Here is a 60,948-nt window from a genome sequence, read left to right as displayed (position 1 = left end):
AGGACCCCCCCTTGGATGCTCTGAGCCACCCTCCTCAACCCGGATCTAAAACCCCGGACACTGCTATCAGGCCAGCCTCTCTACCCACCCCACCCCCTCTTTCTGGCGTCCATCCCCTCCCCAACACCACCTCTGCTGCTGCCTCTGGCTGTGGACCTGCACCTCTTCCCCATCCCCGCCAGGCCTGGGAAGCGGGGTGAGCCTGGATGAGAGCCCCCCAACATGGGGCTCTCCCAGGCCATGGCCAGAGTGCTCCCAGAGAGGAGCCCTGGCCCCTGAGCATCTGCTAGAGGCTTGGCAGAGGCCCCGCGGGGACCGTGTCTTCTGAGGACAAAAGGCGGCGGCCAGCAGGCAGACTGGGGGGTGGCTGGGGGAGGGGGACCGGCAGCCAGGCGGGCAGACGGGTAGCAGGGACCAGCCCTGGCCCCCCTCCCAGCTTGGCGGAGGCATCCAAGATGGGGGTGGGAGTGTGTAGTGGGGGAAGCACCTGCCTGGACCCTCACTTGCCAGCTAGCTGGGCACCCCAAGGCTGTGTGCTGCCCACTTGGTGTTCCCCAGCGTCCCCAGCCCTGCCCGGTGCACCCCTTCGGTGCCTGCTCCCCCTGATGTCTGCGTTTTAGACCAGCCCGGCTGCTGTATCCACGGCAACAGAAGCAGGAGTGTCACTGGCCGCCAGATCACTGAGGGTCCCACAATGTGGCCTGGGCTGTGATTTATCCTGGCTGAGACTGCTTGAGCCCCCTACCTGGATTCCAAGACAGCCCTGCTGAGAGAGTCCAGGTAAGTAATCAGCATCCCTCCACAAGGATTGGGGGGGGGCTTAGATTTCTCTTCTGTCTCCCCACACATATTTCAGAGTCTCCATCACTGCCATGCTCTCTGTCTCTCTCTCACTCGGTTAGTGTGTCCCCCACTCCCGGTCCCCGCTCCATCACAAGGACTATTTGGAGACCCAAGCCTGGAGAGTCCTCTAGCCACCTCCATCTTCCCCAATCCCAAATGTCCCATGAGAAAGGGAACTACCACCTGTTTCCCCACTCCCCACACAGGGTCTGTCTTTATCATTGTGGTTGCGTTGGGGCATGAGGCTGTGTTAATATTCCTGTGTGTGCTAGCTATGGAAGGCATGCATGGGAGTCTCCTCAATGCCTGCACCCTGGGTAGGCTCAGCCTCCTGCAGCTGCCTCCTCTCCCTCTCCCTCCTCCTCCACTCTCCTCCAGGTTCCTTGGTCTGCATGCAGGGTATGTGTGTTTCTGTCTGTGTGTGTGAGCAGGCAGGTGGGTAGACATGACGGGAGAAGCAGATCCCAAAAGACCACCCCCCAGTCTTTCTTTCCTTCTTCCCTCCCTCCCTGCTTCCCTTCCTTTTTACTTTTCCCTGTCTCTCCGCACAGGTAGCACAGACTTTGCTCGATCCCCACTGAAGATACTGCTGTGCTTCCCAGCTAGGGGGAGGAAGCCACCATAGGGAAAGTGGGGTGGGGATGGGAAGCACTTCCAGGCCCTGGGCTGCTTGATGGCCCTGTGGGGGCCAGGACCATACCACACAACCTGCAGGAGCCACAGTGGGGGCCCCAGCTTCCATCCAAGGCTCTCTATGTCTGTTTCACATGTCCATGTTGTGTTTGGGACCCCCAGATCTTATGGCCTTGTGCACAGTGGCCAGTGATCCCTGTGTCTGGAAGGGCAAGAAAGCCCAATACGCGGAGAACGTGGATTCTCCTGGGACACTTCGCCCAGCTCCTAGCTCTGCAACTTTAGTGAGAATGTGCCATTTATTGAACCTCAGTTTTCCCATCTGTCAAAGAGACAGGTAACCCTTCCAGTCATGGGCACGTGTGGTGATTAAATGAGTTGGTGCATGCAAATAAAGGATGTGCTTAGTAGTAGCCCTGAAACGATATCAGCAAAGCTCATGGTCGATATTGTTGATTATTCATGATTAATATTGTTATTGATTATTTGGAGGAGGAACTGGTCCCTCTTCTCCAAGGTCTTGGCAGAGATCTAGAGAGGACAGCAGGTAGGCAAATGGGGGCTGGGGAGTGGAAGGGAGGCAGGAGCAGCTCGATATTGTCACTCTTTCTTTGTAGGTAGTGATAAGTGGTGGCTATGGGCAGAGCCTCCCACCCCCATTCCACTCCAGTCTCCTTTCCCTGTACTTGCCCCTGTGTGTGTGAACACACACACACACGCACATGCATGCATGTGAGCATGCGCGTGCATGTACACACACACACACACACACACACACACACAGGCTTAAGCTCCCATGAGCTAGCAGAGGCCTGGCTTGCAGCCTGCAGCATTCCTGGCCTTGGTGATGTAGGCGTCTCCCTGTCGAGGGGAGACTTGGCAAGAGTTGGGCCTGTGGTCAGTGGTTGGCAGTGCCAAGGCTGAAGCTTCTGAGATCGCAGAGCTTTGGGTAGAGCTGGGGTGTGGCCCATGCAGCAACCAGACCCATGGGAGTACGGGTCCCAGGGATTTGCTAACCTACAGCCTGGATTGGCGGAGGGCAGTGGGGTCTGCTGTCTGGTTTCTGGGTGTGGAGATGTGGTGGAACATTGAATGAGGGGTGGGTGGCTGGAGGAAGGTCCTCAGGGCTGAGGGAGGAGGAGGGGGAGGGGAAAGTCTGAGATCCAAAAGACCTTGTGGTGAGGTTTGGAAGGGGTGGGCTTTGGGGTATAGTGTAGACTTTTCTGAAGAAGTATTTGTTGTGTAAGGGAGAGGACCTAGCCTGTGGTTTGGAGGCATCTGGGCCTGAGAGTGGGTATATATGTGTAACTGAACGTGTGCAGTCTGTGACTATGTGTCTGTCCATGGGAATTGTGGATGTATATGAGTCATCTGTGGACCAGACCACACGGTGGCGTGTGCAAGTGTGTGAGTGTCTGGGTAGGCTTGTGTGTGCAGGGGAGTGGGTATGACTTTGCATGTCTGTCTGGGTGAGCAAATGGGCATGTTTGATTCTGAGGCTGAGTAAGATTGTGCTTCTGTGAGCCAACAGGCCTGTTGAATGTTTAGTTGTATACGTGCGTGTATCAATTTGTCTTTGGGTGTCCATTCTGGTTATATGCATATGAGTATGAGGGTTTCAGAATATCTGGGTATGCATGCCCAATTAGGTGAACATCTAGCTGTATCTGTGTACATTTGTTTGTATCTATGTGTGCACACGAGTGTAGGTATATCTAAATGGTGTGTTTGTGAGTGTAAGGGTGTGTGTGTGTCTGTGTGTCCATGCATGTATGTGTGTGTCAGTATGCTTCTGTGTGGGCGTGTCAGTAATGTAAGTGTATGAGTAGGTCCATTTGTGGATGTCCATGTGGATTCTCCAGCATTTTCAATTGTGTATATGTCTGTTTGTGTGTGTGTGTGTGCGCACGCGTGTGTGTTTGAGTACATAGGTCTGTAGGCAGACCTATGGGTTCACATCTGATTAGGGAAATGTTAGTGTAGATGATCACCCTCATATAATGAGAACTAATTGTGTGGGTGGGGAGCAATGTGTGCATACATATTTTGTGCAAGAAAACATCTTTTGTGGGTATGCCCATGTGTACACATTTGATTCTGTATAGTTATGGCTGTGAGGGTGGGTCTGTGCCTGTGTATATATTCACAAAAGGCTATGTGCATAGGTGAAAGAATGCATTTGGGTACATGTCCAGTTGTGTTTGTGGGTACACTGTTATGTGTGAGTGCAAGTCTGGTTGTGGTATGCATGAGTAGCTAGATTTCATGATACCTGGTGCACATATCTCAATGTGTTTTGTCTGAATTTCTGAATACAAGTGTAAATGTGTCTGTGTAGACATGCCTGTCAGTGATCATTAGTGTACATGTGTATATATATGCTAGTATGTGTGAACATCTGTCTGTGTGTGCATTAGTGTGAACATGTCTTTATACTTGCCCATGTGTTCATACATCTAAGTGTGTGTGTGTGTGTGTGTGTGTGTGAATATGCCTGTGTGTGCCACTCTGACTGTACAGGTGGGTGAATGGACCAGTTTATGCAGTTCTAATTATTTGTATATATGTGTTTGTATTTATTCTGGAGCGTATGTCATAGAGCTGTGTAAGTGAATGTATATACATGCCATACATACATTTGTGGATGTGTGTGTATGTCTTTGCCATGTGTATGTGCTAAGTGTTACCAATTCTTGTGCAGATGTACAAGTTCTTCCATGTGTACATGTGTGTGAACAGAGCTTTGTGTCCAAGTCTATCTGAGAATTTAAGTATAAATGAATCTTCATTTGTTTGCATAGCTTCTCATAGGGGTGTATGAACATGTGTTGAATACACGTGGCATGCATTCTTATTATGATTGTGTGAGTGTGTTTTCTAAGTACATTTGCATCTCCAAGTCTGGTTGTGTGCATATAGGAATGAATGATGTACATGTCTGTGTGCGTGTGAGTATGCTCATAGGAATACATGCCCTGGTGTATGTGTATGTCTATGTGTATCACAATGTTCGTATACGAATACATAGTCTCATTAACGTGCGGGTACACATCTGGGTGTTGATGTACAGGAGTACCCTGTGCATATGTGAGTGTGTGAAAATGCTTATGTGGTCACATCTAGGGGTGTGTGTGTGTATACATTTGGGAGCTCACCTCTGGGTGTCATGTTTGTTCATTGTCTCATTGAGTGTGATGTCCAGTCTGGCTGTCCATGGACATGTGGAAGTATGCCTGTATGTATACCTGTGTTTGTGAGTGAATGTGTGTCATTCGTGGGCGTTATGTCATGTGAATGTATGCGATGCCTGTATGTCTATGTTTGAGAGTAAATGGGTGTGCAGATGTGGGACCAAGTGCTGTGTGAGTGTGCATTGCTGTGGGTGTGCCTATGTGTGGAAATAAGTGTAGGTATTTGTACATGTGCTGGTCTGATGGTCCATATGTAAGAGAGAGACATTTGGCATTGGACCTATGCAGATAGGTCTAATACCTGAGGGAGTGATAGAGGAGGGTGCTTACAAGTCTGTGTGATACTGTGTGTACACCCCATCATTTATTTGTGCAAGCCTAAGACTCAGTGACACCCTGCTAGACCATATCAGCTCTGTGTAGATGTTCTACAGGATGGCAAGCTATAACACCTGAGTAATCCATGACCCTCTTCTGGGGGTTCCCTGCCCTCAACCATGTGCTGGGCTTTTGTGGGACAGTTGGGGAGTGGGTGTCTCAGGATAACTCTTGTCATCATTCACACCCAAGAAGTAGGAACCAATCATGGCTTCCCCTCCTAGGGAAGGGGGCCTGTGACCTTTTAGAAACGGATTTCTTGAAACCCAAAGACCTCCCTTCCCATCCCCCCACTCTTGGAGGCCCAGAACAAAATGGCACTGTTGTGTCTAAGTTTGGCAAATGGTTTTCACAGAGAGCACCCAAATTATGCCATCCAGGCAGAAATCTAGATGTCAATGTGTATGTATAACTGAAGGTATATCTGGGTAGACTATGGTGTGTGTGTGTGTGTGTGTGTGTGTGTAGAAGGTGGTATATTTGGTAAGAGAATGAGAGAATGAGGGGAAAAGAGAGGGACAGGGAGGGAGGGAAGGGATCTAGGTTCTGTGTATGTTAGAGTCTGGGTAAGATATGTATGTGAGACATTTGGCTATATTTTGGAGGGGTGAGTGTAGGTGCATGTAAATGGTGCATTTGTGAGATGCTATAAGAACATTAGTCTATTTGGGTGGAAGATAGCATGAGAGTTACAGTATGGCTGGGTGGGAATATGTGTGAGGCTGTGTGTTTTTAAGGAGTATGTGGGTATGGGTGTATCTGAGTGGTGCAAGAGAGAGTGGGGGGTGTTGGATGATGTATGTGTTTTATAATGTAGATGTATCTGTGTTGTGTTAAGAGAGATTGTGGGTGTTTCTGGGTAGAGTGTGTACACGAAGGAGTAGAGGTGTAATTGCGTGGGAGCATTTAAGTATGGGTCTATCTTGGGGCGCCTGTGTGGCTCAGTGGGTTAAGCCTCTGCCTTCGGCTCAGGTCATGATCTCAGGTTCCCGGGATCGAGCCCCGCACCGGGCTCTCTGCTCAGCAGGGAGCCTGTTTCCCCCTCTCTCTCTCTCTGCCTGCCTCTCTGCCTACTTGTGATCTCTCTCTCTCTCTCTCTCTCTCTCTGTCAAATAAATAAATAAAATCTTTTAAAAAAAAGTATGGGTCTATCTGGAAGTTTTCTAGGTGGGTGAGCATATAGGTCTATTAGGCAGTGGAAATGTGTGACAGAATATATCTAGAAGGTGTGTGTGCATAAGAGAGAGAATTTGGGCACATCTGGGTGATGATGGGGTATGTGTGTGAGCGTATATATGATTGGAGTATCTATGGATGGTGTGTGGGTGTGTATGTGGATGAGATGTGTGTATCACAGGTGTGAGAGAGTATGGGTGTATCTGCATTGTGTGTGTGGAGTGTGGGTATTGTGGTGTTTAAACACTATCAGGTGTTTAAGAGAGAGGGATCTGGATTGTGTGTATGTGTAAAAGAGTGTAGGTGATTCTGAGCGTGTTGGGCGTGTGACAGCATAGATGTATCTGGTGGGAGGAATGTGTAGGTGTAGCTGGATGGTTGTAAGTGTTTGGGTGTAACTGGGTTGGGGGTTATGAGTGAGTGTATCTGGACATCATTTGTGTGAGATGTGGATATATTTGGATGGTGTGTGAGAGACTGTAGTGGTACATGTGGGCTGTGTGTGAGACAGTGTGGGGGTATCATTTGGGTGGAGTGTGTTTTAATATGAGTGTATCTAAATGGTGGGTGGGTGAAAGAACAGGTGTTTTTGGGTGGTGGAATGTGTAGTAAGGCATATCTGGGTGGTGTGTTGTAAGAGCTTTGGTCATGTATCCGGGTGTGGATATGTGTGTGAGGGTGTTTATAATTGGATGGGATATGTGAGAGTTTGGGGGACACATCTGGATGGAAAGCGTGTTTTGGAGTCTGAGTACATCTGAATGGTGTGGAGGGGATGAGAGCAGGGATGTAGCTGGGCAGTGGAGTGTTTGGGGTGGGATAAATGGATGGCCTGTGTAAGAGTTGGATATATCTGAGTGGGATGTGTGTATGTGAATGCAGATGTATTATGTATTTAGATGGTAGTAGAGCATATCTGGTTGATGTGTGTGTGTGTATCTCAATGGTCTGTTTGGGATGAATCTGGATGGTGTATATATGTTTTAGAGGGTGGATGTATCTGGGTTGGGCTGTGTGAGACAGAAAGAGAGTACAAGAGAAAATATGCGTGTATATGGATAGGATTTGTGTGTGAACAGGTATCTCTGGATAATGTGCAGGTATCCGTATGTGCAAACATACTTGGTTGGGAATTTGTGAGTGTGAGTATCCGGGTTGGCTGTGGGTAAGTGTTGTGCCTTTGAATGGTGTGCATGTCATTGTGGGTGTGTGTCTTGATACCATGTGTGAAAGAGACTGTAGGTATGGCTGGGTCAAATATGAGGGCTCTAGGTTAGGGATGTCTGTGGGTTTGAGCATCTCTAAATATTGCGTATTAGAGTGTGGGTGTACTGAGTTGGGAGTTTGCATAAGTGTGGCTGCAGCTGGGTGGGATGGCTGTGAATGTAAGTGTATTGAGGTGTGTGTATATGAGGATGGGATGTGTGTGAGAGTGTGGCTGTATCAGTATTGGGTATGTGTGTGGAAGTGGGTGTGTTGGAATGGTGTGTGTAAGAAAGAGAATGTGCACCTATCTGGGTCGGGGTGTGAGTGTGGGTGTAACTAACCAAGAAGTGTGGGTTTCTCTCTGGCCACCCATGGCTGGGTGGCATGTGAAAGAGAGTATATAGGTCAATCTGTGTGGGGTGTGTGAGTGTATCTGGGTGAGGGTGTGTGCATGTGAGTATATCTTCATAGTGTGTATGAGAGTGTTTGGGTGTATTTGGGTGGGGAATGTATCTGAGAATGTGGGTGTCTCTGCATGTGAGTGTGGGTTTATCCAGATGGTTCGTGGCTGGTGTATCTGGGTGTTTTGTGTGTTTGATAGTGTGGGTGTGTCTGGGTGGGGTGTGTGATTGTAGGTGTGTGTAGGAACATGTACATCTTTCCTAGGGCATATATGCCTCTGCTAGAGTGTCTGTAAATGTGAGCACATTCCTTTTTGTGTATGTGCTTACATAGGTGTGTCTATTGGTAGCCATGTATGTTGGTATGCAGCTTGTGTGTGCATGGGTTTGTGCTAGAGTGGTGTGAATCTGTTCGTGTGTGTGAGGTGAGTGTGTTTCTCCATGTAAGTTCAGTGGACAAGGTCTCTGGAGCCAGGCTCTGGGATTTGCATCCTGGTTCTGCCATTTATTAGCTGTGGGGCTTTGGGCAAGGCACCTAATCTCAATTAAGCCCCAGTTTCTTATTTGTAAAGTAAGGGTAATAATACTATCTATCATCATAGATCAGATGAGTTAATATTTGAAAAGGGCTTAGGACAGTGCCTGGCACACAGTAAGTCCTCTGCGCCATATGAGGTGTTACCTAGTACTACAATTATTGCACATACCTGGTGTGTAAGTAACAGTCTGTGTCCATCTGCAAGTGCAACAGAGTCATTTCTATGTGCGTATTTGCCCCATTCTCTGTATCCATGTGTATGCATAAGTAAGTGAGCAGATTCTGTGTATGTGAGTGTTTTTGTACATAAAATTGGCTTTATACTTATACATGTCCCAGTGTGTATATAAAACCATGAGTGCGTAAGAAAGGAAGTATGTATCTAGGAGGTCAGTGGAGGGGATTTGGCCACACATCTGTATTTCCCAGTGTACATCTGGGTGTATGAATGCACACATTTGTATCTGTGGTGATGTGTGTCCCTGTGAGTGCAGATGTTATCTGGGTTGCTGGTATGCTGCATATGTGTGCACACACACCAGTATTTTTTTTAATTTATTCATTTGACAGAGATACAGAGACAGAGACAGAGAGCACAAGCACAGGGAGAGGCAGAGGGGGAGGAAGAAAACTCCCTGCTGGGCAGGGAGCCCGATGTGGGGCTCAATCCCAGGACCCTGGGATCATGACCTGAGCCGAAGGCAGATGTTTAACCATCTGAGCCACCCAGGCGCCCCACCAGTATGTTTTTATCTGAATATGTAAGCAGGTTTGTAGTAGTCAGAATGTAAATGTGTACGTGTGAATCTTTGTTGAGTCTATACATGTAGGAGGGTTAATATCCAGGTTTATATATGATGATGGTAATGATGATGATGATGTATGTGTATAAATGATTCTGTCCATATGACCGTGTACTAGGATGTATGTCCGTGTTGTATAAGTGAATGCATAGTGTGTGCATCTGAGGATTTGTGTCTGTCTGTGTTTATAAGCATTGGTGATTATGTGGCTGTGTATGTGTGGGTCTGCATTGCTCTGTCTATGCCTGCCTGCCTCTGTGTGTGTGGCAGTGAACCTGAGCCATATGCCAGTATGTGTGAGCATACTGTGTGTATAATGTATGTGTACCAGGGCAACGTTTGTATAAAACAGTGGATTTTAAAAAATTTTTTGTTTAAATTCAATTAATTAGTGTATTACTATGTATTATTGGTTTACCAATAATACCAATAATGTATTATTGGTTTCATAGTTGGAGGTCAGTGGTTCATCAGTCTTATATAATACCTGGTGCTCATTACACCCTGTGCCCTCCTTAATGTCCATCACCAGTTACACTATCCCCCCACTCCTCTCCCCTCCAGCAAACCTCAGTTTGTTTCCTATGATTAAGAGTTTCTTGTGGTTCTTCTCCCTCTGATTTCATCTTGTTTTATTTTTTTCTCTCTTCCCCTATGATCTTCTGTTTTGTTTCTTAAATTCCATATATGAGTGAGATCACATGATAATTGTCTTTCTCTGATTTACTTACTTCTCTTAGCATGATACCTTCTAGTTCCATCCATGTCATTGCAAATGGCAAGATTTCATGTTTTTTTGATGGTTGAGTAGTATTCCATAAAATCATGGATTATAATCTCTTAATGTAAGAGCCTGGGGTGGGGGAGAGCCTGGATCTATAGCATACGAATTGGACTACCCTGTGTGTGAATGTCAGTTTTTACGTCTATGCATGCATGATTGTGTCTGAAAGAGTGTAGATCCATATGATTTGTTGTTTGTTTGTTTTTTTAAGAGAGAGAATACGGGAGTGGGGAAGGAGGGAGGAGCAGAGGGAGAGAGAGAATCTTAAGTAGGCTCCAGCGCAGGGCCCCAGTTGGGGTCAATCTCATGACCCTGAGAACATGACTTGAGCTGAAATCAAGAGTCTGTTGCCTAACTGATGGAGCCATCCAGGTGCCCCATGCCCCACACATCAATAATCGTATGCCCCTGGTTCATACGATTTGGTTTGTGTGTGTATGTGTCTGCATGTGCCCATGCACGTGGTGAGTTTTCCTCTGCCTACGCCTGTATTTCTATTGAAGGGTGGTTATCTGTGTGTGTGTATGTTTGTGTGTGTTTTGTATATCTTTGCATGATTTGCCGGTAGGTGGGTACCTACACACATACCTAACTTTCTGTATAGAAGAGGAGTGTGTGTGTGTGAGTGTGTGTGCGTGTGTGGGTGTACCAGTACACATTCACCTGATTGTGCTTATCAGCTGGTGTAAGTCTGGATGTGAATGCAAACTTGAATCTCGATGTACACGTGTTCCTGTGTGCACTTCTCTGTCCATGTGTACTGGTGTGTCTATGCAGTGTAACTGGATGTGAATGTTTTAGGGCACTCCCAATCTGGCACACGGAGAAGGTGAAATATCTATATGGCACATTGGAGTAAACTGAAGAAGATTAAGGGGTACTGGGGCTTGGTGAAAAGAAATTCCTTAACATTTTCTTTACACTATACAAATTGTGATGAAGAAAACAAACAATGCAAAGTTTTAGGGGAGTTATTAAATATTGAATTTGTATACAAGTTTCAAGTGAAATATTTTCAGGATTTTTTCATATTACACTGAGCTCACTTCTGGAAACTTAACCTTTATTCACTAATGCAAGTTTGTAATGGTCAGCTTTCATGCCCACTTCTGAGCCTTTGATCGTGACTGCCTTTATTTTATGGTAATTTGACTCCTTTAAGGACATTTTTGTCATGATTTGGTAAAGTAGTTTGTGCTGAGCATCAATCTTCTACATCAACTTATTGTGTTTCTTGGTAACCCCGCCCCCCTCAAAAGCCAAATGAAACAACCATTAGTACTTCTGACACAGATATAAACATCTATTGTGACCTGCTACTTCTTGACCTTGGAAAGCCTGTTGATGAAGGTTAAGACCTAGTCCATGGAGGTTGTGAGACACCATTTGCCTTAATGTCTTCAGTAATTAGCTTGAATGTATAAAACATAGCTACATGATTCTGCAAGTCAGCAAAACTCACCTTAAAAGCATCAGCTTTGGGGTCATCAGGTACCATTTTGGTTTCTCTGAAGCTTTCACACCATACTAACCTTTCTTAAGAAATGCAACAACTAACTGCTTATTCATCCCTCTGTTTTACCTCCTTTTGGTAACTCACTTGTTTTTGCCCTGGCCAAGCAAAGACCCAGGTTTTATGCTCAAAAGAGCTAATGATCTCTTTTGTGTCTTGGTGATCACCACCAACAGGAAACTGCTTGCGTGAGTAGGTGGCAGCAAATGGCCAAAGAGGTTTTTTTTTTTTTAAAACTCCTTTCTTATCAATAATCGGAACTTGGATAATTCCTAGTCTTTGTTTTTTTAAAGTATTTTACTTGTTTATTTGACAGAGAGAGGGAGAGAGATCACAATAGGCAGAGGGGCAGGCAAAGAGAGAGAAGGAAGCAGGCTCCCTGCTGAGCAGAGAGCCCAATGCGGTACTCGATCCCAGGACCCTGAGATCATGACTTGAGCAGAGGCAGAGGCCCAATCCACTGAGCTACCCAGGTGCCCAATTCATAGTCTTTGAATTTTGTGCTTCAAAGAGAGGATCCTTCTTTAAATCTAACACTTCCTTTTTTTCTTTCAATCAAACATGATGTTGAAATTTCTTGTAACAAATGCACATAAATTTTGAATCCAACCAAAAATTTTCATTTTGAGTATTTCAAAAGAATTTATGAACCTTTTGCCCTAAGTAGACACAGATATTGCTCTACTCATCTTACTAAGTCTTTTTTAGTTGTCAACTTAATAACACCAACTAATTTTCACTCAGGGAACCATACATGACCTCATTTCTAAGTTGAAGTTTGGGTTTGAATCCATAAAACTTGACAGTATACATTCATATATTTTTGAGTGTCTTAAAATTTTCTGATGTAATTTTAGTCACGTGCTCAGAGTCTTATGTTGAAATGAGTGAACATCAAATCTGCAAATGAGAATCATTCACAAAAATGCTGATAATTTTCTTTTTTAACATCTTAATTTAATTTTATTTTTTTCAGTGTTCCAAGATTCATTGTTTATGCACCACACCCAATGCTCCATGCAATACGTGCCCTCCTTAATACCCACCACCAGGCTCACACATCCCCACAACCCCTCCCCTCCAAAACCCTCAGTTTGTTTCTTTTAGCTCATAAATTTTTGATAGAATTCTTACACATTTAAGTTTAAAACAATAGAGAAAAGTGTACTGATCCCAAGGCTTCACAGAAATCCAACACACAGGTGGGTAGTAACTTGGATTTAATCAAATTCACTTAACATCATTTACTGTGGAAATTATACCTATAGGTAAACTTTTATAGGTGAGTGCTCCTTGGTGCATGAATCTTGGCATTTTCAGAACAAATTCCAGATGTAAACTTCATGCCATATCAACAGCAGCGTCAGTCCACAGACTAATGCAGAGTTTCCATAATAATAGAAAATATTCGTGTATCACTTTGAATATTTCAACCTTGAATATTCACTTTGAATATTTCAAATATTCAAGGTTGAATATTTCAACCTTGAATATTTCAACTTATTTTAGTGTTTCTTGCATTTCTCTTCAGGCTCTCTGACCAGTACTATGAATTGAGCACAATTAATCAATATTTAGAGATGCATCAATATAAAATGAAAACCCTTTTGATTCATCAGTCTTCTGAGTTAGTGTCATTTCAGTGTCCTTTGACCCATCATCACTGTGTCTCCTAATAGCAATAATTGAAAGTGACCTCTTTCCTATCTTTTTACTTCATTGGTCACAAACATGATGTGCACAATTTCCCGGCAGACTACTAGAACGTTCCTGGCAGAACGCTGAGATACTACTGGAAGGGGCATTTTAGCTTTGCTTGTTAATCACGCAATCCTGTCACTAGCTGGTTAAGCTCTATCTAAGAATTTTCTAACCCAAATTAAAAAGAGAAAAGAAGGGGGCGCCTGGGTGGCTCAGTGGGTTAAAGCCTCTGCCTTCAGCTTGGGTCATGGTCCCAGGGTCCTGGGATAGAGCCCTGCATCGGGCTCTCTGCTCAGCAGGGAGCCTGCTTCCCTTCCTCTCTCTCTGCCTGGCTCTCTGCCTACTTGTGATCTCTGTCTGTCAAATAAATAAATAAAATCTTTTTTAAAAAAAGAAAAAAGAATGTTCTAACCCATCTCATAAAAGAGTCAGATTTCTTAATTTGCATTTTCAGATGCTTTCTAAAAGTCCAAATATTTCTCTTTGTCAGAGTGCTTCATGGCCAGTTGGCCAACATAGCCTACTAGGAAATAAAGTTTCTTTTTAAAAATCTTTTTAATTTAAATTCAGTTAGCCAACCTACAGTACATCGTTAGTCTCAGATGTAGTGTTCAACAATTTATCAGTTGCACATAACACCGAGTGCGAAGTTTCTTTTGATAACTATTCCACACAAACTGGACACACAGATGGCGGATGAGAGGGCTTATTTGGGAGCTGGGTCCAAATTTCATACAATCCTTATTAAACTGCTGAAATCAGGGACAGCCTGGAGTTTTTGGAGGGGAGACTGTGTTTGTCTTGTGAGTCTCCTGATTTTCCAGCTTTAATTATAAAATCCATTTTGATGGGAAAAGAAATATCTTAAAAATTAAGTCTACTTGAGGGTGCCTGTGTGGCTCAGTGGGTTAAAGCCTCTGCCTTCAGCTCAGGTCATGATCCCGGGGTCCTGGGATCGAACCCCGCATTGGGCTCTCTGCTCAGTGGGGAGCCTGCTTCCTCCTCCCTCTCTGCCTGCCTCTCTGCCTACTTGTGATCTCTGTCTGTCAAATAAATAAATAAAATCTTTAAAAAAAATTAAGTCTACTTGAATATGAAGTATTGAAGGGGTCAGCAGATACTAGTGACTTCTGAAAACTGATTTAAATACAAAAACAATTTGAGGTCTCCTGCATTCTTAAGAGAACAGCATTTTGGAAACAAAGCCTTAAAGTTTGGGTTTCCCTTTACTGGGTCAATTCAATACAACCACAGTCAGGCTTTATTCTTTTATTGACAAATGTTTTTACCTAAAACAAAAGGTAATAATTTATTATGAAATAAATTATGAAATCCCACCAATAATCAGATTTTGCTAATTTTTAATACTAAAAGCCAATCACAAGTTAATCAGTAAATAAACGAAGAAATAATAAAAATTACATTGTAACATTTTTAAAAGAGTCCTTTTCGAAACACCACAATAGAGTTATGGATGAATGGTATAATATGCTTCTGAATACTCTGGAAGTGGGGGAAGTGGGTGAGGTTATAGGCAAAACAAGATCCTAAGGGTTGATCATTAGTGAATCTGGGCAATGGGTGCACTGAAATTCATTACAGGACTCTTTCTACTTTTTTTTCTTTTTAAGATTTTATTTATTTGTCAGAAAGAGAGAGCACAGGCATGGAGAGCAGCAGGCAGTGGGAGAAGCAGGCTTCCTGCTGAGCAAGGAGCCCGACATGGGGCTCCATCCCAGGACCCTGGGATCATGATCTGGGCCGGAGGCAGACGCTTAATCAACTGAGCCTCCCAGGCATCCCTCTTTCTATTTTTTTATATCTGAAATGTTTTAGGAGGAAAAAGTTTTTTTTTTTATAAAAGAAGAACAATCAGGGCAATTAACAAAATTGTTATATTCTCTTTATATATGCAACTCTATAAAATTAATAATAATAACTGTCATGCAACTATTTTTATAGAAAAGAAGTTGTGAAAAAGTTTAAATAAGGTCAAATTAAAAAGAAAAACAGGTGTTGTACATGTATAGGCAAAACCAGAAAACCTCACTGATCAAAGAGTGGCAATCAAAGTAATAATCAGACTATCTGGGATGTTTCAGCAAGAAGCGATCCAAACATTTACAACCTCCCTTTGACCCCCTAGAGCCTCTCTTGGTCTGGTTCCCTGCTGTGAGTCAAGCAGCTCTGCTAATGTTTCCACCTGTGCCTGAAGGAGTTGGCTGGTATGTGCATGTGTGAGGGTTTGTCTCTGTGTATAGACCTGTTGCAGGGTGTTTGTACACAGGGGCGGTTTTTCTATTTGCGGTTGGTTGTGCTTGCACATTGCAAGGGTGTGTGTGTGTGTGTGTGTGTGTGTGTGTATTGGAGCTGGTATACTTCTCTGCACAAGTGAGTATGTATACGAATGGGTATCTATGTACCTGTGCCAGGATGTACTTGTCTTTTGGTGAGTGTGCCTAAATTATGTGAAAGGGTTTGGATTAGTTGGCCTCTGTGTGTTAGAGTATGTATGTGTGTGTATATATGAACAGTTTTTGCTTGTCTGTTTTTTTCTCTATGCAAATATATCTATGGATATCTGAGGGGGATTCTGTCTGTGTGTACATACGTGTGTGTGTGCATGTGCCGAGTTTCAAGTGCATGTGAGTATGGCGACATATGTAAGTGACTTTGAGTATTATTGTGTAACAGTTTTTGTATGTGATGATATAGGTATGCACTGTGTACATGCCTGTGTCACAGAAGTTTTTCTGATTATGCGAGAGAATTTAAATAATTAGGTAGATTGTATATATGAGTCTCTGTGTGAGTAGGTTTGCATATGTGTATCTATCAGGATTTGAGTGTTCATCTGTGTGTGTATGTATGTATGTGTGTTAGGGGAGTTACAATTGTGGGTTTATGAGCCATTGCACATGTGTATGTGTCTGAGTGTGTCTGTGTATATGAGCAGTTCTCAGCCCCCTCATACCTAACACCCTATTTTACATACCATATTTTGTAACACCCATTTACTATATAAACATGAAGTTCTTAGATAATATAATCTCTCTGCACATATAATTTCAAAAGAAAATCCATATAGTATTTCATATGATATGCATATTTTCTGAGCTCTAATACCAAAAAAATTCATTAAAGGAAAGTTTTGATTTATAAGGTAGTAATTTGTATTTTGATATGTGAAGCTTTGAGCATGAAACTCCTCAGGAAATTCAATAAGGTAGTTAGAGGCTTGTAACATCTTATGAGTAAAGGTGGATTTGGAAGGGGAAAAACCAAAAAGTTGCCCCTTTTGCTCAAAGTGCAGGAAAATGACAGGCAGAGGCCTAGGGGTGATATTTTCCGAAATAGTTAACAACTCAAAGAAAGTGCTTTCCCAAACAAAGTGCAGTCTCCTCTGGACTTAGCTGACAGCTATTTTCCTGAATAATTCAGGATATATTAAACTAGGGGGAATTTTGTGAAATAGAGTTCTTAGATTCAGGTTTCAGTTCATTACAAACCCAAAGTCCTAGGGGATTCGGGACATATGCTGAGTGTGTAGAACCGCCCCACACATCACTGGATGGCCAGCATCCTTGCTCTGGACCCCTAAATGTTAGAAGTACATCCTGCACCCCAGCCTTGTGGCAACCAAAAATGCTCCTGCAGATTTCCAAGGTGTCCCATAGGGGGCAGTAATGCCTATGTTGAGGATGATGCCCTGGCATTTAGGCAGGTTATACTCTGTCTGTGGAAGAACATATACGGTGTGTGCCTGTGCATGTGCATGTGCGTGTGAGGTGATGTCCCTGTGTGTGAGCCGGTTGTTGTCCGTAGGTCTCCACAACAGGATCCTATGTGTCTGTGTGAGCGTGTGTGTAGTTGTCTGCATATCTTTCTTAGGGCGTCGGGGCATAGGCAAGTGTGTATGTGTTTGCATCTGCTCACACTTTTAGCCTAGGATGGGCCTAAGCTGTGGCTGCCAGTCTGCTTAGAACCCTCTCCTCACTTGTAGAGTCGCCCCAGCTTTCTAGGCAACACCAGGATTTTGTTCGTTTGCTATTGTTTTGTGTTGTTTTATTTCATTTTAGTGTGTGTTTGCTTTGGTTTGCTTTCCCTGAGACTCTGGGCTACAAATTATCCACCTTCTGGATCTTAGTGTGTTTCTCTGTGTCTCCCTCTCTATCTTTATTTCTGCTTCTCTCTGTCTCTATCTCTGCCTCTTTCCCAACCCGTCTCTTTTTCTCTCTCTTCTCTTTCCTGGCATTATCCCTCGCCTATCTCTCCCTCTTTGTCTCTCTCTTTCTCCTTCCCTTCTTCCCTCTCTCCTTTTGTCTCTCTCACTTTCTTCTCTTTCTTTCTCTCTCCTTCTATGTCTCTCTTTTTCTCTCTCTCTGTCTCTACTTTTCTGTCTCTATTTTTCTTCTTTCATGCTCTATGTGTGTCTCTCTCTTTTTTCCCCTCACTCTTCTTCCTCCTTTGTCTCTATTTCTGTCTTTTCCTGTTTGTGTGGAAGTACTGTTCCCTTTCTCTGTTTATTTTTCCCCTTCTCCCTCCTATGTCTCAGTCTCTTTCTCACAAACATCTCTCTTCTGTCACTCTCTGCGTGCTTCTCTGATTCTCTTTTATATTCAATCTCTCTGTCCCTAATCCTTTCCCCCTGCTTCCCCTCAAGGCTGAGGAGTGAGTGTGTGTGTGTGTGTGTGTGTGTGTGTGTACACATTTACGCGCACCCAGCTGTCAGCTGGTCTACAGTTCTGTGGGAGCTATCAGGCCTTGAGGGGGCTGAAAGGGGACCCACGAAACCCACTTCTCCCAAGCCCCTGCCTTAGCATCTTCTCATGGCTTTTTGGCACTGTGTCTGAGACCAGGGTGCCATGAAAAAGCTTGGCTCCAGGTGGCTGTGGCAGGCCATGTTGGAGCAATCTGGGAAAAAATACCAAGGGGTGACTTCCTGGGAGAGAGAAGGTAGAAAGGTTCCACTCAGCCCCGTGTCCCTCAATCTCAAGCCCAACCCAGCCCGCAAAGGTCTGAGCTTCTCCAGCTTGCTGCCTTCCCTTTGGAACCTACCATGTTACATCATCACACTCCTTGCCCCCCTGCCCCCGGTCCAAACACACCAGAAGCCCTCCTGCCCTCCACCTCCTGCCACCAAGCCTTGCCTGTGCCCTCTCACTCCTGTACTGCCCAGGCTGCTTTTTCAGCAAATCCTACCGGGATGCCTCCAGGCAGCCCTCCCTGAGCCACCAGCTGTTTTAGTCCCTCAACCAACTGATCTGACAGCCTTTGACTGAGGGCCTACTGTGCTATGCACTGCTCTTCTAGAAGAGAGTGTCTGAGTCTCTAATCCCCGACCTGTGGAGCTTTCATTCTAATAGGGAGAGGCAGACAATAAACCGAATTTTAAGTAAATTATATAATGCATTAGAAGAGGTAAGTTCTACGAAGAAAAATAAAGCAGGGCAAGGGTCACAGAGTGTTGTTGATTCTCACCTGAATTACTGTAGGAGTCTCTTATGTAGTCTCCCTACTTCATCCTTTGCCCCACCTGGTTTGTGCTCCTCATACCAACAAGGGGGATCCTTTTCAACCCCAAGTCATATCACACCTCACCTCTGCTCCCTTGGCTCTCATCTCATTCAAAGTAAAAGTCCTCATCATGGCCTCCATGATCTGGCCTCACCACCTTTCTGACCTTACCGCCCACTGCTTTTTGATCACTCACTCTGTTCCAGGAGTAGTGGTCTCCTTGCTCTTCCCCAAATACACCACGTGTGATTCCACCTTGGGGCATTTGTGCTAGCTGTTTCCTCTACCTAGACTTCTCTTTTCTCCAATACCCACATGGCTCACTCTCACCTTCTTTAAGTCTTTGCTTAGATGACACCTCCTCCATGAAGCCTTCCCTGTCCATTTCATCTAAAAGTAGACCTCCTCCACCCCTAGGACTTCCTAACCCCTTTCCCTCCTTTACTTTTCTTTTTAGGAACTTATCATCATCTGGCCTACTATACTCCACCTGTATGTCTTCTTTATCAATTAGAATATCAGCTCCGTAAGGGCAGGGGTCCTTTTTTATCTGGTTCACAGCTGCGGCCCTAGTGGCTGGCACAAGTAGATGCTCAGTAAATCGTTTTTCAATGAATGAATGCACACAAGCACACTCACATCTTTATAGTCACAATACTCCCTCCCCCACTTAAAATAAAAACCCAAGTCCGGGGGGCCTGGGTGGCTCAGTCGTTAAGTGTCTGCCTTCGGCTTAGGTCAGGTCATGATCCCAGGGTCCTGGGATCAAGCCCTGCATCAGGCTCCCTGCTCAGCAGGAAGCCTGCTTCTCCCTCTCCCACTCCCCCTGCTTGTGTTCCCTCTCTCGCTGTGTCTCACTCTGTCAAATAAATAAAATCTTTAAAAAACAGACAAACAAACAAACCAAGTCCGTGTCATGGCCCACAGCCCTGTACAATCTGGATCCAGACCCCTCCCTACTTTATACCACTGTCTCCCCTGCCTGACCTTTTCCAACCACACTGGTCTTCCCACTCTTTCTTGAGCATGCTAAGTGCATTCCTGATCATGAATAAGAAAGCTCATTTAATGGCTGGCTACCAGCATTAACAAAAAATCGTGAAATAGAAGAGAACTAACGGAGTACATTACACAGAGGGTCAGTCGTGTTTTGTGAAACTTTTGGTTCAGTTATGTGTGCACGTATGTGTATGTGTACGAGGTTGTAATGTAAAATGTTTGTCTTACTATGGGTAGCAGTCAAAAAAGTTTGAAGAACATAACCTTAGGGCTTTGCAAAGGGGGAGAAGAGCTGCACCAACACCCCTGCCCCACAGACCCACCAATGGAGGAAACAGGTAAAGGAGAATATCCAGAGAGGTGAAACAGCCTCCTCACCCAGCAAGAAGGGGGTAGGAGCAGGAGCAGGAGTGGGCCAGGGGCAGGACCTGATACCAGCTGGGGAATAAGTGTGGAGACCATGTAGACCCACTAACACTGCCCTTTCTATTTCTTCCTCACCTTTCCATCTGTATCTCTCTGTCTCTTTTCCTTGTGTTTCTTTCTATCTTCCCCCCCATCTCTCTCTCTCTCTCTCTCCTTCCTTTCCCTCTCTCCCTGTCTTTCTGATTCTGTTTCTTCTTATCTCTGCTCATTCTCATCCCCACATTTGCCTCTCAATTTGTATCCATTTATATCTTTGTCACCATTTTCATTTCGTTCTATCCTTTCTTGCCTCTCTCTCTGTGCCTCTGTCTGGGTTTTTCTCTCTGGCTCTCTCCTGCCATCATCTCTCTGTCTCTCTATGTCTGTGTCTCCACCATTATCCCCATTTGCAGGTGCAGCCCAGCAGGACAACTGATGGAGTCCCCCAGGACCCATCGAATACCAGACTGGCTGATCCCATAGGGCTGGGAGCAGCCCCTGCCCCTCAGTATGGCCAACACAACTGGAGAGCCCGAAGAGGTGAGCGGCGCACTGTCCCCGCCATCAGCATCAGCTTATGTGAAGCTGGTGCTGCTGGGACTGATCATGTGTGTAAGCCTGGCGGGCAACGCCATCTTGTCGCTGCTGGTGCTCAAGGAGCGTGCCCTGCACAAGGCTCCTTATTACTTTCTGCTGGACCTGTGCCTGGCCGACGGCATACGCTCTGCCGTCTGCTTCCCCTTTGTGCTGGCTTCTGTGCGCCACGGCTCCTCATGGACCTTCAGTGCACTCAGCTGCAAAATTGTGGCCTTTATGGCCGTGCTCTTTTGCTTCCATGCGGCCTTCATGCTGTTCTGCATCAGCGTCACCCGCTACATGGCCATCGCCCACCACCGCTTCTACGCCAAGCGCATGACACTCTGGACATGCGCAGCTGTCATCTGCATGGCCTGGACCCTATCTGTGGCCATGGCCTTCCCACCCGTCTTTGATGTGGGCACCTACAAATTTATCCGTGAGGAGGACCAGTGCATCTTTGAGCATCGCTACTTCAAGGCCAATGACACGCTGGGCTTCATGCTTATGTTGGCTGTGCTCATGGCAGCTACACATGCTGTCTATGGCAAGCTGCTCCTCTTCGAGTATCGTCACCGCAAGATGAAGCCAGTGCAGATGGTGCCAGCCATCAGCCAGAACTGGACATTCCATGGTCCTGGGGCCACCGGCCAGGCTGCTGCCAACTGGATCGCTGGCTTTGGCCGTGGGCCCATGCCACCAACCCTGCTGGGTATTAGGCAGAATGGGCACGCAGCCAGCCGGCGGCTGCTGGGCATGGACGAGGTCAAGGGTGAAAAGCAGCTGGGCCGTATGTTCTACGCGATCACACTGCTCTTCTTGCTCCTCTGGTCACCCTACATTGTGGCCTGCTATTGGCGAGTGTTTGTGAAAGCCTGTGCCGTGCCCCACCGTTACCTGGCCACTGCTGTTTGGATGAGCTTCGCCCAGGCTGCTGTCAACCCGATCGTCTGCTTCCTGCTCAACAAGGACCTCAAGAAGTGCCTGAGGACTCACGCCCCCTGCTGGGGCACAGGAGGTGCCCCGGCTCCCAGAGAACCCTACTGTGTTATGTGAAGCAAGCTGGTAGACAGACAGGCAGGGAGATGGTCATGGCTACCATAATGGAGCCAGCAGTAAGGGAAGGGTGGGCCCCATATAGGAGCCTTTCTTTCTGAGCTCCAGCCCTAGCCCCTTGAACCACTCAGAATCTAGGCATCTTTGCCAACACCTCCCCAGGGTTGGAGACTGTGGTGGGGGACTAGAAAAGAGGCTTTTCTAATTGTGGGGCCTGTCTCCACTGCCTCCTTCTCCACTTCTACAATCTCTCTCCTTCCCCCCCTTCTCTCTCTTCCTTTCTCAGAAGTGACAATTCAGAAAAAGAAATTAAGACTGAAAATGCAGGTCTTTCTACTAACAGCTGAGGAGACGGGCTTTCTTGCTTTAATGTCTCTCCTTCTGACATTGTCCAGAAGGGGGAAATTTGTTCTGTAAAATAGACTTCCAGAGCTCTTATTGCCCCCTCTGCTCCCATGCACCCTTCCCTTCCGAGTCCTTTAGCAAGGGCAGGATGTTGAGGGAGAAATTTATCTGCTGACAACAGGGACCAAAGAGGGTGCTGGGTCCCCCAGGAGCAGAGACGTTTAATTGCTATGTTGTGTGCGATGTTGTTTTAAGCTAACCCTGGTCCCAAGCCTGATTTCCTCTCCCTCCCCACCATGTCCAGACCTCCCAAGTGTTTCTTGAGCATCTGTTCTAGAAGCCAGGAGGGGAGGGAGAAGGACCTCTGGGATGGGTCCATGCTAGGTGAAGAATGGGATGTGAGCTGCACGCATCGAGTTGAAGAGACCCGAGCTTGGCTGCATTCTTTCGAGCTGCCTCCTGGATCCCCAGTCCCCAACTCTTCTTCCTGAGGATGGAAATCCACTCCAGCCTCACTAGGGTTGATATGGGTGCCATATAGGCAGGTGCATTCCCCCAGGGAAGTGTAGGAAGAGAGCAAAACTCCCCAGAGTAACTGGATCCCAGTGCCTGGGTCAGAGCAGAACTCGGCCCCAGAATTGTCTCCTGGGTTCACACTGTTCTTCTGAGGATGAAAAGTTGGGGGATGGCATAAGCTCCAAGGCACTGTGGACTGGAGTCCATTCCTATCTGACCTTGTTTGGTCCCCTTCAAGCCTCGGGGGTCTGTCTCAAGCCCCTCTTGGTAGCCCTAGGCCTTCTGGGACCTCAGCCCCCAACTTCCTTTCCCAGAACAGCCCTTCTCCCTCTTCTTCCCTCCACCCAAAATGGAGCAGACTGCAGCCAGATTCTCCAGGTGGGAGAGCCCAAGCCTCCCTCCCAGGGCAGAGTCCACTCTGGGCTCACATCACTGCCAGTTCTTATGGACTGGTGAGCCAAGCTGGCATTCTTTTGCCTGGCCTTGCCCAGATTCTTTATCCCTCCTCTCCCATTTCCTGGGGGAGGGGGAGATCTGTATTTATCTATCCTCCTTTCCCTTCCTGATAGAAGCTGTTGTCCTAAGCTCTTTCCCTACCCCCAAGACAGCCCCAGAATTGGGGAAGCCTTGACCCAAGAGGAATGGGGAGGGCACTCTAGGCAGGAGAGACATTAATGAGCCTAGCTGTGGAGTGGCCCTGGAAAGGCAGGCCAGAGTGGCTGAGAGGCTGGGGTGGAGGGTACCTGTTCTCTCAGTGATAGTGATGGGGGTGCCTTTCCCAGGGAGTGGGGTGGGGGGGAACCACAGGGGTGGGGGTAGGTAGGGTATATTCTGGAGGGTTTTCCTCCATTTCTTTTTTCTATCTGCCTGGATTCACCATTGGATTTTGTAAATGGAAAACTGAAAAGAACAATGGATGTCTTCTCTTTCTGACTCTGTGTGTGTGTGTGTGTGTGTGTGTGTGTGTGTCCTGTCTGCATGACCACATGTGGGGAGGTATGGTCAAGTGGGACTGTGTCTGTGGACTTTGTGTGGGAGGCATCACTGCCTGGTGCACACATGTGAGCAAATGCTGTATGTGGAGACATATGGCACACACACACACACACACACACACACACACACGTATGCACCTAATTGAAAGGAGACAAACTAGAGTATTCGCCTGCAGTAAGAAGTAGAGTGGTCGAAGAATAGAATTTTAGAGCCATACATATGTATGCAGCAAGAGGGTAGACTCCCATCTTGTAAAATCTTACTCCTTTGGCCCAGGCTCTGAACATGGAGGACAGGATACTTGAGAACCCTATCTCTTCCATAGCCTGGAGCGCCCTGGGTACCATCCAACTCCTGTGTCAGTCTCCTTCCCAAAACGCGAACAAGGTGTTCCTGAAAGTGGACCACTTTGGAGACTAGGGACTGGGAATTGGGGATCAAACTTGAATGGGGGAAATAACGGGGTTAGAAAATGTCCCCTACAAGTAATGGCTTCTGGAGGGACTGCTCAATCTGGGATGGGAGCCCTTCCGAAGTGTCCACTGTATACATCTGGGACTTTGGTAAGCTTTGACTAAATTCAGAGGAGGGATGATATGGGGGGCGGGGGGAGGAGCCAAGCCTGGGAGTCTACCCAGCTAGCCTGCTCCCTGGGCCCTCAATTTACCGTTTATTTACTTATTCTCTCAGGTGCACAGAATTGAGTTGACCATACTCCTCAGTTCTTGGCACACTACATCATCGTTGGTCCATGCGAGTCCCTTTTCTTCTTTGTTTTGTTTTGTTTCTTCCCCTTCATCACCCATCCCTGATCCAATACCCCCTCCCATATAGGCACCCACTCTTGTGTATTTAATGTATGTCCTTCCAATTCACCGTTCATGTGTTTATTTACATATATGTGTATCTGTGAAAAATATATGGTATTGTTATGTTTTAATTTACATAAACGGTATTGTACTATAAATCTTGTTCTGTTTCTTTTTTCACTAAACATTCTGTTTTCGAGAGATCCAGCCTTGTTGCTGTACGTAGATCTAATTCATTCTAGTGGTCCATCTTCTACATCTATCACATGTTTCTTATCCATACCCCTGGTGATGGGTCCCTAGGTTGCCTCCAATTTTCTGCTACCACAGAAAGGCTGCAATGGGCAGTTTCCTACATGTCTTAAGGATGCCTAATTTAGAGGACAGGAAACAGTATCTCTGAGGACACTCCCTCAGAGAGAAGGAGTGATTTGGTTAGGGTTACAAAGTGAGGAGCACACCCGTGATGTGAATCCCAGACCAAATCCAGAACCCCACCACCACGCCAAAGGAAAGACCATCAATCCAACCCTCCAAAATCTAAAATACAGTTAAAAGCGGCATATATGGGGCGCCTGGGTGGCTCAGTGGGTTAAGCCGCTGCCTTCAGCTCGGGTCATGGTCTCGGGGTCCTGGGATCGAGCCCCGCATGGGGCTCTCTGCTCGGCGGGGAGCCTGCTTCCTCCTCTCTCTCTGCCTGCCTCTCTGCCTACTTGTGATCTCTGTCAAATAAAATGAATAAAATCTTTTAAAAAATAAAATAAAAATAAAAGCGGCATATACTGAGGAAAGGATTGGAAGGAGGGCAAGTATCAAGTGGACGAAGACAGAGAAAATCCTAGAAAAACCTGGTGGATGAATGGAATCACAATCATTTTAATGACGCAGACGAAGTTACTTTTTGTGTGTGATTATTTCTAGAGCCATTTTGCAGAGAGGCAAAAAGCCACGTCAAAAATCTGGCCCCAAACCAAAGGTCCTAGGTTTCTAAATTCCAGGCTCCTTTAGGGCAACCCTAGCCCCGGGGGCCACATTTCAGATCTCCACAGAGGCAAACGCCGGGAATAGAGAAAGGGACAGATTTAAGAAGTGCGTAGTTGTTGAGGGGAGGGCAGAGAAGGGGGAAAACGATAGCGAGGCTCTCCCAATTTTATTTGAGCACATCCTGCTCCGAAGCTGCGTTTGTTTTTTGTTTTGTTTTTTGGTCTTCAGAGCCACTGGTACTTTTCCCATTGGATAAAACGCTGCAAGGGTGGGAGAGGGGTTTCGTCCCCCTCAGTTTTCCTTGCAGCCAATCGCCATGCAGTTTCCAACTCGTCGCTGGGGAAGTCAGCTCGATGATTGGCGGGCCTGAGAGGAGCCAATTGGAAAGCGATGAGGTGCGGTGTTGGCAAGCAGATTGCGTGAGAGCGGGCAGAGGTCGGGGGAGAGCGAGTGCCTCGGCGGGGGCTGGCAGCCAATGGAGAGACAGAACGGTCCCTTTACGTCAGGGAGGGGGTGGGTCTTGGACGCTTGGCGCGGAGGGAGCAGGACAGGCGCTGTGGGAGGGAACGCCAGAGCGAGGCTGTGAGGAGAGGTGGTGGCGTGAGGTGCTGCGGCTCAGCTTCAGGTGTGACAGGCAGCGGCGGCCTGGCTGAGAGCGAAGGGGCGAGTGCGATCCCCTGAGCTGTGAGCGCGGTCACCATGGACCGCCAAGATGAGGGGCCTCCGGCCAAGGCCCGCCGCCTGAGTAGCTCAGAGCCCTCTCAGCACGACCAGCTGCCGCCGCCGCCGCCGCCGCTCCTGCGACTGCCCCTACCTCCACCCGAGCAGCGGCCGAGGCTCCGGGAGGAAACCGAGGCGGCACAGGTGCTGGCTGACATGAGGGGGGTGGGACTGGGCCCAGATCTGCCCCCGCCGCCGCCCTATGTCATTCTGGAGGAGGGGGGAATCCGTGCGTACTTCACCCTGGGTGCTGGGAGTCCCGGCTGGGAGCCTGCGATGGAGTCGGGGTACGGGGGGGCGCCCCCTCCTACGGAGAGCCTAGAAATATTCTCTCCTTCGGAGGCTTCTGGGGGAAGTGTGGAAATTGACTTTCAGGTTATGGAGCCCAGCAGTTTTGCTGGAGAGAAGGCCCTAGAAACCTGTAGCGCAGGGGAGTGGGGGTACCAGGAGTTAGCCGGTCCGAGGGGGAAAGAAGAAGCTATCATCATCGTGGAAGATGAAGACGAGGATGAAAAGGAGAGTGTGAGGAAGAGGAGGAGGAGGAGGAAGAGGAAGCAGAGGAAGGTGAAGAAGGATAGCAAGGAGAGGAATGCCGAGAGGATAGAGTGCATCCTGCAGGCACTGGAAAACATTCAACTGGACCTGGAGGCGGTGAACATCAAGGCAGGCAAGGCCTTCCTCCGTCTGAAACGCAAGTTCATTCAGATGCGAAGACCCTTCCTGGAGCGCAGAGACCTCATCATCCAGCATATTCCAGGCTTCTGGGTCAAAGCAGTATCCTTGTCATCTATATTCATGGGCCAGGAGCCCATGACAAAAAGGGGGGGTTGGAGGGAGAGAAAGGGTGTGGGGGTGGACCCCTATTGGAAAAATGACTAGGTTTGGTGGAGGAGGAATGGAAGGAGAGGGACAAAACATCAGAGAAGCTGGATTAGAGATGGTAAAGGGGGTAGAGGGGCACACAGCATAAAACCTGGACCACAAATGGAAAACGGGAGAGGAGGAACGTAATATAAAAAAAATAAAATGCATCACAGGCAGTGAAATGGGGAGGGTAAGAGAGGGGCACACAGCAGAAAAATTAGACCAGAGGTGGTGAAAGGAGGAGGGGAGGGACACACAGAAGATGAACTGATTCAGAAATGATGAAGAGGGAGGGGAAGGGCACATAGCAAAGAAATTGCCCAGAAGTCACACCTAGCCCTGCAAGGCTAGGTCTCTGCTTAGGTACTAGGGAGACCCCAATCCTGGCTGGAGAGAAGGAGACTAGAAGGGGGCTTGAGCACCTTAAGGGGTAGGCAAAGGAGTACCAAATAATGGAGATCAAGGAGTTAAATGAAGGAAATAAGTAAGAAGAATCTTGTTCGCTACTGGTGAAAAGCTTATCTCTGGGGCATATACAGACATACATACAACATGTTAGGAACACATGGGCTTAACTTCCTGGTGGAATTACATTGATATAGACCCTTGACACTCTCCTACAAAGTATCACATGATCACAGGCTGTTAGCACTCAGGCACACACGTATTTTGTGGCCGTGGGTTCTCAGCATGCAGACACAGAGCATCATGTGACTATTGGTCCTCAGCACCCAGACACATGGCATCACTTGGACGCAAACCCTCACAGCCAGATCCACAATACCACGTGGACACAGACATCTAAATGAACATCATGTGACTCCAGGCCCTCAGCAACCAGTTACAGCATCACTTGGGCATGGGCCTTTAGCCCGCAGAAACACAATGTTTTCTAAATACAAACTCTTAGCACCCAGACACAGCAAATACATACTGAGGTAAGGCAACCTAACACAGAGGTTTGACATTGCATAAACACAGGCTCACTGCATAGTATCATGGGAAGAAAAGTGTGGGTCATGTCCCATGACCCACTTGCTCCACACACATCACATAAACATAGAGGGAATTCTGCTCCAGCCTCTCGTTGCTCTGTCCTGCTTGGCCTTCCCTTCCTCCTTCTCTCATTGAACAGTCACTCCTTGACCTAAACTGCTCCCTCCATCAGTTCCTCAACCACCCCAAAATTTCAATCTTGATCAACCGACGTGATGAAGACATCTTCCGCTACTTGACCAATCTGCAGGTCAGGCCAAAGATACATTTTTTTTTTACTAGGATCGGGCAAGGAATCTGGCCCTTGGAGGTGAGGGGGGGTAGAGTGGGAGGGGCCTTGGTATGGTGGGGATCCCAACATTATCTCTATCCTGAGCAGGTACAGGATCTCAGACACATCTCCATGGGCTACAAGATGAAGCTGTACTTCCAGACAAACCCCTACTTCACAAACATGGTGATTGTCAAGGAGTTCCAGCGCAACCGCTCTGGTAAGAGGCAGTCCTAGGGAAAATCCACACCCCCACCCCCCATCTGTCCTTCTCTGCTGCCCTCTCCATAGCCTCCTTTCCCTCCAGGCCGGCTAGTGTCTCACTCCACTCCAATCCGCTGGCACCGGGGCCAGGAACCCCAGGCCCGCAGGCACAAGAACCAGGACACCAACCACAGCTTCTTCAGCTGGTTCTCAAACCACAGCCTCCCAGAGGCTGATAGGATTGCTGAGGTGGGGCTCCTCCTAGCATTGCCAGAGAAAGCCTTGCTAGGCTTGCCTCTGGATGCTTGGGGAATTGGGAGTAGGCTCTGGGGCTTGTACTCATAACTGTTCCCCTCCCCCCACCCCAACCCTCTTTTTCAACAGATTATAAAAAATGACCTGTGGGTTAACCCTCTGCGCTACTACATGATGGGAGAAGGGGGCTACAGAGCAAACAAAAAGAAGCAAGAAAAGGAAGAAAGGTGATAGCGGTTTCGTGGCTGAGAGGTGGTTTGTTAGGAATGGGATAAAGATTAGGCTAGTGTCACACAGGATTTGTAAAGCCAAAGGGACTTTTTTTTTTTAAGATTTTTTATTTATTTGACAGAAAGAGAGATCACAAGTAGGCAGAGAGGCAGGCAGAGAGAGAGGAGGAAGCAGGCTTCCTGCTGAGCAGAGAGCCTGATGCAGGGCTTGATCCCAGCACCCTGGGATCATGACCTGAGCTGAAGGCAGAGGCTTTAACCCAGTGAGCCACCCAGGCGCCTCCCAAAGGGACCTTTGAGAGAATCCAGTCCAATATGTTTTACAAGTGATGCCCATAAATGGGGTGTGATTGCCCTGAGGTCATGCAGTCAGGAGCAGAAATGGGACTTTCCCCACCCTAACCTCCTCCCTGGGATCCCTTGTAGCTTACTGCCTCCCCAGTTACTACCTTTCAGTGTCTGCCTTACCTCCCACCAACCCTGTACTCAACCCTAGGCTTCTCCACAGTAAAAACAGGGACAAGTGTGAGGTTGTGATCCTGGAAGACTCTGATGACTATCATCTAATGGAAGACATTATCAGTGAGACCTCAGACAGTGATGGTATCACTGACAATGAGACCATTCATGACATCAAGATCTCTGACTTCATGGAGACCACCGACTGCTTTGAGACCACTGACAATGAGATAACTGACATTAGCGAGTGCCTCTGTGACAGTGAGAGCCCTGACCACAATGAGAGCCCTGACAGTGAGACCACCGACAACGAGAGCCCTGATGACAGCGAGACCACTGATAATAATGAGAGCTCTGATGACGAGACCACTGACAACAATGAGAGTGCCGATGACAACAATGAGAATCCAGACGACAACAACGAGAACCCTGATGACAACAGTGAGAACCCTGAAGACAACACTGATGATAATGAAGAGAACCCTGATGACAATGAAGAGAATACTGATGACAACAATGAGAACCCTGATGGTGATGAGAACCCGGATGGTGGTGATGAGAACCCCAAAGGTGGCTACCATGGCAGCAATGGCAACAACCAGGATAGCAGCGATAGTGACAACGAAGGAGACAATGAGGGCAGTGATGATGAAGATAATGACGGCAACGAAGGCGACAACGAAGGCAGTGATGATGATGGCAATGAAGGTGACAATGAAGGCAGCGATGATGATGACAGAGACATCGAAGATTACAAGAATGACACTGATGACCCTGACAAGGATCAGGATAACAGCAACAATCAGGATGACTATGAGGACGAGGTAGAGAACATCTCTGAAGAAGACTCCTCAGTGGAGGAGGAAGAAGAAGGCAGTGAGGAAGGTGAGCCTAGAACCCCTCTTGTTTTCCCTCCTTTTCTCTTCTCAGAAAAGCTGGCCCGGATCAAGGCATGAATACAGTCTGCACTTGTGCGGAAAAGAAGGATTTTGTGCAACTTTTTAAACAAAGCAAGACTAGGAAAACTTTAACTTACAAACATAGCAGAACCAAAGAAACAAATTCTAGTTCTAGGTGGTGGGTAGATAGGTTGTAACAGAGCAAAAGTCACAGGAAGAGTGAAGAGATAGGAGAAGGTGGGTAGAAAACTGAGAAGGACAATTTCACACACAGAAAGCAGGGAAATGACAAACACCTTATAATTCAGCATACACTGTACCCAGCCCAGGACTTCAGGGAACTTTCAGGCTTGTTTGTCTTTTGAGTATCCTTCACTAGTTCTGAAAGCTGCTTCTCACAAAAATATCCAGTAAGATATGTGGGGACATACTGCATACATTAATATTCCCAGGTAGAGTCACATGTACATTGGCACCTTAAAGCCTCTGAAAAGCTCTGCTGTAAGAAACCCTTTTAAATATTGCGGAACTTGAAATTGGAATTTCCCCAAACTTCTTGACCACAGAAGCTATTGTTTAGCGTTCACCAAAACATGCATTTTAGGAAATGCGGAGAAAGGTTTGCCTGCCGGGGTTTGAGGGAGAAGGCAGTCCTTAAGATGACTCCCAGGTTTGGTCTGGCCTGGATGACTGGCAAACAGAGGTGCCAGTTCTTAGGATAGGGAATGACATGGTGGCAGGATTGATGAGATGCAGGGAGGAACATGGAGTTGGGAAGGCCTGTTGGACCTAAGATACAGGTAGCCCAGGCAGGTGATTGGTTTTATGTCTAGGAAGTCAGAGAATGTAAATAAAGGAGGTAATAAGCCAGAGCAGAATCCTAGCCCTGGATTCTGGGACCAGTTAGCATTAATGAAGTATTTACTGTGCACCAGGCACTATTCTGAGTGATTTACTGTTACTGGCTGATTCATTTAATCTTCACAGCAAGTCTTAAGAGGTAGGTATTATTGTAGATGAGGAAAATGAGGCTCTGAGAAGGTAGAATTGGGAAGAGAACTGGGTCATGGAATGTTCTCAGAAGGAGGGAATAGTCCTCAGTATCTAGTGCTGCTGAAAGGTCAGGCAAAATGAGGACTGGTATGTGTCCATCGGATTTAGTGCTGTGGCCTTGGCAAAAGTAGTTTCAGTATATTAATGGGGGCAGAGACAGACCACAGTGGGGTAGGAGGAGGGCATGAGCAAGGAGCAAGGCAGTAGAGTCAAACCTTAGCTAGGAAGGGGATGGTAGAGGGCGGGCAAGGGAGATGTCTGAGCCTGGCTGTGGGCAGGCAGACCTTGGAGAGGTGGGTCCCTGGGGAAGATAGAAGGAGCTGGAGGTAGAAGACCAACCAGTCCTGGGGGTTTTGGCCATGGGGTCTCTGGCAAATTTCCATTGAGTGCAGGGGCAAGGAAGGAGGCATTGGATGAGTAGATTCAGTGTAGACATATATTCAGTTACAGAAACTGAAGGATGTTCCCCCAGATGGTATCTTCTTTCAGAGAAGGGAAGGAAGAGCTATCTGCCCAGCCCTGTGGTGGGGGGGGATTGGGCTAAAAAAGACAGACTGGGGCCTGTTTAGATCAGACTATGGAGAAAGAGCGGGGGAGCTGCCTTGGAATGAACAGAAGGTTTATTCAGCTGAGATCAGAACTCAGGAAGACACACACATTGACACATTACAGGGGGAGAAAAATCAACTTTCAGAGTATCAATTTTGATAGGCCAGAAGCAGGAAGCCCACCCTGCTTTCCTGCTTCCCTTCCACTCCCTCATTCCAGGCTTGCTTGAGTAAGCCGAGCACGCGTGCGTGGGTGTGGGGGGGGGGCGCGCGCGCGCGCGCGCACACACACACACACACACACACACACACACAGGCTTGTCTCACACACACTGGCTTGTTCCAAGCAGAGGTGCTTGGCAAGTGTTCCAGGTCCCCAAAACCCTGGCTCTGTGTTCTGTTCCCTGTTAAAAGAGTGCTGTCCTCCAGCTTCCAGAACAGTGAGAAGATAAATTTCTTTTGTTTAAACAACAAAAAAAAGAATGACATCTACCTGTTCATCTAATCACCCTCCATTTTCCCTTCCTTGCCTCTCTCCCTCTTTGCAGACAGTGAACAAGAAGGTGAGGAGAGTGATAACGAGGAGGGAAGCGATGAGGAGGAAGGGATCGATGAGGAGGAAGGGATTGAAGACTCAGAAGGAGGGGAAGACTCTGACGACTCTGACATGGAGGAGGTGCTTCAGGTCCAAAATGCTTGGGCCAACCCAGGGAAGAGGGGCAAAACTGGATAAACATTTCACCCTTGCAAGGGCTGCCTCTCTGTATCCCTCTCCACCTGCCCCATTTGCCCTCCCCCTCAGCTAGGGCCGCGCGGCCCCACATTGCACTTCTGGGGGGTGACCGAATTCGTACACGGGTTTAAAGTTTATTTTTATGGTTTAGTAATTGCAGAGTTCTTATTTTGGGGGTAAGGGAAAGGGGGATTCCCCCTTCCTTTTGGCCCTCCTCTCCTGCAGGCTTCTGTGTGCTGCTAAACGTATTTATTGTGATGCCTTGGTCAGGGCCCCTCTATCCTCCTCCTCGTGCTGTGTGGAGTAGACACCCTTGATCCCGAAGCGGGGAGAGCCACCGTGGCCTTGGGGGGCTCTGCTGCCACCCTGTTCTCCCAAGCCTCTCTTTCTGTCCATCCCTTGCCCTGCCCCACGCTGTGCCCGCTAGCCCGCCTTGGTGTCTATGCCGGGGCGCTTGTCATTGCAGTGTTCCTGTCCCCCCCCCCCAGAAGCCCCTCCTTGTTCCTTGTGAAACTTGGTAATCCTAATAAAATTCTGAGCAAATTCAAAGTGCTTCTTGTAGTCTTTTGTCCCGCTGGCGAGCCATCCCCAGGAACCAGTCTCTTCTACAGACCCTCAAATCACTATCTCCTCTATGCACTGGTCTGCCAGACAGTGGTATGTGTGGCGGGGTTGGGGGGAAGGTATTGGTTTTCTGCCGGAGAGCTCTGCAGGCCACAGAGGTGCGTCAGAGCTATGCGGACCATCCTGGCCAATGGCAGGGCGAGGCTGAGAAAGCCCCTCCCCCACCAGCGGCTGCAGTGGTCCTCGGCAGGTAGCAAACAGCTTCCCACGCCTTCCCCTCCTGCGCAGGTGCAAAGAAAAGTCCTGCGCCCTAAAATATCCATTTGTTCAATGATTCATCTTTTTATTTATTGTGCGTCAAACCTTTCCTCAGGCATAGTGTGAGCTGGGCATGGGGAATCATGGGAATCCATTTTTTCATTTGCTTGTAATTTTTAAAAAATAGTAATCTGTCAAGACGTTACATCCCAATAATTCAGAAATGCTCTCCTGTTTTAGAGAGATGGTGTAGGATTCCTGGAACTGGACCTGGAAGAAGAAGGCAAAAAAAAAAAAAAAAAAAAAAAAAAAAGATGGCTCGAGCCAAAGAGTGCATAGCGAGAAGGGGAAAGCAAAAGGAAATTACGATATAGTGCGATGGGGTGGGGAAGGGATCAGGATTTGGGTGTCTGAAAGGCAGACCTCTGGAAGGCCGAGTTGTTTTAAATTTTGGATAGAGTAACTTTATTTTGGCAGACACCAGAAATACCTCTAGATCCATTGTGGCTAATAATGATAACATACAAATATCCAGGTTGGTCTTCTGCAATATACCTCCCGAATTTTCCATTCAACGCCCATGTTTTAATGAAAGGCTTCAGAAACGGTCAGATTGCAGTTTCAGAGAATGCCCTCTGCTGGATGCCAGGAGAATGGATTGGAGGGAGGGAGAGCAGTGAGGAAGTTGATGCTGTTCCTCAGGTGAGAGTGGTGTAATGGGCGGATACAGGAGGTTTTTAAGATATATTTTTTATTTCAAAAGTTTCAGACTTATAGAATTACTGTGAAGATATTACAGAGAGTACCCATATATCCTATAGCCAGTTTCCCCCCATTGATCTTGTATTAACATGGTATATTTGTCACAATTAATAAACCAATATTATTATTATTAACTGAAGTCCATATTTTATTCAGATTTCCTTAGTTTTTAAAGTAACTTTTCTGTTACAGGATGCCATCCAGAATATCATATTACATTTAGACAGGAAGTATCAAATCATTGGACAATTCTTTTTTTTTTTAGGATTTTATTTATTTGACAGAGAGAGAGATCACAAGTAGGCAGAGAGGCAGGCAGAGAGAGAGCGGGAAGTAGGCTCCCGCTGAGCAGAGAGCCCGATGCGGGGCTCCATCCTAGGACCCTAAGATCATGACCTGAGCCAAAGGCAGAAGTTTAAGTCACTGAGCCACCCAGGCGCCCCTCATATTACATTTAGTTTTTATGTCTTCATAGGCTCCTCTTGGCTGTGACTGTTTCTCAAACTCTCCTGGTTTTTGATGACCTGGAGTCATCAATGTTTGAAAAATACTGGTCAGGTATTTTGTAGAATGTCCCTCAACTGGGATTTCTCTGATGTTTTTTCTCATGATTAGCTTAGGGTTATGGGTTTGGGGAAGGAAGACCACAGAAGGAAAATGCTATTCTCATCATATAAAGGGTACATACTATCAATGTCTTATCACTGTTGATGTTAACTCTGATCACCTGGTTGAAGTAGCAGTGTATGTCAGGCTTTTTCACTGTAAAGTTACTCCCCTCCTTGCCCCCAGCCCCCTTTCCATACCACACACTTTGGAAGGAAGCCACAAAGTGTAGCCCATGCTTTGGGAGTGGGAAATTAAGCTCCATCTCCTTGAGGGGGATGTATCTACATAAATTAATTGGAATTCTCCTGCATGAGAAACCTGTCTGTTCTATGAGAGCTTTTTAGATGCTAGAACCAATGGGCTTTACATATGGGAAAAGAGGGGACTGAGAGGAGTCAGGAAATGACTTCCAAGTTGTTGTGGGACCTTTGGCAAGGCCCCTTCCCTCCCTGGGCCACCTCTGTGAAATAGTTGGAATACCAGATCTTGGACATGCTCCATGATTCTGACAGATGTTTTGGGGAGAGCATGAAGGCTTTGATTCCTTTGGTTCTGACCTGGGACTACACTGTCAGAGGTGGGCAGAAGAGACTCTAGCCTGGTAAGGGGAACATCTTGCCTCATGGCCAGAGCTGGGAATTCAGGATCTTGAGTCAAAGGCATCTTGTGCGGAGGGAAGAGATACCCACATTCATAATCAGGAGCTAGTCCCAGTGACCAGGGGGTGAAGTAGAGGGGAAAACAGCAGGGGCAAAGGGCCTAGAGTGGGCCAGGAGAAGAGGTCAGCCTAGCAAAAAGATGCTAGCCAGTCTGAGAGTCAGATGGCTTGGGTATCCTTTTCCTCAGTGTGCTCTGCTTCACAATGTGATTCCACCACCCTTGCTAAGGGGCCTGGGTTTTCCCATCTGCAAACTTAGGTTAATCTTACTGGGGATCAGTGCTGGAGAAGCAACCTTCCTAGAATCCCAAGATGGAAACTAGCCTTGAAGCAGACCTCTGAAGCCTGGCCCTGATCATGTCTTCCATGATTCTTTTCTCCTCCCCTAATCAAATCCCCAGCCCCTCATTCTGGTATTAGAGGCTCCTTTTCACTCACCTTGTCAGAGAAGGCCTCTGGCTTCAGGAACACTGTTAGGAGCCAACTTTGGGATTCTAATATATTTGGCTAGGGTGCTCATGTTTTGGGTTAAGGCATGGGAGAAGAAGATGTTCTTTGCCTAAAGTGACATCTTTTCCCTGTGTCCTCACTCCTTAGTGTGTGGTGTGGCCCAGTCTGGGCCTCCAAAAGGGAGGACTGTTCTCCAAGGTCTTTAAGGTCACATTCAAGTCCAAAATATAGTCTTTGCTGAAGACCAGAGAAGACAGGCCCCCTTTTCTGGGACTCTAAACAGAAACCAGAAGGAGAACCAGGTGGAGGATAAGGAGTCATGGACCTAATATGCCTCAGGGTCTGTTACCATGCTGAAGCTACTTGTCTTTGTTTCCTTCACAGCTTACCCTACTCCTCTGCTGCAGAGGGCCCTGGCCTGGGGGTGAGGTTCTCAGGGGCCAGGTTCTCCTGGGATCAAACTTTTAAAGTTCCACACACTTCTGTGAACAAAAGCAGATTGTCAGGGACAAAACCAGATTCAGGAATATCCCTCCTTCTCAGGTGACCAAGAATGCCAGCACTAGCTCCCTTGGTTGAGGGTATGGAGGATGGTTGGGAAGGAATTCTATTCATTTAGTAAACATTTATTGAACACCTACTGTGTGTCTGATACTAAACTGGGTGATAGGGATACAATAAAGAAACATGATAAACCAGGTCTGTCTTCCTTCCCAGAGTTTAAGACAATTTGTGCTATAGGCCTATTTGGTGATCTGGTGAAGCCTTATGGACCTTTCCTCAGAAAATAATATCTTTTAAATATATAAAATGAAATACCTAGAGTTACAAAAGAAACTGATAATATTGAAATATAATTATTAAAATATGGAAAAATCAGATATGTGCTTATGGTAATATATTTTCTCCTCACTAATCCCTTACATCACAAGACATAGTAGAGGGTCTAATGACTATCATTATATTAAAATAAGGATGAGATTACAAGATATTTCAACAGATTCATAACGTCTATAATGTGATAGGAAAATCTTTGTGATTTTTATTGGTGACAGAATCACAGGTACTACTACTATGTTACATTCTTTACTGAAAATAAATGTTAAATTTCAATAAGAGTGAATAAAGATGTATATTTTTTCCCATCCAAATTCATTGGCCCCTCCAAACCCTGTCCGAGGATTGGACTGGATGTCCGTCGACCCAAATTAAGAACCCCTGATTATAGAAATGTGCTTCCTGTCTCTCCTTCCTTCTTAAACAGCTTTCCTTTGGAGCACGGAACTTGGGTTTTATTCAGGGTGTTATTGTTGTGTAACCTCAAGCCAGTTTGCCTCTCTGGGCCACGGTTTCCTCAGTCTGAAACAATGGGAAAGGTAAGAATCAAAAGGGCAGACCTTAACTATGTATGCTCCAGGCAATTAATTTGTGTACTCTAAATCCTCACAACCGCACTGTTAGGAAAGATTTTGAAATTATCTTCCCATTTCAAAGATGGTTAAACTGAGGCTCCTAGCGAGGCTATCACTTGACCAGTGTCTTAGCGGCAGGAGCTGGTGGGTGACTGGCCAGACCCCAATAACCACATACTCCATGGATGAAATTAGGAACTACACTCTTTTGGATCAAAAGAAACCTGGCTCAGAAATCCCTGCAGGTGGGGGGTAGAGTGGTGTCTCTGAGAGCGTTGGCTTACGCAAAGTGGCTTACGGAGAGTAAGACGTCAAGAAGCCGGGGATCTATGATTGTGCAGTGACTGGCACCCAGCCTACTTTGGGCTTCGCGCCTGCGTGTTCCCAACTAATTCCCAAAGTGCTGTCAAACAGCCTGGCAAAAGGGAACAAGTCCTCTCCTGGCCAATCCTGTGAAAGGGTGGGCTTGGCTCATAAGCCAATCAAAGACCCCCCCCAGGGGGCGGAGTTTTCTTCGGCCTGGATCCGGGCCTGGGGGGTAAAGCTAAAGTGTTTTCATCTCCAGCCAATCCCAGGGAAGGCAGGAGGGCACTCTTCCAATGGGAGCCAGAGAGTGGTCGGTAGCTGTGGAGGCCTGCTAACCCGCTCGCTCTCTAGCGGGCTGGAGGGACGCGTCCAGTGCGTTCACTAGAGCCAGCCGCCGGCCCCTCGAATCTGCTAGCTCTCGGCAGCGGCGGCGCGGAGGGCAGGAGGTGTCTGGTGAGACGCTGTAAAGACGGGGGTGTGGGGTGTGAGGGAAAGAGGCCGGGCTGGAGCGCCTGAGGGGTGGGGCCTGGGCTAGCTTTTACCTGGGCGGCCTCTTAACCCTAGGTCAACGGGTTGCGGAGGATCGTGCGGGTAGCAAAGGGAGGGCGAGTGCCCCTGCAGCCCCAGACCACAACCAGGTGAGTACCCTGCGGAGCCCATCACCGGTGCCCATCCCTGTCTCTTGGGAAACGGTTCCGTGCAGGTCTGCAGCTCACGTGATCGTCTGCGTGCCTGTAAATCTCCGTCTCTCTGCTGCTCTTCTCCCTCTCTTTCTCCATCTTTCTGTCTGTGTGTCCTGTATTTCTGCCTGTCTCCTTCCCTGAGACATACTAGACGTCCCAGACCTAGAAGGATGAACCCTGACGCTACCAAACTAGCTATGAGACCTTGAGCCATCTACATCACTCATATAGACCTCAGTTTCTTCATCTGTCAAATGGGAGTCTAATAATCTCCATCTGAGACAATACATGTGCATCTCTTTGCCCCGTGCCTGGCCCCTAGAAATTTTTCAATAAATGATGACTGTCGTGACTGAAAAAAAAAATATATGATCTCTCTTGGTCTTTGGCTTTGTTTTCTCCCTGCTTCTCTCTGACCCTACCCCCATTGATTCTTCTTTCTCAATGGTTCTTTTAATGTTACTGTTTTTCATCTTTCTATCTGTCTCTTTCCCATCTCTAAGCACGTTATAAGCATTGTTTATAGCAATGAGTCTGGCCTGAGAGCATCTGTGAGCTTAGCCTGGGGCTCTGGACTGTTCTGTGGGTTAAAAAAAAATGGAGCCTGGCCTTGGCCTGCTTCTGGCCTCACTGAGGAGAGAACCCTCCTTGTTCCCCACCCTACTGTGTTAAACATGGAGAGACCTCCAGAGAGTGGGGGGCAACTCTGATGAAAAAGTGAACCAGGCCCTTTATCCTTTATTATGTTGGTCACCACAAGAAGACCAGGTTACATGACCACACAGCCCTCTTTTCTGTCCCCATCCTGAAATCCTTTAACCTGACCTTCTGGAACGCACTGTCAGCAGCAGCAGAATCTCCATTCTCACCTTGGCTTCTGAATAGTTCCTTCATTTTCTTGCCATGCCTTAGTGGTTCTTATACCTATCAGACCCAACACTCTATTTTTATAATTTCTATTTTGAAATGTCCCTTTCACTGTCCTGAAATGAAGTGCATAGATAACAGAATCTGTTTACACACATAATTCCTCCCAACCAATGTAATGTCCTAATTGTAATATAAGGGAGAAGTAAACAAAGAATAATTTCTAATAAAACAATATGTATTTCAATATGTAAAGGCTGGGATATAATTTCACTAGAAGACATAATGAATGGTCTTGCATATAATGATCCTCGTGTCTGGGAATATGACACTTACATCTGTGTTGATTGCTGACTCAGAAACCATGGATAGGGTGATGTGATTTTCTGAGTCATGAATAATTCTTCATAAAGTTTTAAACAAAACCAAGGGTAGTCCTCCCTCAATTTATATGGATCATTTGAATTTCTAGATTAGTCAGTATATACTAAAATCCATGATCTGGCCCCCATAACCTCTCTGAACTTCTCTCCTACCATTCTCCCCATTTGTTCCCTCTATTCCACCCACACTGGCCTCCTTTATGCTACTTGAACTTATTAGGCACACACCCACCTCAGGGGTTTGTACTAGACCATCCCCTGGACTTGGAAGGCTTTCCCCCCAAATATATACTAGGCTCATGCCCCCACTTCCTTCAGGCCCCTACCCAGATGTCACTTTCTCAGGGAGGCCTACCCTGACCATCCTGTTTAAAATTGCAGCTCTCCCCTAACATAGACCCCAATCTATTTTTTCCATACTGCTCCTCACCCTCTTCTATAATATATAATCTACACCTTTATTGTGTTTGTTATTTATTGTTTGACTCTTCTACTGGATTGTAAGCTCAGAAGAGCAGAGATTTTTCTTTCTTGTGCCTTGGTGTATGCCTATTACCTAAAACAGTGCTTAGCATAGAATAGGCTCTCTCAATAAATGTTTGTTGAATGAATAAATGAATGAAATGCACAGGTTTTTCACTTACATTGTTGTTTGGGGGGATGTTCTAAAGTTGTATGGTATGCAGCACAATTATTTGCTGTGTGGAGCTGTCTTGTGCACTGTAGGATGCTGAGCACCCCTGGTCAATGGCCACTAAATGTCACTAGTGATCTCCAGTTATTGCAAAAATAAAAAATGCCCCAAAACATCCCTTGACTGTCTACCCCCCTCCTGAGAACCACTGCTTGAATAAAAATTAGCTTTCTCCTGAGCACGCTGCTCCCCAGGAGTCCCCTCACACCCCTCTTACCAGCAGGCCAAGAGGTGAAGGTAGGTGTCATTACTCTAATTGGCCTACCCAGACACTTTCTCTCTCTCCTCCTCAAACCACCTTTTTTTTTTTTTTTAGAATTTAAACATTTTTTATTTTTAAATAACTTCAGGTTTAAAAACCTATAAAAATAGTATGAAGGATTCTCATATATCCTTCACTCATATTCCTTAAGTATTAATAAATTATTCAACTATCGTTCAATCAAAATTAGGGAGTTAACACTGGTAAAATACTATTAATGAAAGTATAGAACTTATTCAGATTTCATTATTTTTCCCACTAATATAAATTTTCTCTTTTGGGATCTAATTCAGGATCCCATATTGCCTTCAGTTGTCATATCTCCTTAGACTCTTCCAATCTAGGACAGTTCTTTAGTCTTTCTTTGTCTTTCATGACTTCGATACTTTTGAAGAGTCCTGTCCTGCTATTTTATAGAATTTGAGTTTTTCTGATGTTTCCTTGTGATTATAGTTAAGTTATGTAATTTTGGCAAGAAGACCGCAGAAGAGATATGTCTTCGGTGCTTTGTATCAGAAGCCACATGATGTCAGTCTGTCCCAATACTGGTTTTGTTCACTTTGACTATTTGTTTAAGGTGGTGTCAGCCAGGTTTCTCCAGTATAGTTCCTCTTTTTTCCTTTGTAACTAGTAAGTAATTTGTGGGAAGATACTCTAAGATTATGTACATGTCAACCACCTTGGTTTTTTTTTGTTTTGGTGGTTTGTTTGTTTGTTTGTTTGTTTGTTTTTTAAGAGAGGGTGTTGGAAAGGGGCAGAGAGAGGGAGAGAGAGAACTCTAAGCTGGCTCCATGCCCAGTGTGGAGCTCAACACGGGGCTTGATCTCACAACCCTGAGCTCATGCATGACCTGAGCCAAAATCAAGAGTCAGGCACTCAGCCACCTGAGCCACCCAGGGGCCCCACAACCACCTTGCTTAAACTTCAGACCATCAGACTAGACCATTACCCACCCATCTGTGTTATAGTCAGGTACAGACATACACACATACCTGTCCCCATCATACTTCATTCTAGAATTTAGCTACTAGCTCACTGTCAGTGTTTAACACTATCCCAGTTTCACTTCGTGGTGATTTTAGTATCCTCATATCATAAATGATCCTTCCAATGTTCCTGTCACTTAGTTCTGTGATCTGCTTTCCTATAATGCTCTTGCCTTTCAGCCGCACCTCAGCCACACTCTCCAACAGTCTTACCCTTCTTGTCAGCATGTATGACGGCACCACTTCTATACTCTGTTTTGAGCATCCTGCTGCCCAGCCAGTGCTTCTTAACCTTATAGTTTACTCCTTCCAGCTCCCCAACTCCCAACAATCCCTCAACACCACCAAGACTGAACATTTTCACTACCCTTTACTTCCTCCGTGTTCCCATGTCCTTCCTTTAATCAGCTTAGATTCCATGGTCCATCATGATAATCATCCCTTTGCAAAGATCCTCGCTTCCGTGGCGCTGTGTACTTCAGCATGTTTATAGGACGAAACCCCAGCCCTGCTTAAATCCAACTCTCTGCCTGCCCCACTGCACTTCCCTAGACCGTTCACTCCCCTGTCTTCCTAGATGACTGTTTTGTGTCTTTTCTCTCCTCAAATCTCCTGATACCACTTCTTCCATTTTATGCTCAAGCTTCTGGCTTAACTGAAGGATCAAAACCATCAGAAAAAAACCTGTACGGATTCCCATCATCACACCTAACCACCAAACAGCATCTGTATTCACACACTCTGCCTTCTTCTCTGTTATTATGAATAAACTAGCCCTGCTGTCATCAAAATCCAGTCCCTCTACTGGCACTAGAACCCATCCTCTTTTATCTCCTTGAAGACAATGCTTCAGCAAATTCCCCCTCTCTACAAGATCATTTCTATTAGCACACAGAGATTCGTTATTGTTCTCATCTTTTTGTTATGGCTTTATTGAGGTATATTTAATATCATAAAATTTCAGTGTTTTTTGTATATTCGCACAGTTGGCAACCATCACTGCAATCAATTTTAGAACATTTTTATTGCCCCCCCCAAAGAAGCTTCATACTCATTAGCAGTCCCTCCCCAGACCTCCCCTCCTCTCAGTCAGAGGTAACCACTAATCTGCTTTCTGACTGTATTTATTGATTTCTCTAGACATTTTATGTAAATGAAATCATATAATATATTGTTTATGACTGACTTCTTTCATTTAGCATAATGGTTTTGAGGTTCATCCATGTTGTTGATATAGCATTCCTTTTTACTGTCAAATAATATTCCATTATATGGGCACGCCACATTTTGTGTATCTTAAACATTTGTTAGTTGATGGACATTTCAGTGGTTTTCACGTTTGGTATTATGAATAATACTGCTCTGAACATTTGTGCACAAGTTTTTGCGCGGATGTGTGTTTTCTTTTCCCTTTGGTAGATACCTGGGAAGTGGAATTGCTTGGTAATATGGCAAATATATGTTTAACTTTTTGAGGAACTGTTCACAGAAGTGGCTGTACCATTTTAAATTCCCAACAGCAATGTATGAGGGTTTCAATTTCTCCATATCCTCACTCCTCACTGACACTTTTTACTGACTGTCTTTTTTTATTATAGCCATCCTAATGAGTATGAAGGGGTACCTCATTGTGGTTTTGATTTACATTTCCCTAATCACTAATAATGTTGAGCATCTTTTAATGTGTTCATTGCCTATTTGTGCTTCTTCTTTGGAGAAATGTCTCTTCAAATCCTTAGTCATTTTAAAATTAGATTGTCTTACTGTTGAGTTATAAATGTTCTTTTTATGTTTGGGACAGAAGTCTCTTGTCAGATATGTGAGTTGCATATATTTTCTCCCATTCTGTAGGTTGTCTTTTTACTTACTTGATGGTGTCATTTGATGCACCAAAGTTTTTAATTTGGGGAAAGTCCAATTAATCAATTTTTTCTCACTTGAGCATTTTGTGTCAGATCCAAGAAAACATTCCCCAACCCAAAGTCTCAAAGGTTTCTTCCCGCTTTTTCTTCTAGGAATTGTATGGTTTTAGCTATTACATTTAGGTTGATGATCCATTTTGAGTTCATTTTTGTGTATGATGTGAGGCAAAGGTCCAAATTTCATTCTTCTGTATGTGGATGGCTAGTTGTCCCAGTACATTTTGTTGAAAAGAGTATTTTTACCCCTTTGAATTGTCTTGGCAACCCTTGTCAGAGGTCAAATGACCATAAATCTTAAATGTAGAAGTAATTATCTGGATTCTCAATTCTATCTCATTGATCTGTAGGTCTGTCACTATGTCAGACCACACTGTCTTGATTACTATAGCTTTGTTGTAAGTTTTGACATCAGGAATGGGAGTCCTCCAACTTCGTTCTTCTTTTGAAAGACTGTTGGGACTATTCTAAGTCCCTTGCATTTCCATATGAATTTTAAGATCAGCTTGTCAATTTCTGCAGAAAAACAGCTGGGATTTTTATAAGAATTATATTGAATCTATATATCCATTTAGGAAGTATTGTTTTTAACAATATTAAGATTCCCAATCCATGAACATGAGATGTCTTTCCATGTAGATCTTCTTTATCTTCTTTCAGAAGTATTTTGTAGTTTTCAACATATAAATCTTACACTTCTTTTTTTTAAAAAAATATTTTATTTATTTACTTGACAGACAGAGATCACAAGTAGGCAGAGAGGCAGGCAGAGAGAGAGAGTGGGAAGCAGGCTCCCTGCTGAGCAGAGAGCCCCATGTGGGGCTCGATCCCAGGACCCTGAGATCATGACCTGAGCCAAAGGCAGAGGCTTTAACCCACTGAGCCACCCAGGTGCCCCAAATCTTACACTTCTTTTGTTAAATTTATTCTTGGGTATTTTATTCTTTTTGTTACTATTATAAATGGAATTATTTTCCTAATTTCACTTCCAGAGTGTTCATTGCTAGTGCATAGAAATACAATTGATTTTTGTTTCTTGATCTTCTATCCTGACACATTGTTGAACTGATTAGTTCAAATAGTTTTTTACTGGATTCCTTAGAGTTTTCTATATACAAGATCATGTCATCTGCAAATATAGTTTTACTCGTCCTTTCTAATCTGGATTCCTTTTCTTTCTTTTTTTGACTAATTGCCCTGACTGATCTTCTAGTAAAGTGCTGCCTAGAAGTGATGAGAACAGACATTCTTGTCTTGTTCCTGATTTTAGGGGGAAGGTATTGAGTCTATCCATATAGTATATTGGTCTAGAGTTTTCTTGTGATGTCTTTGGTTTTGGTATCAGAGTAATACTAGCTGCGTAGAATGAGCTGGAAAGTGTTTCTTCCTCTATTTTTGGAAGAGTTTGGGATTAATATATGCTTTTTAAAATGTCATTTGTCTTTTCTGTTCCTTTGTTCTTCTGTTCCCCTCCTGTGTTCAGTAGATATTTTCTATTTTAACTTTTTAATTTCCTTGTTAACTGTATATATGTTTAGTTAGATTTTTAAGGCTGCTCTGGGGATTACAATTAACATCTTAACTGGAAAAAATCTACTCCAAATTAATTCGAATTTCAGTAGTAACTTTGTACCAATATGCCTCCGTTCCCTCTTTCCTTCTTTGTGGTGTTATTATCATATGAATTACTTCTTACGTTATAAGCCCATCAACACAGTTCTATTATTATTACTTTATACAGTTGTCTTTTAAAACAGAAGAATAAGAGTTACAAATAAAAATACTTTCTTTCAGGGGCACCTGGATGGCTAAGTGGGTTAAGCCTCTGCCATCCGCTCAGGTCATGATCCCAGGGTCCTGGGATCAAGCCCCAAATCTGGCTCTCTGCTCAGCAGGGAGTCTGCTTCCCCTGCCCTCCCCTCCGTGCACCCCCTCCCCGCCTACTTGTCAAATAAATAAAATCTTTTAAAAAAATACTTTCTTTCATAATACCTATTTCAAGTTACCATTTACTGTCCTTTAAGCCTGAAAGTAGTGTTTCTTGTAAGATAAATCTTCCAGCAACAAATTTTTTTCAGTTTTTGTTTATCTTAACTTCTCTTTCATGATTGAAGAACCAGTTTATCTAGATACAGAATTCTGAGTTGACAGTCTTTTTCTGTAAATGTTTTAAAGATGGCATCACATTATCTTCTGGCCTCCCTGGTTTCTGATGAGAAGTCAGCTGTTAACTTTATTAAGGGTCCCATATATGTGATAAGTCAGTTTTCTCTTGCTTCAGTCAAGATTTTCTTCTCATCTTTGCTTTCATCGGTTGCATTATCATGTATCTAGGTGTGGATTTCTTTGAGCTTACTCTGCTTGCATTTACTTCTTAAGTGTACAGGTTAATATTTTTCATCAAGTTTGCAGTGTTTTGGCCCCTTCTCTTCCACTTGCCCTTTTGGTACTCCCGTTATGCATATGTTGGCACTTTTGGTGGTGTCCTATAGATTTGTGAAGCTCCGTTTTTTTTTTCCTTGGTTCTTTTTTCTTTCTGTTCTTCAGAATGTATAATTTTTATTGCTCTATCATCACCATTACCCTTTCTCCTTTCTGCCAGCTCAGATCTCTTATTGAGCTCCTCTAGGTGAATTTTTCATTTCAGCTATTATACTTTTCAACTCCAGATTTTCTGTTTGATTTTTTTTATGATTTCTATGTCTTCACTGATATTTTCCATTTGGAGAGACATTGTTCTCAAACTTTTCCTTAATTCTAAAGATATACTTTCTCTTATTTCTTTGAAAATATTTATAGTAATAGTTTAAAGTCTTTGTTAAGTTCCAAACATGGACTCCTTCAGGGACATGTTCTTTTGGCTCCTTCTTTTTTTTTTTTTGTACATGTAACATACTTTGTTATTTCTTTTCATATCTCATATTTTTTGTCAAAAACAGCATTTTTTAATGTTCTTATTTATTTAAGTAATCTCCATACCCAACATAGGGCCTGAACTCACGGCCCCAAGATCAAGAGTCTCTTTTGACTGAGCCAGCTAGGCGCCCCCAAACCTGGGCATTTTAGATACTCTAGTCTAACTCTGGTATTAATCTCTTCTACCTTAAGGTTTGTTTTTTCTGGGATATGTGCGTGTATGTGTGGTATTTGTGTATATGGTTGTTTTTATTTTTCTCATTGCTGTTTATTTGCTCAGTTACCTTTCTCAACTAATTCTGTGGATTCTGTATTCCTTGCACTATGTGGCCCCCAAGTTCTCTACTAACATTTTTTTTAACTTCTTGTTTCTGTTTTTAAGCCTGGATTCCTAAGAGATCACACCTGTGTAAGTATATGTTGGTGGTCAGCCAGTGATTGGCTGGATTTCCTTAAATGCCCTGTCCATATGTCTTCCATCCTTTGCCAAGAGGATCTGTGTGAGAAGGCATGTCTTCAAACTTTAGCCAGTTTACAAGGCAGCCTTAGCTTTCACATGCTGCTTATAGTCAGCCAGAGGTGAGTGACTTGGGGCCTGTCCTTTTCCACCTCTTTTTTGGGCATGTGCATAGCCTTGAAGCCCTTTAAATACCTGGGAATATATCAGGACTTTTCAAAGTTTCCTGTGATTGTCTCATTCTCTAGGATTTCCTTTTAAATTCCTGGTCAAAGGAGTCAGTCCTCTTTTTGTCTTCAATTTAGTCAGCTTTTGCCTACTATACTACTGAGCTAGAGAGGGAAAGAGGATGGGAATTAGCTACAAGTTAAAATGTCACAGAACCCGTTGTCTTACCAAGATTCAGTTGTTTCTCTTAGATGATTTTTCACTTCATTCTGTGTCTTTGGTTAACTACAAGTTTTGAAATGGTTGTTCTTAGTTGGTTTGCCCATATTTTAATTGTTTTAAAGAGAAAGCCAGTTCACCAAAGTCCTTATTCTGTCATTCCATTTATCTCCTATGGCTCCCATCTTTAAAAAACTTTTAAAACACGATTCATCACACATCCCCGTGCAACTAGGACTTTCTCTATTACCCTAACAGCAAAACTCTCCAAAAGAACTGTCATTTCTCACTTTCTCCTACTCTTCTATTCTGTTTGTTCATACAAAATATATTAGGTATGTAATAAAAAATTATATACATGAGTTATCAAGAACTAATGCAATGAAAACTGACGAAGTCACAACTCCACCCAAGAGTAACATTAATGATAGCATCTATGCCTATGTCCTTTACTGTTCTATTCCCCATATTCTCCACTGCCAGAAATTACCATTGTCTTGAGTCTTATGTTTAACATTTCTCTTGCTTTTTTAATATATTTTTTCATATTTGTGGAAATGTATAACCAATACCTTATTTATTTGGCTTGGTCTTGATCTTTGTAAAAAATAGCGTCATACTCTATGTGGCCTTCTGTGACTTACTTTTTTTTACTCATTATTATGTTTCAAAGATTCACCTGGGTTCTTGTATGTAACTGAAGCTTGTTCATTCTCAGTGCTGTTTATTTCATTGGGTGACCATAAAACAAATTATTCATCCACTTATCTGTTGGTAGACATTTTTTGTTTCCAGCTTTTTGCTCTTAAGAACAGTGCTACTATGAATATTCTTTTCTAAAATATTTTTTTAAAGATTCTATTTATTTACTTGAAAGACAGAGATCACAAGTAGGCAGAGAGGCAGGCAGAGACAGAGGAAGGGAAGCAGGCTCCCTGCCGAGCAGAGAGCCGAATCAAGGGCTCGATCCCAGGACCCCGGAATCACGGAATCACGACCCGAGCTGAAGGCAGAGGCTCTAACCCACTGAGCCACTTAGGTGGCCCCCTACTATGAATATTCTTGTGCGTGTCCCCTAGTACACATACATACCCATCTTTTAAAGGTGTATACTGAGAAATAGACTTGCTAGTTAATAGGATGCGTAAACATTCAGCTTGAGAGTATCATGCCAAAATGTATTCCTATTTGAAGGTTACCAGTTTATATACCTTTCAGCAATTTCTAAGAGAGCCCATTGATACACACCCTAATCAGTACTTGATAATATCCCACTTTATTATAATGGGTATGAAATGATATCTCATTGTGGACCCAATTAGCATTTTTCCTATCACTAATATGGTTGAGCATTTTTTTCATGTTTATTGGCCATTCATGTTTCTTCTTCGGTGAAATGGCTATTAACGTCTTTTGCCTATTTTTAAAATTGGGATTTTTCTCATTTTTATTGATTTGTAGGAGTTACTTAATTATTTGGATACTCATCAGTTGCCATTTATACATGTTGAATATCTTTTCTCAGTTTGTGGCTTTTTTTCGTTAGGGTATCTTTGCATGAGCAGGAATTCCTAATTTTTGTTGAGTTGAACAATTCAATCTTTTCTGTATAGTCAACACACTTTTTTTATCATAAAGACATTCTTTATTTTCTTCGAATATGAGTTTAAAATTTCTATTTTTCCTATTTATGTCCTTAGTCCAAATGGAATTGATTTTTGTGTGGTATAAAGGTATGAGGGAAGGAGCCAGTTTCTTTATTTTCCACACAGATAGCCTCATGACGTGAAATGCCACTTCAGTCAAACACCAAAGTTCCAGATCTGTATTGGTTCATTGCTGGGATCTCTGCTATTGGCCAACTTTCTGTCCCTGAGCCAGTATCACACATCCTTAATTACTCTACTACCTTACCACTTTAATTGCTGTGGTTTCATGAAGAATCTTAACATTTGGTACAGCAATGTCTTCCCATCTTATTCTTCTTCAGGAATATTGTATGTTCCTGGCGCTCTGTTATTTTAAACACATTTCAGAATCATCTTGTCATGTCCTACAGGAATATTGGAGTTGCAATGCATCTATAGGTGAGTTTGAAGAGAATTGATATGTTGGTGATGCTGAGTCTTTCTAGCTATGAACATGACACACCCTTTCATTTTAAATTAATTCTTGGATGTCTCTTGGTACGGTTACCTAATTTCCTGCATAGGGTCTTGCATATCTTATGTTAGACTTATTCCCTGGTATTTATGGTTTTGCTGCTATTATAAGGTAGATCTTGTCATTTAACAGGTTTCATCTCATTTGCAGGTGTAGAGAAATGAAGTTGATTTTTTTATGTTACTATTTCAGCCATTCACCTTGCTAAACTTTTATTTTTTTAAGCAAACTTTTAATTTTAGACAATTTTACAGTTACAGAAAAATAAGTAAAGAGATAGTATGGAGCATTCCTGTGTACTCCTCACCATATATTTGTCAAAACTAAGAAAGCCGTATTGGTATAGTCCTATTAACCAAACTTCAGACTTGATATGGATTTTTCAGTTTTCCCACTAATGTCTTTTTTTCTGTTCTAGGATCCAGTTCAAAATACCACATTGCATTTAGTTGTCATCTCTGTTGCCCTCTGCTCTATGACAGTTTCTTAGTCTTACCGTGTTTTTCATGCTCCATAACAGTTTTGAGGCGTACTGTATAATGTCCCTCACTTTGGATTTGTCTGAAGTTTCCTCATAATTAGACTGGGGTTGTTTTTGGAAAGAATGCCATAGAGTTGAAGTGCCCTTTTTCATCACATTATATCAGAGGTATGTGATATTCCTATGACATCACTGATGTTGACCTTAATCATTGGTTAAGGTAGTGTCTGCCAAGTGTGTCCACTGTAAAGTTGTTATTTTTCCCCTTTTATTTTCTGTTCTTTTGAAGAACCTAGCCCCCCTTCAAGGAGAGGGAGAGGATTAAACGCCACCTCTGGAAGGGGCAGTATTTACATGTAGTATTTGGAATTCTGTAAGAACTATTTCTTTCTTCTTGTTTATTTACCTGCCCATTTACTTATTTATTCAGTCGCCTGTTCATATCAGTATGCACTGGTGCATATTTATTTAATAATTTGAATTATAAATCCAATATTTTGTCATTTGTCTTGTTGCTCAAATTGTTCCAGCTTTGGCCACTGGGAGCTCTTTCAAGTTGGATCCTTTGTCCCTTTTCAGATGCCTCCATCTTTTGTTTTTTAGCACTGCCTTACCTGCTTTGGCACTACACGATGCTCCCTACTCATCATGTTATTTTCCTGCTCCATCCCTAGAATTGACCATTTCTCAAGGAGCCCTTGTTTCTTCTAAGTTGTCTGTATATTCTTTCTTTTCTTTTTTTTTTTAAAAGATTTTATTTATTTATTTGACAGAGAGAGAGAGGGAGAGAGAGATCACAAGTAGGCAGAGAGGCAGGCAGAGAGGGGTCGGGAAGCAGGCTCCATGCCGAGCAGAGAGCCTGATGTGAGGCTTGATCCCACGACCCTGAGATCATGACCTGAGCCGAAGGCAGAGGCTTAACCCACTGAGCCACCCAGGCACCCTACTTTTCTTTTCTTTTTTAATTTAAATTCTATTAGCCAAGGTATAGTACATCATTACTACCTGTATATTCTTTTGTGTTTTCTATGTTGACAACAATATCAGTTATAAATAATGACAGTTTGGTTTTTTCCTTTCCAATCTTTATGCCTTTCGTTTGTTCTTCTTGTGTTACTGAGATGGACAGGCCCTTCAGTACAGTGTTCAAGAGAGAAGACAGTAATGTGCATCCTTGTCTTGTTGGGTATTTTAAAGGAAAAACCACTAACTTTTTTCCCTATTAAGAATGATATTTGCTGAAGATTCCTTCAGGTGTTAGCAGATTAAAGCAAGTGCCAACCTGTCACTGTGCTAAGAAGTTTTTATTATTGTTTTTAAATCACCAAAAGGTGTTGAATTTTTTTTATATCAAATACCTTTTTTATTTCTTAGGATCATTATGGGTTTTTTTCTCAATAATGTGATAATGTGGTAAATGCTGTGTACAGATTTTCCTCATGGTAGACTACCTTTGCATTTCTGGTATAAACACTACTTGGTCATGATCTTTTCCTTTTTATATGGTACTAGATTTAGTTTGTTAATATTTGTTTAGGATTTTTGTATCTGTGTCCATGAGTAAAATTGGTCTTTAATTTTCCTTTCTCATGCTATCATAATTTGCTTTTGGCCTCAAGTTCTGCTGGTATCCTAGAATGAGTTGGTGTGCCCTTTTTTTTACAATATTCTGGAAGATGCTATATGACTTTGGAACGATCTGTTTGGTAGGATTCTCCTGTAAAACCGTCTTGCCCTGGTGTTTTGCTTTTTTAATGAATTGATATGTAACTTCTAAATAAAATCTTTTCAAAAATTTAAATGAGAAACTTGAAGTCTGCTCCCATAACATATTTATTTTATATCAAGTTTTATGCTTGAAGTGGCTACACACAGTCCTGATCGAGACTTTTTAATGATATGTTCTTCAGATTCTTAACAGTCACCACCACCAAGAATCTCTCTGTACAATGGAAGTGATAAAGTATTTAGAACCAATTTTTAACATGTTCAGACATGTTTAACAGTTGAGATGATAGCAGCTTTTTTTGTTTTACTGACAAGTATGTTGTGAAAATTTCTTGACAGTGTGATTAGATTTCAAATCCGACTGAACTCTTTCATATTAATTATTTTGAAATAATGATGAAGCTCTTATTTGCAGAACATGCATCCCTGTTAGAACCATCACCCTGCAGCTAGCTTGGACACCATTAAAAGGGCTCATCAGCTGCAAACGGATAGAAGTATCTGGTATTCGTGAAGACAGAGTTTTGGGGCTGCCACCTGGAGCTACGCCCTCCAGAAGCCCCTGCTTGGCCTCCCTGCACCCAGCTCCGCACCAGCCAGTCACAACTCCGGCTGTGTGTGGCGTTTCTTGGCAACTGGAACGCAGACTCCTCCAGCAGCTGCACGGCCCCCTTGTCCTCAGTGAACAGAACACCACAGAAGCTGGCTACTGAAGAGGCTGTCCAAGTGATAGAGCTCCACCTTGGCTCTGCTTAGCACATTTCCCAAAAGCAGAACTGAGTGCTGGATGTTCTGCATTCATGCTCACTACCCACGGGGACTGTACGGGGATTTGTCCGGCCCCATTTCACTAAGGACCACCCTGTAAGGATCTCCACAGGAGGCTGCCCATAGTGAGAAGGGGCCTGCCTGGCTTCTCCACTGCCTTAAGGCCTACGGGGACACCTCCAGGGCTGAGGGGATCAATACTTTTTCACCTACCCCTGATCCACGTTATCAGCTGGAAAGTTCTGCCTCCTAGTTTTTGTTCTTTTATTTATTTGTTTGTTTGTTTTTGGTAGGAAGAGTCTTAACTGCTTCTTCTATTCCTATAGTAATTAGAGGGCTATTCGGGATTTCTTTTTGCTTTTTGAGTCAATTTTGGTAAGTTACCGGTTTCCAGGAATTGGTCCCTTTTATCTACATTCTCAAATTTATTGGCATAAAGTTCCCTTTTTAAAAAATCCTCTGCTGTATATAATCTGTAACCATGTCTCCTTTTTCATTGCTAATATTGGTTATTTGTGCCTTCTCACTTTTTTTCTTGATCAATCTCACCAGAGGTTTGTCTATTTTATTAGTCTTTTCTAAGAACCAACTTTTGGCTCTGTTGCTCCTCTCTATCGTGTCTTTGTTTTCTATTTCTTTAATTTCCGCTCTTATCTTTTTTGATCTCCTTCCTTCCACATTTTTTGGATTTATTCTGTTGTTCTTTTTCTGATTTCTTATGTTGGACATGGAGCTCACTAATTTTCAGTCTTTCTTGTTTTATAATGTGTGCATTTAAGGATATACATTTCCTTTTAAACACAACTTTTCTACACATTCAAACATGTCATATTTCATTATTGTTCGGTTCCAAGTACTTGAACATTTCCATTGTGGTCACTTCTTTGGTGAGTGATATAGAAGTGTGTCTATAAATTTCTAAATGTGCAGGGAAGTTTTAATGTATCTCTTTGTTATTGAAATCTATCTTAATTGCATTATGGTCTGAGTATGTGGTCCATGTGATAACAACTCTGAAATTTATTAAGACTTGTTTTATGGCTTAATACATGATCAATATTTTTGATTGTTTCCTATGTGCTTTATAAGATGTATGTTCTCTAATTGTTGAATACGGAGTTCTACACATGTCTTATCAAGTTTGCTAATTGTATTGTTCAGATTTTCTATATCTACACTGATTTTTTGGTCGTGCTATGCCAGTAATTGTAAGAGGTGTGTTCATTTTCAGCTATGATGGTGGATTTGTCTGTTTCTCCTTACAGTTCTTTTTAAAAATTTTATATACTTTGAGGATATTTTATTAGGAATATTCAAATGAAGAATTGTTATACATTCCTGGTAAATATGTAATGATCTTCTCTATTCGCAATAATGCATTTTTTGAAGTCTATCTTATCTTACCTTAACACAAGCTTTTCTTCTTGTTTGGATTTGTGTGGTATACAATTTTCCATCCTTTCACTGTTCAACATTTTTTCATACCCTTATGCTTTAGTTATATCTCTTGAGAACGGCATACAGCTGGACTCTTAAAAAATCTAATCTGATGATCTCTTTTAATGGGCAAGTGTAGTCTGTTTCCATTTTCTATGATATATTTGGACTCATTTCTACCATTGTACTATTTTATTTCTATTTCCTACCACCACCTTTTCTATGCTTTGTTTTTCCCTTTCTGGCCTGTTTTTTAGTTTTGAGATTTGTTTATTTGCTTTCTTATTCAATTTTTTCTTCTGTACTATTTGAAATTTACACATTCTTTTTTTTACTCTTTCTGTGTTTATCCTTGAACTTTTACCATACATGTGTAACTTATAAGGTCTAAAGTTAAATAGCATTTTAACCTCCCTCTTGAAGAATGCAGGAACCTTCAACTCTGGTCACTCCTCTCTTTACCACATGCTATTGTCTTGAATATGTTAGTTTGTTTCTCTTTTTTTCCTAACCTCACTAATTCTATATCATCATTAGTATTATTTCATACCTGTTTGGCTTTCCATGCATACATTCTTGCATCTCAGACCATCATTCTGGGATCATTTTCTTTTATCATAAATACAATGTTTAGATGTCCTTTTAGTACAGGTCTCTTGGTGTTCAATTTTCCCAGTTGTTGTTGTTGTATGCAAATGTCTTTATTCTATCCTCATTCTTAAAAATAATTTGTTGTCAGTATTTAGAGGTCTGCTGTCAGTCTAATTGCTATTTTTGGTAGGTGTTTTTGTTTTCTTCTACTTGGGCTACTTCTAAGAAATTCCCTTTGTCTGTCTGTCTGTCTGTCTGTCTCTCTCTCTCTGAGAGGGGGATCTGCAAGGGGGCATGCAGTTTCATTCTAACATGTTTAGGCACATATTTCTTTTTTATTCTGCTTTGGAAATTGTTTCATGCTTTTGCATTCATGTTTTTCATAACTTCTAGAAAATTCTCAGCCATTATCTTTTCAAATGCTGTCTTTCTTCCACCCTTTCCATATTTTCTTTCTCAGAATCCAGTCAATCATGTTTTGGGCCTCATTGTATCTTCCGTATCTCATAATGTCTTGTTGATATTTTCTATTTCCTTGTCTTCCTGTATTTCATTCTGGTCAATTTCTTCAGATATATCTTTTAGTTTACTGATTCTCTCTTCAGCTCTCTCTGTAGGTTAGCTCTATTTAATCTGTCTACTGAGTTTTTTTATTTCAATAAGTATATTTTTCATGTGTACAAGCTGTGTATTTTTTGCTTTCTAATTTGCTTAGTCATCCCTAATAGTCTCTTGTTTCTTGCTCACCTTTGTGGTTGTATCTTTTATTTAAAAAGAATGTTTTATACCCTTTTTGTTCAACCAATAATCACTGTTTGCATAAGTATGACATTGTCATTATTGTTCACATCTATACCACATAGTACACTCTGATTATATATCCTCTGTTGTATACCTTTTTGTTTTCCTAGTAATCATCTTTGTTTCTTTTGCCTAGTGTTATCATGCCTATTACTAATTCTTTGAAATTCCTTTTAAAATCCATTATCATATCATGTCTCTCTTCTGCTCAAAATTCTCCCATGGCTCCCAGCTCCCTCAGAAGAGAAGCCAAAGCCCTCACCATGGCCCAACGGTTCACACAATGTGGTCCTTGTACCCTTGCTGACCTCATCTCTTATTAATTTTCCCATTACTCACTCTTTCCTAACCACCCTGGCCTCTTTGCTATTCCTCAAACATGTCAGGTACCCTCCCCCTTCAGAGCTATTGTGCCTGCTATTCTCACTGCCGGAACACTCTTTGCATACAGTCTCATGAGTTTCCCACCCACTTCTAGTATGCTCAAACGTCACCTCCCTAAAGAAGCATTCCCTGACCAAACTAGTCCCATTAACCAGTGTTTTCCAACCCCTTACCCTACTTGATGTCTTATGTTTTTGTACAGAACACTGATCACCACCTGATATATTTTCTATTTATTTATTGTGATTAGTGTTTGTCTTTTCCCAGTAGACTGTAAGCTCCACAAAGCAGGGATTTTGTTTTGTTCACTGTTGTATCCCCAGTGCCAAGAAAAACAGTGCATAGTAATATTTAGTAGACACTCAATAAATATTTATGGAATAAACAGTATTAGTTAATTGTTAATTAATGAATGTGCATGATAGAGAAATACACTGAGAACTAGGCTAGTCACGAAGGTCTTTCGTGCCATGATAAGGAGCATGGATGTCATTGTTCAGAAGGGTGAGGGTTGCGAAGAAGCGGTAAGGATAGGTCCTGGGTTCTTTCAAGAAGTAAATTCCTGGTTGGTAGGCTGGTGACAAAGACCTTTGTTTTCTATGACTGGCTGTATGCCCTGAGGCTCCTGAAAGTGGACTTGCCTCTTTCTCAAACACCCCTCACACTGCTGTATTGTCAGCCTGCCTGTTACCTGGTGGAAACCAAAGCCCCAGCTCTCACTGGGCCTACTTTTTTTTTTTCCTCACTGGTCCTTCTGATTCCAGCCAGGATCCCCCTTTCTCCTGCTTTGTGAGGAACTGTTTCTTGGTCCTGGGTCAAGCAAATCAGCCTCATTAGACTTTTTCTGTTACTGGATTGGGAAGTAGTTGGGGTACAGAAGCTGATACAGACCCTGACACATAGTAAGTACTGTTATAATGGTGGACAACATGAGGAGCTAAGTCTCAGCTCAAAAAACAAAACAAAACAAACAAACAAAATTCCTGCCCTTTTCTCCCCCATTGTCAAGACTGCAATAGGTTGTGAGGTTTTAGTCCTGACTTTCCCTCCTAAACTCACTGGGGACCAACATGGCTCCAGTGTATCGGCTTGCCCACGACTCTTGAAATACTAATTCTGTTGTCTAAGGTGTAACCTACTGCCTTAGTTTTTTGTCATCCACTGACTTCATCAGAATGCCATCAGTATACACAGGGCCCTATAGCATGCCTCTAGAGAGTTCTCTCTCCAGGCCGACATGAATTCACTCATCATTACCAGTATAACCATCCAACTAGTTCTAACTTTAATTGAGCAAAATTGACTAACCACCTGCTGTGTTTCAGGCCTCCTGCTCTGCACTGAGGACCCAGAGATGAACAAGATGTGTCCCTGACACAGAACTGTAATTCAGTGTGGCCAGTGCAGTAGCCATGGGTACGATAAACTGTGAGAGCCTCTGAGGAACATAGAAGTCAGGTCAGGGGACCAGGAAAGATTTCTTAGAAGAGATGGCATATCAACTGAGCTTTAAAAATATAAGTAAGGGGCGCCTGGGTGGCTCAGTGGGTTAAGCCGCTGCCTTCGGCTCAGGTCATGATCTCAGGGTCCTGGGATCGAGGCCCACATCGGGCTCTCTGCTCAGCAGGGAGCCTGCTTCCTCCTCTCTCTCTGCCTGCCTCTCTGCCTGCTTGTGATCTCGCTCTGTCAAATAAATAAATAAAATCTTCAAAAAAAAAATATAAGTAAGAAGCTTCCGGATGGCTAACAAGGGCCTTCTGATCCCAGACAGAAAGGAGGAGGATAGTCCAGGCAAAGGGTACAGCCTGGGCAAAGGCCCAAAGATAGGAAGCAACATGATGTGCACTAACCTGCCTAACTATGATTACTTTCTATGAGATCATCCTGAGATACTCTAACACCAAAACCCAGATATGAGGAGTTTGTGGGCCTCCGACATACCAAGGTGTTCAGACTCCTCAGAAAAGTCATGAAAAGTTGGTCAGACATGAATGCCCATGAGCTTGTCCACACTAGTTTCCAATGTCCCTGGCTTCCTTATCTAGACCACAATGTTTGTGTGACCTGCTTCCTTTAGGCTTCCCTGGGGTTGCAGTCATTCTCACTCTCCTGGAGATTAGAGTCTCCCTCAGCCCTATAGGATGGGATAGGATTCTTCAGTGGGAACACGGGAAGTAGTGTTTAAGGGTGGACCCCTCTTGAGAGGTGGCCTGTTTTGGCTATTTCCTTAGTGCACAGCAACACCCAATGGGGGAACAGTGACAGTGAGGGATTAATTTGGGGCAAGGGATTTCCTAAGCATTTAATAATGCTTTTCTCTTCAGAACACCTGTCAGGTACTAAGAGGCTTTAAAGGGTGTGACAGCTCTTCAGGCCGGGAACCTGCGAACCTGCGTCTTTTGAGGGGCAAGGCTGCTGCCAGGATTCATGCTCTCAGAGGTAGGACTCACTGCATCAGAAATGCTATCAATCTCTGTTTTAAAGTTTCTTGGGCCCTCTTGGAGTTTGGCAAAAGTCTCAGTCTTAGTAACCATCCCAGACACAATCTGGAGGATATGGACAGGAGGAGGGGATCGGACTGGTGGTGAGGCAAATTTGAGGAAACCATGTTAAAAGCGAAAGTTCAAGAGATACAAAAAAAAAATTTTTTTTTTGAGAGAGAGCAGGGGGAGGGACAGTGGGAAAGGGAGAGAGAGAATCTCGGAGGCTCCATGCCTAGTGCAGAGTTCGATATGGTGCCCGATCCCACAACCCCAAGATCATGACTGGGAGCCTGCTTCTCCCTCTCCCTCTGCCGGCAGCTGCCCCCTGCTTGTGCTTTCTGTCTCTCTTTCTCTCAAATAAATAAATAAATAAATTCTTCTAAAAAAATCTACAAAGATAAGAGGCACTTGGGTGGCTCAGTGGGTTAAGCCTCTGCCTTTGGCTCAGGTCATGATCTCAGGGTCCTGGGATTGAGCCTCACATCGTGCTCTCTGCTCAGTGGGGAGCCTGATTCCCCTTCTCTCTCTGCCTGCCTCTCTGCCTACTTATGATCTCTCTCTGTCAAATAAATAAATAAAATCTTTTTTAAAAAATCTACAAAGATGAATACCCACTATTTACTTTGACATGGATGGAGCTCAATGGGGTTATGCTAAGTGAAGTAAGTCAAGCAGAGAAAGACACTTACCATATGGTTTCACTTATATGTGGAACATAAGGAATAGCATGGAGGACATTAGGAGAAGGAAGGGAAAAATGAAGGTGGGGAAATCAGAGGGGAAGATGAACCATGAGAGCCTATGGACTCTGAGAAACAAACTGAGGGTTTTAGAGGGGTGGGGGGCATGGGTTAGCCCGGTGATGGGTATTAAGGAGGACACATACTACATGGAGCACTGGGCGTTATACGCAAACAATGAATCATGGAACACTACATCAAAAACTAATAAATGGTTTTGGTGACTAAATGGTTTTGGTGGTTAATGGTGGCTAACATAACATAATAAAAAAATCTACAACAGAGAAAAAACAGTCTTTTCAATAAATGGTGCTGGGTAAACTGGACAGCTACGTGCAAAAGAATAAAATTGGACCACTTTCTTATACCATACACAAAAAATAAACTCAAAATGGATTAAAGACCTAACCATGAGCCCCCAAACCATAAAACTTCTAGAAGAAAACCTAGGCAGTTATCTGTTTGACATTAGCCATTTTAACATTTTTCTAGATATTTCTTCTCAGGCAAGGAAAACAAAAGCAAAAATAACCTACTGGGACTACAGCAGAATAAAATACTTTTGCCCAGCAAGGAAAGCATCAACACAATAACAAGGCAACCTACTAAATGGGAAAAGATATTTGCGATGATATATCTGATAAGGGATTGTATCCAACATACGTAAAGAACTTACACAACTCAGCAACAAAAACAACAACAACAAAAAACAATCTGTGCAGAGGACTTGAATAGATGTTTTTCCAAAGAAGACATCCAGATGGCCAACAGACACATGAAAGGATGCTCAACATCACTGATCATTAGGGAAATGCAAATCAAAACCATAGTGAGGTATCACCTCAAACCTGTTAGAATGGCTAGAATCTTTTGATTCTCTCTTTTTAGATAAGAAATAAGTGTTGATGAGGTTTTGGAAAACAAAGGAACTATCCTGCACTATTGATGGGAATGCAAATTGCTGCAGCCACTGTAGAAAAGAGTATGGAGGTTCCTCAAAAAAATTAAAACTTGGGGTGCTTGGGTGGCTCATTTGGTTGAGCATCCAACTCTTGATTCGACTCGGGTCATCATCTCAAAGTCATGAGATCAAGCCCCACGTCAGGCTCCATGCTCAGTGCAGAGTCCGCTTGAGGTTCTTTCTCTCCCTCTGCCCCTCCCCCTGCTTGCATTTCTGCTCTCTCTCTCTCTCGCGCTCTCTCTCTCTCTCTCAAATAAAAAAAAAATCTTTAAAAAAAAGTTAAAGGGGCACCTGGGTGGTGCAATCACTTGAGTGTCCTACTCTAGGTTTTGGCTCAGGTCGTTATCTTGGGATCATGGGATCGAGCCCTGTGTCAGGCTCCATGCTCAGCTTGGTGTCTGCTTGAGATTCTCTCTCCACTCCCTCCCACTTGTACTCTCTCTCTCTCCAAAATAAATAAATATTTAAAAACAAATTAAAAATAGAGATGCCATATGATCCAGTAATTCCACTACTGGATATTTACCTAAGGAAAATGAAAACAGCAATTCAAAAAAATATATACATCTCTATACTTATTGTAGCATTATTTACAATAGTCAAGATATGGAAGCAACCAAAGTGTCCATTAATAGATGAGTGGATAAAGAAGTGGTATATATATACAACAGAATATTACTTACTCATATAAAAGAATAAGATCTTGCCATTTGTAATAACATAGATGGACTTAGAGGGTATAATACTAAGTGAAATAAGTTGGACAGAAATACAAATACTATATGATTTCACTCATATATGGAATTTAAGAAACAAACGACAAAGAAAAAAGAAACAATGAAACAGGCTTAAATTCAGAGAACAGGTGGTTATCAGAGGGGAGGTGTGTAAGGGGTTGGGTGAAATGGGTGAAGGGGATTAAGAAGTACAGACTTCTACTTACTAAAGAAATAAGTTACAGAGATGATCAAAGTACAGCATAGGGAATAGAGTCAACAAGATTGTGAAAATGTTGTTTGGTGACAGATGATGACTACACTTATCATGGTGAGCACTGAGCAATGTATAGAATCATTGAATCATTATGTTGTACATATGAAACTAACATAACCCTGTATGTTAATTGTATGTAATTTAAAAAGTAGAGAATTCAGGGGAGCCTGGGTGGGTCAGTCAGTTAAGCGTCTGACTCTTGGTTTCAGCTCCAGTCATGATCTCAGTGTCCGGAGATAGGGC

General features: G+C 43.9%; 2 protein-coding genes across 5 annotated transcripts; both read left to right on the top strand.

The window, feature by feature from the left end:
- Positions 1-398: 398 nt before the first annotated feature.
- Positions 399-23,341, top strand: GPR173 (G protein-coupled receptor 173). The gene is made up of 2 exons (XM_044235630.1): positions 399-780; positions 20,502-23,341. Exon 2 carries the CDS (start codon positions 20,599-20,601, stop codon positions 21,718-21,720), a length of 1,122 nt encoding a protein of 373 aa, XP_044091565.1. The 5' UTR covers positions 399-780; positions 20,502-20,598; the 3' UTR covers positions 21,721-23,341.
- A 2,626-nt stretch (positions 23,342-25,967) lies between these two features.
- Positions 25,968-33,151, top strand: TSPYL2 (TSPY like 2). 4 transcript variants are annotated; one of them, XM_044235087.1, is made up of 7 exons: positions 25,968-26,864; positions 28,090-28,200; positions 28,330-28,441; positions 28,529-28,674; positions 28,810-28,907; positions 29,419-30,254; positions 32,418-33,151. In XM_044235087.1, exons 1-7 carry the CDS (start codon positions 26,070-26,072, stop codon positions 32,600-32,602), a joined length of 2,283 nt encoding a protein of 760 aa, XP_044091022.1. In that variant the 5' UTR covers positions 25,968-26,069; the 3' UTR covers positions 32,603-33,151. The 4 variants fall into 4 exon arrangements, with proteins under 4 accessions (XP_044091022.1, XP_044091021.1, XP_044091024.1 ...); XM_044235086.1 differs by having other exon boundaries at positions 29,407-30,254; XM_044235089.1 differs by having other exon boundaries at positions 25,969-26,864; positions 28,123-28,200.
- The last annotated feature ends 27,797 nt before the right edge of the window (positions 33,152-60,948 follow it).

Source organism: Neovison vison, chromosome X, assembly GCF_020171115.1.
Source record: "Neovison vison isolate M4711 chromosome X, ASM_NN_V1, whole genome shotgun sequence".
Lineage (NCBI taxonomy): Eukaryota > Metazoa > Chordata > Mammalia > Carnivora > Mustelidae > Neogale > Neogale vison.
Note: the sequence above shows the minus strand (reverse complement) of the source record. Positions and strands in the feature narration are given on the sequence as shown.

Excerpts from the sequence above, each read along its gene's own strand:
- GPR173 (XM_044235630.1), top strand. The coding sequence starts at position 20,599 with ATGGCCAACACAACTGGAGAGCCCGAAGAGGTGAGCGGCGCACTGTCC.
- TSPYL2 (XM_044235086.1), top strand. The coding sequence starts at position 26,070 with ATGGACCGCCAAGATGAGGGGCCTCCGGCCAAGGCCCGCCGCCTGAGT. Across the intron at positions 26,865-28,089 it reads CAGGCTTCTGGGTCAAAGCA|TCACTCCTTGACCTAAACTG; the intron begins GTATCCTTGTCA and ends CTCATTGAACAG. Across the intron at positions 28,442-28,528 it reads GTTCCAGCGCAACCGCTCTG|GCCGGCTAGTGTCTCACTCC; the intron begins GTAAGAGGCAGT and ends CTTTCCCTCCAG.